Source organism: Molossus molossus, unplaced genomic scaffold (assembly GCF_014108415.1).
Source record: "Molossus molossus isolate mMolMol1 unplaced genomic scaffold, mMolMol1.p scaffold_m16_p_15, whole genome shotgun sequence".
NCBI lineage: Eukaryota > Metazoa > Chordata > Mammalia > Chiroptera > Molossidae > Molossus > Molossus molossus.
The window spans coordinates 24,114,913-24,175,845 of record NW_023425350.1 but is presented as its reverse complement, the minus strand read 5'-3'; the positions used below and the strand labels follow the sequence as shown (position 1 = coordinate 24,175,845).

The 60,933-nt window shown below is 41.4% G+C and overlaps 1 protein-coding gene across 1 annotated transcript; it reads left to right on the top strand.

Moving 5' to 3' along the window:
- Positions 1-9,548: 9,548 nt before the first annotated feature.
- EIF2AK2 (eukaryotic translation initiation factor 2 alpha kinase 2) lies at positions 9,549-58,983 on the top strand. The gene is made up of 16 exons (XM_036262231.1): positions 9,549-9,650; positions 17,978-18,112; positions 18,471-18,591; positions 23,221-23,372; positions 25,666-25,792; positions 26,322-26,389; positions 26,555-26,636; positions 29,166-29,200; positions 30,188-30,241; positions 32,172-32,294; positions 35,424-35,537; positions 45,990-46,170; positions 49,750-49,878; positions 56,894-56,995; positions 58,548-58,601; positions 58,681-58,983. Exons 2-16 carry the CDS (start codon positions 17,994-17,996, stop codon positions 58,801-58,803), a joined length of 1,584 nt encoding a protein of 527 aa, XP_036118124.1. The 5' UTR covers positions 9,549-9,650; positions 17,978-17,993; the 3' UTR covers positions 58,804-58,983.
- The last annotated feature ends 1,950 nt before the right edge of the window (positions 58,984-60,933 follow it).

Below are 60,933 nucleotides of genomic sequence, written 5' to 3'. Positions count from 1 at the left end.
CTCCAGGTCCTGCCATGTCATCTCAAAGGACAAGAAATCTTTCTTTCTTACAGCTGCATAGTACTCCATTGTGTATATGTACCACAGCTTTTTTTATCCATTCGTCTACTGATGGACACTTGGGCTGTTTCCAGATCTTAGCTATTGTAAATGGTGCTGCTATGAACATAGGGGTACATATATTCTTTCTGATTGGTGTTTCAGGCTTCTTAGGGTATATTCCAAGAAGTGGGATCACTAAGGTCAAATGGCAATTCAATTTTTAATTTTTTGAGGTAACACCATATTGTTTTCCATAGTGGCTGCACCAGTCTGCATTCCTACCAGCAGTGTATAGAGTCCCCTTTTCTCTACACCCTCGCCAGCACTTGTTGTTTGATGATTTGTTGATGGCGGCCATTCTGACAGGTGTGAGGTGATACCTCATAGTTGTTTTAATTTGCATCTCTCTGATGATTAGTGACGTCGAGCATTTCTTCATATGTTTCCTGGCCATTTGTATGTCCTGTTTGAAGAGGTGTCTCTTTAGGTCCTCTGCCCATTTGTTAATCGGGTTCTTTGTCTTCCTTTTGTTGAGTTGTATGAGCACTCCATATATTTTGGAAATTAACCCCTTATCTGATGTGTCATTGGTAAATATGTTCTCCCATATAGTAGGTTCCCTTTCCATTTTGATGGTTGTTTCTTTTGCTGTGCAGAAGCTTTTTAGTTTGATGTAGTCCCATGTGTTCATTTTTTCCTTTGTTTCTCTTGCCGTAGGCATTGTATCGGTGAAAATTCTGCTGCATATGATGTCTGAAATGTTGTTACCTACATTTTCTTCTAGGATTTTTATGGATTCAAGAGACACATTTAAGTCTTTTATCCATTTTGAGTTTATTCTTGTGTATGGTATAAGTTGGTGGTCTAACTTCATTTTTTTGCATGTAGTTGTCCAATTTTCCCAACACTGTTTATTGAAGAGGCTGTCTTGATTTCACTGTATGCTCTTGCCACCTTTGTCAAATATTAATTGAGCATATTGTCTTGAATCAATTTCTGGATTCTCTGTTCTGGTCCATTGATCTATATGCCTGTTCTTGTGCCAGTACCGGGCTATTTGATTACAGTGGCTTTGTAATATAACCTGATATCTGGTATTGTGATCCTTCCTACTTTGTTCTTCTTTTTCAAGATTGCTGTGGCTATTTGGGGTCTTTTTTGGTTCTATATAAACTTTTGGAGTATTTGTTCTAGTTCTGTGAAATATGTTGTTGGTATTTTGATGGGAATTGCATTGAATCTATAGATTGCTTTGGGTAGTATATAGACATTTTAATGATGTTAATTTTTCCAATCCATGAACATGGTATATGCTTCCACTTTTTTATATCTTCCTCTATTTCTTTTATCAGTGACCTGTAGTTTTCTGGTATGCTGCTGGAGTGCATGGGTTCCACTGGTATTCTTCTGGGGTTAGTGTTCCCACTGGTATGCTGCTGGGGTATGTGGGTCCCACTGATATGCTACTGGAGTGTGTGGATCCTGCTGGTGTGCTTCTGGGGTAGTTTTCTGCCTGGTGGGGCTCAGCTCCTGATCAGTTGCTGCTGGGGGTGAGTGTCAGCTCCTGGTTGACACTGCTACTGCTGCTGTTGTTGCCAGGGGGTGCTCTAAGGTCCCAATCCTCTGCTGCTGTTGGGGTCTGAGGATGCTCTGCTCCTGGGATTTTGCTGCTGCTTGTTTCCCAGCTGGTTGCTATTGCAGCAGGCACCTTGATATGCACAGGCACCGCTACTGTGAGCTGGCTCACATTGACACAGCAAGGTCCACTGGACCAATGGTGCAAGTCACTCTGGTGGACTCGGGTCGCTCAGCCCTAGCTGCTCCCCACTTCCTCCTCCTAGGGAAGACTAAAAATCTTCCAAAGTGGCAGGGCCTCCCGGCCGTGCAGTGAGGATCTTGCTAAAGAGCCGCTTATTGCGGTAGCTGGCTGCTTTCCATCCACAGCCCAGGAACCTTCTGCCCCGTGTCTCTGCAATGCTCAAGGTTGGTCATCCACAATCACATCCACTCACATTCTCTCTCACACTTGCTCACTCTCTCACACACTCTCCCTCGCTGCAGTCCTGCCCGCCACCATCTTCTTACCTATTTTTTTCATTTTAAAATCTCTTTAAAAGATAATGGCCTGTTTAAAGAAAAAGTAGTAACAATGTACTTTATGGTTTATAATATATGGAGAAGTAAATGTATGACAACAATGGCACAAAGGATGGGAGAGGAGGAACAGAAGAATGTTCTTTCATACTTTGGAAAGAAATTTGGTAAAGTTATATGTCCATATATCTTACATTTCAGTAATTATACACCTAGGCATAAATCCTGGAGAAACTCTCTCACATTTGCATAATAACATATGAAGGAAAATCCTTATTGCATTATTGTTTGTAAACAGGAAGAAATTTACAAACTAAATTGAGAGAACTAAAAAGAAAATTACAAACGAAAGAGGAGACAGAACTAATGACAAAGAAATACTAAGCATCATAAGAAACTACTATGAACAATTACACAACAAATTAGATAACCTAGGAGAAATGAAAAAATTTCTGGAAACTTACAGTGTACTAATCCTGAATAATGAAGAACTAGGAAATCTAAACAGACCAATTATTAGAAAGACATTGAATCAGTAATCAAAAACCTCCCAACGATAAAAAAAGTCCCGGACCAGATGGCTTCACTCATGAATTCTACCAAACACCTAAAAAATTAACACCAATCCTCTCAAAAACTTTCCAAAAGTAGAAGAGCTTCCAAACTAATTTTATGAAGACAGCATTACCCTGATACCAAAGCCAGACAAGGACACTACAAGAAAAGTAAAGTACCCCTGATGAACACAGATGCAAAAATCCTCAACAAAATACTAGCAAACTGAATTCAACACTACATTGAAAGAATCATACACTGTAATCAAGTGGGGTTCATTTCAGGGATGCAACGGTGGTCCAACATATGCAAATCAGTAAGTGTGACACACCACGTCAACAAAATGAAGGATAAAATCCATATGAGTCCTGGCTGGGTGGCTCAGTTGGTTGGAGCATCATCCTGTACACTAAAAGATTGTGGGCTCAATCCCTATTGTGGGCGCATATGGGAGGCAACCAATCAATGTTTCTCTCTCATATCAGTCTCTTACTCTTCCTCTCTCAAATCAATAACAACATATCCTCAGGTGAGAATTTTTAAAAATATGATAATCTCAGTAGATACAGAAAAGCATTTAACAAAATTCAAAATTCATGATAAATCTCTAAATAAATGGATATATAAAAAATATACCTCAACATAATAAAAGTCATATATGACAGCTAACAACATACTTCACAAAAGAGGAGAGATTTTCCTCTACAATCAGGAAAAAGATAAGAATGCCTACTCTCTTTTTTTAATCCTCATCTGAGAATATTTTTCCATCAATATTTTAGATAGAGTGGAAGGGAGGGAGAAAAAAAGAAACATCAATGTGAGAGACTGATTGGTTACCTCCTGCATGGCTCTGGAGCCGGGGACTGAACCTGCAACCCAGGTACATGCCCTTGACTGGGAATCAAACCTGTGACCCCTTTGGTCCATGGGCCGATGCTCTAGCCACTGAGCCAAACCAGCCAGGGCAAGGATGGCTACTCTTTATGCTTTCACTCAACATAGTACTGGACAATTAGGCAAGAAAAAGAAATTAAAGGTATCCAAATCAGAAAGAAAGAACTGTGCAGATTATATAATATTGTATATAGAAAACCCTAGATTCCACCAAAAACAAAACAAAACAAAACAAAACAAACAAAAAACTATTGCCTGGCTGGTGTAGCTCGGTGGTTGAGCATCGACCCATGCACCAAGAGGTCAGTTTGATTTCTGGTCAGGGCACATGCCCAGGTTGTGGGACCGATCCCCATTGGGGAGCATGCTGGAGGTGGCTAATTGATATTTTCTTTCATCGATGTCTTTATCTCTCTCCCTCTCCCTTCCTCTCTCTCTAAAAATCAGTGAAGAAAAATCATTTTAAAAAAATGAAATAAATTTTTAAAAACTATTAGAAATAATAGGTAAAATTAATAAAGTTGCAGGATACAAAATTAGTATACAAAAATTGGTTGTGTTTATATACACTAGAAACAAACTACAGGAAAGATAAATTAAGAAAACAATTCCATTTATAATAACATCAGAAATAATAAAACACGAATAATTTAACAAAGGAGATGAAAGATCTTTTCACTGAAAACTGAAGACATTGATGAAAAAAAAATGAAGAAGACGCAAACAAATGGAAAGATGTTCCATGTTCCTATTTGAAAGAATTGATATTGTTAAAATATCCACATTACACAATGCATTCCTCAGATTCAGTGCAATCCCTATTAAAATTCCAATGACATTTTTCTTTTTTTTTTAAATCCTCACCCGAGGACATTTTTGCATTCATCTTCAGACAGACCTGGAGAAAGAGAGGGAGGCAAAGAGAGAGAGAAACATCAACACGAGTGAGACACATCCACCAGCCGCCACCCACACAACCCCAGCCGGGCAGGGGACAAACTGCAACCGAGGCACGCGCCCCCAGTGGGAACTGAACCTGGGCCTCTCTGGTCCACGGGCGACACTCCAACCGCTGAGCCAAACCAGCCAGGGCTCCAATGACATTTTTCATAGAAATAGACAAAATAATCCTTACATTCATATGAAACTACAAACAATGCCGAATAGCCAAAGCAATCTTGAGAAAGAAGAAGAAAGCTGGAGATGACACACTTTCTGATTCCAAGCTACATTACTTGGCAATTTCCCAATGTAGAAACAACAGTTATTTTTCATTTGCTAGTTAAAAAATTAAAAATACTTGATACATGAAGATTCCTTTTATCTCTCTCTGATTAGTTGTACTGTAATATATTTGACCTAAAGTCATTGTGTCAAAATTATAAAATAGGCCCTGGCCGGTTTGGCTCAGCAGTTAGAGCATCGGCCTGCGGTCCCGAGAGACCCGGGTTCGGTTCCCGCGAAGGGCATGTACCTCAGTTGCAGTTTGTCCCCGGCCCTGGTTGGGTTGTGCGGGTGGCAACTACTCAATGTGTCCCTTTTACATCGATGTTTCTTTCTCTCCCCCCCTCTCTCTCCCTCCCACTATATCTGAACAAAATATCCAAAAATGTCCTCGGGTGAGGATAAAAAAAAAAATTATAAAATAGATCTATGGTGGTAACTATAGGTCAATAATCAAATTGGAATTCACAGTTACATATTAAATAAGGCCATCACCAAAAATGAACAAAAGTTAACAAAGATGCTTCTACTCTATCTATGTATCTATGTTATCTAAGTATCCATTCCGCCAAACATAAAGTTCCTTCCTTTCCTACAAACATCCAATCCTTAGGGAACTAATTTCAATATAAACACTTATAGAAACAATGTTATTTTTGGCCATCATTATATTTCCAGCACAGTGCTTCACATCGGAGGCACTCAATGAATATTTATTGAGTAAATCAATGAATTAAGGGATTTTCCCCCAAGAAGTATGTTTTATTTTATTTTTATTTTTTTATCCTCACCCAAGGACATTTTTTCATTTTTTGTTCAGGTGGAGTGGGAGGGAGAGAGAGGAATAGAGAGAGAGAGAAACATCGATGTGAAAGGGACACATCGAGTGGTTGCCACCCGCACAACCGACCAGGGCCGGGGACTAACTGCAACCGAGGTACGCGCCCTTAGCGGAACCGAACCCGGGTCTGTCCGGACCGCAGGCAGACGCTCTAACCGCTGAGCCAAACCGGCCAGGGCCAAGAAGTATGTTTTTAAAATATCAGAACATGTTTTTGATGTGATTAACAGATAAATCAAACACAAATTGGTTTATGGTAGAAAGAAAAGGAAAGAGAGGGCTCTTATAACTGATCAGTCTAGGATAGGGCTAGCTTCAGGTGAGACTTGAGCCAGGGCTCAAACAAGAACATGATTCTTAGTCTTCACTTTTCAACTATAATCCCTTGGCGTAGGTTCCATTTCCAAGGAGTCTTCTCCTTGTTCAGTACAGGAATCAGAAACCACTGTACATATGTTAAGCAAAAAGATTTGGTAGGAAATTAACAGTTGTTGGAACGAATGGCAGAATAGAAATTAGGAGAGCTCCATGGCAGCGGTCAAAAGTCCAGGACCGTCCTGGCCAGTTTGGCTCAGCAGTTGAGCATCGACCTGCAGACCAGAGAGTCCCGGGTTCGGTTCCCAGAAGGGGCACATACCAAAAAAAAAAAAAAGTCCAGGACCCTGCCACTGCCACTGCTTCCACCACTGCTACCACCCCAGTTGCCCAAATCCTTGGAGAACTGACCATGATTCTGCAGTCCAGCTGCTGCAAACACTCCTCAGCATGGGAACTTGTTTGTCAGCTTGTCCTGCCAAGAAGGATGGCCTTATCCTTGCCTCCATCTTCCAAATCTTGTACCACTGCTTATGAGTCATTGGCAGAACGCGAATTATATCTATAACATCAACTCCATAGAAATCTGGAAAATGTGGTTTTAACCTTCTAGATGAGGAGACAGAGAAGGGGATAAATGGAAGCTAAATAAAAATTAACAATATTTAGTACAGTCCACTCTTTCTGCCAATAATCTTTGAAGCAAGCAATAAAACTACATTCCCATTTAGTGCATTCCCTTCTTCAAATGAAAACATGCATATCCTCTCCCTTAAATCTTTATATACATTGCTATATAATGTTCCTTCCTCTTCTATTTTAGTCACAATCCCACCTTAAGACACTCTCATGTAAAACTGCCTTATGAAATTAATTACCAGCCCTGGCCGGATTGGCTCAGCGGTTAGAGCATCGGCCCACAGACCAAAGAGTCGTGGGTTTGATTCCAGTAAAGGGCAACGTACCTCTGTTGCAGTTCATCCCCAGCCCTGGTTGGGTCGTGAGGGAGGCAACCAGTCGATGTGGCTCTATCACATCAATGTTTCTCTCTGTCTCTCTCTCTCCTTCCCTCCCACTCTATCTGATAATAAGAACAATATCTTCGGGTGAAGAATAAAATAAAATTAATCATCACCAGCTAATCTCATATAAAAGGAAAGGGGAAAGCAATTAAAAGAAGTTCATTAATACATAAAAAAACAAAGCAGGTAAAATAACATGCATAGCTTCTAGGGTGCTTTATTCTGCAACCAGTCATGAGACCACAGTTGGTGTTTATAGCTTCCTTCTTCATTTGTTCTCTTTGTCCTCAGAAGTCTCCCCAGCTAGTAGGATGATAAAAATCAACAATCTTGAAGGATCAGAGAGAGCCCTTAGTAGTCCTGCTTGTGTTGACTTCCATTAATATTTAGACTTCCATTAATATTTATCATTGAAAAAGGGATTACTAGAAGAAACCCCAGAGAAATCCCTGACTTGAAGACATATCCATCTCTGACTCCTTTGTGTGGCTGCATCACTAGTTCCCCTTGGTAATTCATATCAACCAGCCAGACAGTTCAATAATCCCCTTATTTTCTTGATGACTTGATGGCATGATGAACCTGCAATATCCAGATGCAATTTCAAGTTCTTGATCAAGGAATTATATGTCCCTTAGTGGTAACAGCCCAATGTCATAGGAAACAGAGACCAACGTGATAGGAGCAGGTAGCACTTACTTTGCAAGTGTACGATAAGGCTTACCTGTGGGAGACACTCCTACTCTTTCCTGGTCTCATGTATTTTGGCAGTGGAAAGAATAGCAACTGGATTTAGAGCATATACTGCACTTGAAGGACAGACACCCAATTTGTTAAGTGTTGTCTCCTTCTTGAGGCTGTGACTCAGTCTTCACTAGTCCATCCCACTGTCCCACAGTGTACTGCCTCACTTCTTTTTCTGTAAAATGGGTTCCTTAATAAGAGATACCATGATGGTGAACAAGGTATTCAGAATATCCAACAATGATGGTGCTGACAGAGGCACTACAGGTGGAAAAAGCAAATTCATATCTGAAATGACTGTTTACTCCACAAATACCAGCCCACTCCATGATGGAAGGGCTCCCAAATAAGCCGGCTGCCACACAGGGGCTGAGAATTACATGTTGATGAATTCACACATGTCACACATTCCTATTGCCACATACTCTTCATTCATTTTGAAAAAGCACTTGGGGGAAAGCTGACTAACATCTACAAAAGTCTTCTTGTCTCCCTGCTTGTCAAAAGCCTCCTCAGAAGTGGATGCCTTTGGTGAACATTCACAAGGGAACCCAGTATGTTCAATCTCTATGTCTAGAGCTACAAGGAAAATGTAGTTTATAGCCACGTGGGGAAATGTAGAAGAGAAGAGGAACAGGTCTCCTAGAGCCAATGCTCAATATTTAATATACACTTGAGGTCCATCTTGGGAGCACTTCTCTCCTTTACCCTCACTACGGTGTTGATGGTACAGTCTCCTGATTCTAATTCAAGCTCCATTTACTTATCTGCTGTGGTTACTTAACTTCTCTGTGCCTCAAACCTCAGTTTTCTCATCTGCTAATGGCATTGCAATGGCACCTACCTTGCCCTACTGTGGGGTAAGTCCTCAGCACTCAGTCACGCGCCAATGAAATTAAGTATCACTCTGGGAGTGTGCCATACATAGTCTATCAGGTAAGCAGGATTTCTTATAAATCGAAGACTGCTGTTAAGGTTTTGGTAGTAAGCTCCATGGGGTCCCGCGGGGAGCAGGTGGCTCTCCTAACTGCTGAAACTGGCTGGTGCTGGGTACAGCGGCTGGCAAGGATCTGTTTATTTATTATTATTATTATTTTAATCCTCATCCGAGGACATTTTTCCATTTTTTGTACAGACAGTGTGGGAGGGAGAGAAAGGAAGAGAGAGAGGGGGGAAACATCGATGTGAAAGGAACACATCGAGTGGCTGCCACCCGCACGACCAACCAGGGCCGGGGACAAACTGCAACCGAGGTACATGCCCTTAGCGGGAACCGAACCTGGGTCTCTCTGGACCGCAGGTGGACGCTCTAACCGCTGAGCCAAACTGGCCAGGGCAAGACTCTATTGAATGAGCCAATGGATGGGTGCAAACAGAAGAAGGAAGATTATGCCCCCAGGCCTTGTAAAGGTGACGACAACCAGGCAGCAGTGTGGCAAGGTGAAGGAGTGCTTTGATTTAGGGGCCTGACCTTTAATTGAATGCTGTCTTTGCCACTTACCAGCCCCAAAACTCTGGGCGAGTCCACTATTTCTTCTATTGTAAATGGAGCCGATAATAATCCATCCCCACTCACCCCAAATGTTTGCCCGGTCTGTCCCTGAGCCTAGTGCAGGAGCGCCTGGCTCGCCCCGGGCGCTCCAGACCGCAGCGGACCCGCTCCTGCGGTTTCTGACCGAACCGGCCGAGATTCCCAGGAGCCGGGGCGGGGCTGCGGGGCCTGGACACGCCCAGGCGGGAAAGTGGCCTGTCAGCGGAGCCTTCTGTCAGTGGCGCCAGTTTCCAGCGGCTCCCCAGAGCTGTGAGGACTTGCGGGAAAGGCTGGCCGCCGCGCCGGAGGCGGAGTCCGCGGGGAAAACGAAACCGAGAGTAAGCGGCCCAGACCTGCAGGGCTTCGGACACGGCGGCAGCTCGAGGTGAGCGGGACACAGGGAGGGGTCGGGGCGAGGTGAGCGGGCACAGCAAGGTGTCGTCGGGGCGTGAGGTGAGCGGGCACAGCGAGGGGTTGGGGCGCGAGGTGAGCGGGCACAGCGAGGGGTCGGGGCGCGGGGAGGCACGGGCACAGCGAGGGGTGGGGGCCCGGGGAGGCACGGGCACAGCGAGGGGTGGGGGCCCGGGGAGGCACGGGCACAGCGAGGGGTCGGGGCGCGGGGAGGCACGGGCACAGCGAGGGGTGGGGGTCCGGGGAGGCACGGGCACAGCGAGGGGTGGGGGTCCGGGGAGGCACGGGCACAGCGAGGGGCCGGAGCGAGGTGAGCGGGCACAGCGAGGGGCCGGGGCGCAGGGAGGCACCGGCACAGCGAGGGGGAGGGGCCGGGGCGCGGGGAGGCACGGGCACAGCGAGGGGCCGGGGCACGGGGAGGCACGGGCACAGCGAGGGGTCGGGGCGCGGGGAGGCACCAGCACAGCGAGGGGCCCAGGCTCGTGCAGCGCGTCCCCATCCTGGGTTCTGACGCTGGTGACAAACCCTGAGCCCTGGCACCGCCACAGCCGGAGCGCTGAGCCAGGCCCGCAGCCGAGGCGCCGGCCCTTCCCAACCTGTGCAGCGCGGAGAACTGGCAGCCGTGTTGTGCCCGGGAAGATTTTTATCCGAGCAAGTAATAGCCCAGGCCGGGGTGGGGGGCGGGGCGCCTCGTGGAAAACGGATGAGCCCCAAGACTTGACAGAGAGATGGGAAATGAGGAGGGTCGCATGACCCATACCTTGACTCAGTAATCCATGACCAAAAATCTCTTGCCTGGACGGTTAAAATTATTTCCCAAGTGCCGTGCCTTAGCCGCCCCCCAGCTCCCTCCCCACCCTCTCTGCCACATACCTCTGCTCCACACCATCCATCGCCTGCACCTGCCTCTGGGTCTTTGCACTTCCTGTTTCTTCTTCCTGGAAAGCTTTTCCCCCAGATATCTGCTTGGGCCAAGTCCCTCACTTTCCCCAACATTTCTTTCTTTCTTTTTTTTTTAATCCTCACCGGAGGACATTTTTGCATGTATCTTCAGATAGAGTGGAAGGGAGAGAGGGAGGAAGAGAGAGAGAAACATCAATGTGAGAGAGACACATCCACTGGTTGCCACCCACACGACCCCAATCGGGCGGGGGACAAACTGCAAGGGAGGTACCTGCCCTTAGTGGAACTGAACCTGGGACTCTCTGGTCCGCAGGCCCACGCTCTAACTGCTGAGCCAAACCGGCCAGGGCAACATTTCTTTTTTTAATCCTCACTGGAGGATTTTTTTTTCCCCCATTTATTTTTAGAGATAGCGGAAGGGAGAGGGGAGAGAGAGAGAAACATCTATGTGAGAGAGACACATGGATTGGTTGCCTCCAGAAGGCGCCCAGACCAGGGCTGGGGATGGAACCTCCAACCTGGGTACATGCCCTAGACCAGGAATCCAGCCAGAGATCCTTTGGTGCCTGGGCTGACCTTGTAACCACTAAGACATGCTGGCCAGAGCTCCCCAACTTTTTTTTTTTAATTGATATTAGAGAGAAAGGGAGAAGGAGAGAGAGATGGAAAAATCCATGAGTGAACATCGATTGGCTGCCTCCTGCATGCCCCCAACTGGGGATCAGACCCACAGCCTGGGCATGTGCCCTGACTGGGAATTGAACCTGCGACCTCTTGGTGCATGGGTTGCTGCTCAACCACGGAGCCACACTGGCGGGGCTGCCCAACATTTATTGAATGTCATTTTGTCAGAGCAGCTTCCCTGAAAAACCTGCATGTAAAAAGCACCCCACCCTTCCTTTGCTGTCCCCTTACTCTGCTTCAGTTTTCAACCTAGTACTTACCACCCTGTGACATTGTTTATGGGTTTGTCTGTGTTCCTCCACTAGTAAGTTCACCAGAGCAGTGTTTTGTTCGCTGGCATAACCCCAGCACCTAGTACATAATAGGTGCTCATAAATAGTTGTTTAATGAATGGTTATTCATATATTGTCTTTTGAATTACAGAATAATGAAATTTCCAATTGCCTGTGATTTCGTTAGTACTAAAAATGCCTTGCCAGATAGCAGCCAAAAGGTACACTCTCTGCTGTCATTTAGGAATTTAGAATCTTGGGCAGACTATGCTCTTTTTCTTCAGTTTGCTTATTTGAACCTGAAGATTCATAACACTTGAACTGTAGGTTATTCATTTAATTCATCAGATACTACTTGAACACATGTTGCATGCAACTACAGTGCAGGCCCTGGAGGGGGCTGGGCCCGCAGGAGATCAGAGTCTGCCCTAAGAGACTGAGGCACAGCCAAAGTTACTTCTGGGTATGAGGAAGATGGGCATATAATATTTCTTGGTGATTATGGCAGCGATTTCTTTTAGGAAAATGGCAACATAGCATTAAAACAAGATTTATTGAAAATAGTTTAAAAATGCCCTGGCCCGTTTGGTTCAACGATTAGAGTATTGGCCTGCGGTCCAGAGAGACCCGGGTTCTGTTCCCACTAAGGGCATGTACCTTGGTTGCGGTTTGTCCCCGGCCCTGGTTGGGTCGTGTGGGTGGCAGCCACTCGATGTGTCCCTTTCATGTTTATGTCTCTCTCTCTCTCTCTCTCTCTTCCTCTCTCCCTCCCTTCCTCTCTCCCTCCCGCTCTATCTGAACAAAAAAATGAAAAAATGTCCTCGGGTGAGGATTAAAAAGAAAAAGTTAAGAAGAAAAGAAACCTATTTCTTTTTTGTTCAGACAGAGTGGGAGGGAGAGAGAGAGAAACATCGACGTGTAAAGGACACACCGAGTGGCTGCCTCCCACACGACCAACCAGGGCTGGGGACAAACTGCATCCGAGGTACGTGCCCTTAGCGGGAAGGGAACCCGGGTCTCTCTGGACCGCAGGCCGACGCTCTAACCACCAAGCCAAACCGGCCAGGGCCTATTTCTTTTTTTTTTTTTTTTTACAAACTTATAAGTACTTTTTCAAACATGTCAATTCAGCACCTTATAAGTTTGCACATATATTTCACTTAAATTTGAACTGGCTTGTTATTCTGATGATTAACAGTTAAAGTTAAAAGCGCTGAGGATTTATAACATTGTTAGCGTTTCTGGTTAAGTGATTGATAAGGACTCTTCCCTAACTGCTGTTGTGAGATCTGTGACCCCCTCCAACTTGTATGGTCTCATGGTTGTGACTAAACTAAATGACACTTGGGTTCCTGAAAATAATGGTATGTCTATAGATCCTTATTCTGAAACCTTGAGCCAGGTGTGTTCTGGTACTGAGATTTCAGATTTTAGAAAGGCGCAGCACAGACCATATCTATTATGTAATGCTCTCAGCAGGATTTGAGGCAGCACTATAATAAAGCATATATTTGCAATCAAATGATAAATAGGCAACAAAGTATGATAAATACTCTAAGTAGGTTATGTCAGTTTAGGTCTAGACAGAGGGCTAAGAATATACCAAAAACAAAACAAATGAAAACAAAGTAAATCTCAGTTTCAGTTTATTTACTTCCGGAGTCGTGTGGCAGGGGTTGGAATTGCAGACCAGAACCACCATTTATTGAGGAACACTCGTGGGGGACTCTGGATGCTTTTCATCCAGTTTACTCCTCCCCGCAACCTGTGAATCAGGTGTTTCCAGATCATGACTCGGAGGTTCTGCGGTCTCTAGCCCCGATCTAACTCTCTCCACCGTACTAAGCAGTAACGTGAAGGCATTGCCTTTGCTCAGACCTAGGCACTTCCAGCACCCTGCTTCCAGCCACCACCATTGCTCTCTCAAACCAGTACAGCAGCCACTCCTTAGTCTCCCAACTTCTACTCGTGCTCCACTCCCCTTTCTATACCTACCTCCCCATACTCTGTTCCCTGCAGAGATTCAGAGTGATCATTTAAAACCTAAATCCAGTCCCATTACCCCTCTGCTTAGAACCCGCCAGTAGCTTCCTATTACAATTGGAATAGCATCCACAGCCCTGAGCATGGCCTACAAGGGCTCCATGCCGTGGCACCTGCTCACCTCTCTCACTCATTTTCTACCCTTACTCCATGTTCCCTGTGCAGCAGTCCCCTGGCCTTTTTGTTATCCCTCCAAAGTCTGTACTGGTTCCTGCTTAGGGTTTCCTCTACCCGAGAAACTGCTCCCTCAGATCTTGGTAAGATGGACTTTCTCATCATTCAGACTTGATTTGACGATTGCCTCCTAATAAGGGCCTTTCCTGACTACTGTAGCTAAAACCACCTCCCTCATATTTCTTCCCCCACTTACCGACTCACCCTCTGTTGCATATCCCTAGTTAATTTAATCATAGCACTTCCAGGCCGTCCAGTCATCGTGATCTCCACTGCTATTATTTGTTTCTGCATAGGGCCATTTCCATTCTTCCTTCAGTGGAATGCAAGTAGAGACTTGTTTTGTCTTCTTCATGCCTGTATACTCAGAGTCAGAACAGTGCTTGACATTTGATAAGCATTTACTGAGTGAATGAGGAAAGGATGCCAGAAAACAGCAGGTCAAGAAAAGGGAGAAGATGAGGAGGTTTAAAGTGGAGCATTAGCCCTGGCCGGTTTGGCTCAGCGGTTGGAGCATTGGCCTGCGGTCCAGAGAGACCCGGGTTCGGATCCTGTTAAGGGCATGTACCTCGGTTGCAGTTTGTCCCCGGCCCTGGTTGGGTTGTGCAGGTGGCAACCACTTGTCCCTTTTACATCGATCTTTCTCTCTCTCTCTCTCCCTCCTACTCTATCCGAACAAAAAATAGAAAAATGTCCTCGGGTGAGGATAAAAAAAATAAAGTGGAGCATTAAATTTTAATGAACCATTCTCTCGTCCAGTGATTTGACATTTACTACTTGGCACTCGGCATTGGTAATACAAAAATGAGTAAGACACAGAACTTGCTCCCCAAAGAGCTCACTGACTAGTTTAAAAGCACTCAGAGCTGTGATGGGAGCTGGGCAAGGTGGAGAGGCAGGCCCACTGAGGGGTACTAGCTGATCCTCACACATGAGTGAGAATTGCCTGGTAGATAGAGGATGAAGATACTGCATTTCAAGCGGAGAGAAAAGCATGTGACAAGTCATGGGGTGAGGGTGATCTGGAGTTATTTTGGTATTCATTCATTCGTTATTGAGCCCGTCTTACAAGCCTGGACCCTTCCCTCTTGTAGCTCATGGTCTCTTTTGGAAGACAGTCAATTAAATAACCAATTGAAATAATGGGGACAAGGGCTGTGATAGAGTGCCAAATCAGGACCTGTTCTAGGGTGTCTAGAATGATATTTGAGCTGAGATCTCTAGGAAGTAGTAACAGGCAAAGGCAGCAAAAAGGGTAGTAGAGTCAAGAGCATTTCAGGAGCGTGTATGTTGGACAAAAGTAGTTGGAAGTCAGGAAACAGCCAGTGTTGGAGGCATACTTTTAGCATCATTATTATATAGGTGAAATTTAACAATGAGGCAATGATCAAGGTAATGAATGTATAGAGCAGAGAGGTGATCTAAGAACTGAGTCCCGGGACAAGACCAATATTTAGAAGAAAGGAAGAACCAGGAAAGGAGACCAAAAGGAGCATCTTATGAAAAAGGAGGAAAACCAAGAGAGTGTGGTGTCCTAGAAGTCCAAGCTAAGAAAAGGACAGGAGGGAGAAGGCAATGAGCAGCCATCTCAAATGCTGTTTTAAAGTCAAGTAGACAAGGGTTGAGAACCAATTACTACTTTCAGAGATGGGGAAGGCATTGGTAACCCGACAAGAACAGTTTTGGTGGCTTGTGGGGACTACTTGATTGGGTTGACATTTTTAAAGATCAGTCTGGTTGGTGTGGCTCAGTGGTTGAGCATCGATCCATGCACTAAGAGGTTGCCGGTTTAATTCCCATTCAGGGCACATGCCCAGGTTGTGGGCCTGATCCCCAATGGGGGGCATGCAGGAGGCAGCCAGTCGATGTTCTCTCTCATCAATGTCTTTATCTCTCTACCTCTTCCTTCCTCTCTCTCTAAAATCAACAAAGAAAACGTTTTTGTTTTTTTTTTAATGATCACAGTGTGGCTACTATTTAAAAAAGGGAAAATGACAAGTGTTGGTGAAGATGTGGAGAAGTTGGAACACTTGGGCATTGCTGGTGGAAATATAATTTGTTGCAACCACTGTGGAAATAAGTGTAGTAATTATTTAAAATGTTAAACATTACCATATGATGTAGCAATTTCACTTCTAGATATATACCGAAAATACCTGAAAGTAGGGATTTAAACAGATATTTGTACATCAATGTTCATAGCAGTATTCATACTAGCCAAAAAGTTGAACTAACACAAGTGTCCAACAACAGGTAAATGGATCAACAAAATGTGGTACTGTATATACATATGACGGAATGTTATTCAGCCTTAGAAAGGAAGGAAATTATGAAACATGCTACAACATGGATAAACCTTGAAGACATTATACTAAGTTAAATAAGCTGACACAAAAAGACAGAAGTTGTATGATTCCATTTATATGAAGTACCTAGAATAGGTAAATTCATAGATATGGAAAGTATTGTTGGTTCCCAGGGGATGAGAAGATGGGGACTTGGGAAGTGTGTCATGTGTATGGACTTTCTCTCTGGGAAGATGAGAAGAGTTCCGGTGATAGGTAACAATGATGGCTGCAAAACATGTGAGTGAGTTTAATACCCATGGTTAAAAGGGTAAATTTCATGTTATGTATATTTTACCACAATGAAAACAAAAGTAAAGAGAAAATCACAACAGTTGCAGGGTAGAGAAGGGATTTCAAAGGCTGTGCAGCAGTCCAGGCATGAGATGGAGGCGGCTTGAACCAAAATAGTGGCTATGACATCACTGAGAAGTAGAAAGATTTGTGGGTCAGTTCTCTGTTATGGATGAGAAAGTAGGAAAAGGAAATGTGAACGGCGCTTCCCAGATTCATGGCTTTCAGACATGGATGGATAGTAGAGTCATTTCTTGAGACAGGAAACTCCAAAGTTTAAGGGAAGACCATAAATGCAATTTTGGATCTCTTGCATTTAAAATTGTTTTAAGACATTCAAGTGGAGATGTTGGATATAGAGATCTGAAACTCAGAGAGAGGTCCATAAGTGATATGTAAATTTAAGTTAATGACAAATAGATGATCATTAAAGCCATGGACATGAAAGAAATCACCTTGAGGAGAATAGGTCTTTGGACCAAGCCGTGAGGAATTCCAGCGTTTAGCGCCTATGAAGATTAAGAAGTATTAGGAAGAAGAAAAAGAGAGGTCAACAAGGTCTGCTTTCTGTCTCTGTGTATTTACGTATCCTGGATGTTTCATGTAAATGGAATCATACAATATGTGGCCTTTTGTGACCAGCTTCTTTCATTTGTCATGTTTTCAAGCTTTATCTATGTTGTAGCATATTTCTACACCTCATTCCTTTTTATGGCTGAGTAAGTTTTCATGTGTGAATATACCATGTTTTCTTAATGATTCATTAAGTGATGGACATTTGGCTCGTTTCCTTTTTTTGGCTGTTGTGAGTAATGCTGCTATGAACATTTCAGTATAAGTATTTGTTTGAAAATCTGTTTTACAATTCTTTGGGCATAGGCCTAGGAGTAGAATTGCTGGATCATATGGTAATTGTAAGCTTAACTTTTTGATGAAATATCAAATTCTTTTCTATAGAAGCTGCACAGTTTTGCATTCCCATCAACAACGTAGGAAGGTTCCAATTTCTCTACGTCCTCATTAACACTATTTTTTCTGTATTATTATTACTATTACTATTATTGTTGTTCTGGTGGGTGTGAAGTGGTATCTAGTTGTAGTTTTTGTTTTAGTTTTAATCCTCACCCAAGGATACTTTTCTCCATTTTTATCTTGAGATAAAGTGGGAGGGATGGAGAGAGAGAGAGAGAGAGAGAGGAACATCGATGTGAGAGAGACACATTGACTGGTTGCCTCCTGCACGACCCCAACCAGGGCCGGGGATGAACCACAACCGAGGTATGTGCCCTTGATTGGATTGAACTTGAGACTCATTGGTCCATAGGCTGATGTTCTAACCACTAAGCCAAACCGACCAGGGCTTGGCCAGTTGAGTTTTGAAAACTTTGGAGAAATTAGCTTGTTTGTGCAGACCATGGGAGAGAAAGAAAGATTTTTAAAGAACGTTTTCTGTGGATTTATGTGTGGCTGAGATGAGTCATGTAAAGTAAATTCTTATCCCATTTTGTCTCCTAAAAATGGGCTGGGAAAATCTGATTAAATATGTTCTGTGAGTGTCACTTCTTTCTACATCACTTGTATTGTAGGTTACCGGAAGGAGAAATGGCCAATGATCTTTCACCAGGTTTCTACTTAGATGCACTTAATAAATACCGTCAGAAGAACAATGTAAAAGTTGAGTATCGTGAACTGTCTAAGACAGGACCTTCACATGACTTAAGGTAAGAGGCTATATAGAATAAGGATATATACCTATAAAATATAAACTAGGAGAATGGAAACTCAGGCACAGTTTTAAAGTCAATACTTTAGAGCAAAGTTGCCACAGAGTTCTGTGAAAGAGTCTTCTAGGTATGAAATTGTAACTTCAGAGGACTCCGGAGAAAAAAGAGGGTATAAGCTTTGCCATGCTTCAAGATAATGTGCTAGCATGCTGTTTGGAGGTGACTGCTTAAATTCTCTATTGAGCATAGGTCAAAACCTTTAAAGGTAGGCATAAGAGGCAGTGGTGATTGGAATACTTATCTCTAGGTAGTGCATGAGTTAATAATATTTTGTGAATATTTTCTTTGTAATCAGGTTTAAATTTCAAGTTATAATAAATGAAAGAGAATTTCCAGAAGCTGAAGGCAGATCAAAGAAAGAAGCAAAAAATGCTGCAGCCAAATTAGCGATTGGAATACTTAATGAAGCAAAAGAGGTAAGTAATTGCCTTTTTTCTCCTAATGGAAAGGAACTCACAATACAGTTTATATTTTTCTCTGTGTAAAAATACTGACATACAGAATAAAACCATTCACAAGTACCTTTGCTTTCACAAGTTTAGTTCAGTCTTTTCTACTGTCTCCTTTTCTGTAGAACCCTGAATGAGAGGTACACCTAGGAAATTTTGGGCAAAGCTGGATACTACCTGTTCAGAATGTCAATAACAGTGACATACTCTAAAACTGGACAAATGGGGAAAGGAGACAATGAGAAATGAGCTCACACGTGTTGGCAGGAGTCCCTCCACCTAACTGAGGGAATCAGTGGAAAAAGACAGAGAGATGAAAGGGATTGTGAAGAGTGGGATGTATATGAAGGGCAGGTAATGGAAAACCAACATACATATAATTGATAGCCCTGAAGATGAGAACAAAGTAACGAGTACCGAAAAAGCTATCTGAAGAGATATCAGTAGAACATCTTTTTGAAATAGAGAAAGACCTGGGTGAAGATGAAAACAACTCAACAGATATAGGAAAAGACAGAACCACCAAAAGCAACTTCAATCACTGTGAAAGAACCGAGTTCTAGTGATGCAGAAAGAATCCGCAAGCATGTAGGCAGAAGAAAGAAATTGTATAAAATGTGAAAATGAAAAAAAAGTATTATCCTGTCCCTAGCAACATTAAAAACCAGAGATAGGGGAGCAGCGGCTGTAAAATGAGACAAGTTTACATGTGGGACAAAAGTTAATGATTCTCACCCTGGCCAGTTTGGCTCAGTGGTTGAGCATCGGCCTGTGGGCTAGAGAGTCCCGGGTTTGGTTCCTGCTAGGGGCATGTAAAAAAAAAAAAAAGTTAACCATTCTCACATATTGAAACTTTTAGAAAAATTTAGCTTTCAAGATACTTTTCTGAAAAATCTTGATTTGTTTTCCTTCTAATCACAGTTGAAAAGATAAATCAGATAAAATTATAAACTCGAGCCCTGGCCAGTTTGGCTCAGCGGTTAGAGCATCGGCCTGCGGTCTGGAGAGACCCGGGTTCGGTTCCCGCGAAGGGCACGTACTTCGGTTGCAGTTTGTCCCCGGCCCTGGTTGGTCGTGTGGGTGGCAGCCACTCGATGTGTCCCTTTCACATCGATGTTTCTTTCTCTCTCCCCCTTCCTCTCTCTCCCTCCCACTCTATCTGTACAAAAAATGGAAAAATATCCTCGGGTGAGGATAAAAAAAAAAAAATTATAAACTCATAAGTTGTTAATGATCTAGAAAATCAAGTCAAGAAGTTAGAAAAAGAACAAAGATTTAACTATTTGTCCTTCCCCCAAGAGCAGAAGAATGAAAATAACAAAAATCAAGACAGAAATTTATGTAAAAGAAAACAAAGAAATAAAGATCACTAAAACTCAAAGTTAGTTGTTTAAACAGCATTAATGAAGTAGCAAAACTTTAGACAAGATTTTGCCAGATTAAGAATAAAAGAAGGGACTTCCGGTCAAGATGGCGGGTAGGTAAACGCAGTATCGCGTCCTCCCACAACCACATCCAAGTTACAACAAAACTACAGAACAACCACCACTCCAAACCGCCTGAAATCAAGCTGAATGGAAGTCCTACAACTACGGGATTAAAGAAGCTGCATCGAGACTGGTAGGAGGGGCGGAGGCACGACGGGCTGGTCCCACACCCACGTGTGGGGATAAAAATCAGGAGGACACCTCAGCTGGGAAGGTCCTCCCTGAGGACTGAGGGGTCCCCGTCCCACACCAGGCACCCTGCTCAGGGTTCCAGTGCCAGGAAGAGAAGACCCCATAAATTCTGGCTGGAAAAACCAGCAGGAACTGAGGCTCAGGGACGCAGACGCGGCTGGAGCCCCAGGCAGCTCCTTAAAGGGCCCGCGCACGGACTTATCGGACTCTCTCCCTCTAAGCTTGGAGGGGAGGCAGCTCGAGGGGCACCAGAGACACACAGGGAAGAACTGAGCTGTTTGGCACTGGAGTGAGGGTTGGAGAGGGGGCTTTCTCTGGGACAAACGTGCTGTCAGAGGCCTTTGTTCCTTTGGTGAGCCCTTCCCTGGGGCGGCAGACAGCCGCCATATCTGAGACTCCAGCAACCTGGCTCACACTGGTAGCCCCGCCCTGCTGACTCCCTGAGGCCCCGCCCCACCCCACCCTACCCAACTTTCAGGCCCACCCAAGCTGTTGCCACTTGCTTAACCATAGGATTGGCCTGTCTTGGATCCTGCTTCAGGTTTTCCTAAATTTTTTCAAACGAGCAGCATCGGGTCTCAGCTAGCCCCATACCGGCTCGTTAAGTAATACACAGAAACAAACACAGGGAGGCAGCCAAAATGAGGAGACAAAGAAACAGGTCCCAAATGAAAGAACAGAACAAAACCCCAAGAAAAGAACTAAGCGAAATGGAGATAAGCAACCTAACAGATGCTGAGTTCAAAGTACTGCTTATAAGGATGCTCAATGAACTCAGTGAGGGCCTCAAGAGCATAAAAAAGGACCAGTCAGAAATAATGGATGCACAGTCAGAAATGAAGGAGGCATAAGTGAAATAAAGAATAATTTACACAGATTCAATAGTAGAGTAGGTAAAGCCAAGAAGCAAGCCATCGATTTGGAACATAAAGAAGCAAAAAACACCCAATCAGAACAGCAAAAAGAAAAAAGAATCCAAAAAAATGAGGACAGTGTAAGGAGCCTCTGGGACAACTTTAAGCGTGCCAACATTTGCATCTTGGGGGTGCCCGAAGGAGAAGAGAGAGAACAAGAAATCAAAAACCTATTTGAAACAACAATGGCAGAAAACTTTCCTAACTTGGTGAAGGAAACAGACATACAAGTCCAGGAAGCACAGAGAGTCCCAAACAAGATGAACCCCAAGAGGCCCGCACCAAGACACATCATCATCAAAATGCAAAAGGTTCAAGACAAAGAGAGAATCTTAAAAGCAGCAAGAGAAAGGCAGCTAGTTACCTACACGGGGGTTCCCATTAGGCTGTCAGCTGATTTCTCAAAAGAAACTTTGCAGGCCAGAAGGGAGTGGCAAGAAATATTCAGAGTGATGGAAAGCAAGAACCTACAACCAAGATTACTCTATCCTGCAAAGCTGTCATTTAGAATCGATGGCCATATAAAGACTTTCCCAGACAAGAAAAAGTTAAAGGAGTTCATCACCACCAAACCGTTATTATATGAAATGATGAATGGTCTTTTTGAAGAAAAAGATAAAATATATGAACAAATAAAATGGCAATGAATACATATCTATCAACAATGGAATCTACAAACAAAATGAACAGATAGAACAGAAACATTCTCATAGATACAGAGAACATTTTGTTGGTTGCCAGATGGGAGGGGGTTTGGGGGAATGGGTGAAAAAGGTGAAGGGATTAAGAAGTACAAATTGCGCCCTGGCCGGTTTGGCTCAGCGGTTGGAGCGTCGGCCTGCGGTCCAGAGAGACCCGGGTTCGGTTCCCGCTAAGGGCATGTACCTCGGTTGCAGTTTGTCCCCGGCCCTGGTTGGTCGTGCGGGTGGCAGCCACTCGTTGTGTCCCTTCACGTCGATGTTTCTCTCTCTCTCTCTTCCTCTCTCTCCCTCCCGCTCTATCTGGACAAAAAATGGAAAAATGTACTCGGATGAGGATAAAAATAAAATAAAATAAAGTAAAAAAAAAAAAAAGAAGTACAAATTGGTTGCTAAACTGACAAACCTCAAAGGGAAACGGGCTGGGGGGGGGGGGGAGAAATAAACCAAAGAACTTATATGCATAACCAATGGACACAGACAATAGTGTGGGAAAAGGCGGGAGGGAGGCGGGAGTGGGGAGGAGGGAGTCAATGGGGGAAAAAATGTGGAACATCTGTAATACATTCTACATTCAACAATAAAGATTAAAAAAATATATATATATATATATATATAAAAAGAATAAAAGAAGGTTCATATAACAATGGAAGGGTTGATGCTATCATATTCATCTTTCCCATTACATTATCATTGAGGATATAGCTTTAGTTCAATATTTGTTATCTTGTTTTTTGAGATTTACAGAGGGTACAGCAAACTAGAAAGTGTTATAATATTTTGCATAAAAAAACAAAATTGCCCTGGCCTGTTTGGCTCAGTGGTTAGAGCATAGGCCTGCAGTCCAGAGAGACCCAGGTTTGGTTTCTGCTAAGGGCACATACCTTGGTTGCAGTTTGTCCCTGGCCCTGGTTGGGTCATGCAGGTGGCAACCACTTGACATGTCCCTTTCACGTTGATGTTTCTCTCTCTCTCTCTCCCTCCCACTCTATCTGAACAAAAAATGGAAAAATGTCCTCGGGTGAGGATTAAAAAAAAAGAAAAACAGAAAATTGACTCATTTTTTCTTATGAAACTATAAAAGGAAAATGGGTGATTGCTTTCCTATTGTTAAAATTTATTGTGGGATTTTTATGGTAGAAGAAGGTATATACTTACACTGTGACTCAAAGTAATATAGTAGGGGAATACATAAAATCTAAGTTGTCGTTCAAATGTCTCATTTAGTAATGTTATTAGAAAAATAAAATACAGCCTTAAATTTTTGTTGTCATCCATATTAAACAAGATTTTTTTTCTTTGCAGGAAGTTAGTTCTTTATCACTGTCGTCTTTAACAGATACTTCTGATGATTTATCTGGTGGGAATTACATAGGCCTTGTTCATAGGATTGCCCAAAAGGCAAGACTGTCTGTGAATTATCAAGAACGTGAATGGGACAAGACTGGGCCCAAAAGGTGAGATGTACTGGGTTTTTCCTTCTGCTTTATTTTATCTAAGCAATAGGATGGGCTTATTTCCATGTCTAATTTTCCAGAAATGTTTGTCCTTTTTGTACATTCTGCATGGAAGGTTTAATAGGACTTATAAGCTATTGGACATCTTTGTAATGAAAATGCTTCATTGCTGAAGGCTAGGAACTCATAGCATAATTGCTCAAATCTGGGTAATCCTTTATTTCTGAGGTCTATCTAGACCTAAGAGAGTATGGTCTAATCTGCAGGACACCTAAGAGAGTATGAGGTGTCCTGCTTGAAGGATGTAAAGATCCTTCTAGCCCTGAGGTCACAGTGGAAGTGCCTGTGTGAAGACGGCTCTGCCACGCGTGTAGTAGAATGACTCTCTTTCCACTATTGTCAGATTAGAGCGCTGTCTGTCCAGGTGTTCATCTTCCAAATTTGATTAAATGATGTCACTCTGCAGACAGATCCCATGAATTAGAAGGAATAGTATTTCACCCTAGATTGTGAGGAGATCAGGATTTGAGAAATATGATGATATATTTGAGGGGGACAGACTAGCGTTGCAGTTACTGAGAACGCCACCAGTGAGCTGGTACTTGGAAGTGAGGACAAAGGATGGATTGGAACCGAGAAAAACAAAACAGTGAACATGAGGGAGATTGTTTCTCAGCTACAAACAACCAATTAAATGAAGGGTAAGAAAACAAAACGTAAATACAAATAGTCCAAAGAATGACTTTAGGATACTGTCCTCTGAACTGATGGAGCTATTTATGTTTGAATTTTTAATCTGATGGCTTTTAGGCCAGAACTAGGGAGAGAAAAATGTGATAGTATTCCTTGGAATGAACTAGTCAAAAGTGAATTCTGTGGGTCAGTCTCAATAAATTAAGAGACTATCTTATTTTTCCTTAGCTCACCACTTTTATGAATTAGTTGCTCTAACATTAGATTCCTAAATGAGAGAAGTCTTCTTAGGAGGTGCCTGGGAAAATTAGGAAGTGTAGAAATGATCAAAGTCACTTAGCCCAGCTCCCTAATTCACCCTTTAGGGCCTAGAGGAGAAGACTCATGCTCATTAGGTGTGTTTCCCTCTATAGAAAATAATACTAGAATAATTTTGTGGTAGTCTATAGTAACTCCACGATACTTTGCCACCTTATAAATAGTTCTTACATAATTGTCCAAGTATCCTTGCCTCACCGCAAATGTCATTATATTAATATGAGGAGATGTGGACTTGAGCACTATGGGAGTTTTCTTGGGATTTTATTCAGATAAGGGGCAGAAACTGCTGATGTTAGAGCAAAATCTATGCTTCACCTATTCCCTACAAAGCACTGTAACCCCATTGTTTCTCCTGGAAAAACCTCACTTTCTCTACTGATTTTTATTTCCTACTTGAGCATCTCTGAAAAATCCACCAAGTCATCTCTTTTTCATCTCTACCTTCATCTCTCTTGATTTGGGGGAAATTTTTTTAAAAATCACCACTTGGTGTCTTTATGGCAGATCTTTTTTTTTTTTTCCAATCCTCACTCAAGGATATGTTTTTATTTTATTTTGTTGTTGTTAATCCTCACCCAAGGATATTTTTCCATTGATTTTTTTAGATAGAGTGGAAGGGAGGGAGGGGGAGAGAGAGAGAAACATCGATGTGGGACACATCAAATTGGCTGCCTCCTGCATGACCCCGACCAGGACTAGAGATTGAATATGCAACCCAGGCATGTGCCCTTGACCAGATTCAAGCCCAATACCCATTCGTCCTCAAGCCAATGTTCTAACCGCTGAGTCAAACCAGCTGGGACTGTTTTTATTGATTTTAGAAAGAGAGGAAGGGAAAGAGAGAGAGAGTAACATCAATGAGAGAGAAACATCGCTTGATTACCCCACCACTCCAGTAGGTGCCCCATTTGTGGATCAAACCTGCAACCCAGGTAAGTGACCTGACCAGGAATCAAACTCACAACCTTTTGACGTATGGAACTGTGCTCGACCATCTAAGCCACCTGGCCAGGGCTTTATGCCAGATCTTTGAATGAAGCAACAAAAAGTTAGAAGTTGCCTGGTAAATGCAAGCTGAGATGTCACCCAATCCTGGTTACTCTGACAAATTGGTCAGCCATCTTGTTAAAGATTTAAATCATACAAAGACATGAAATACAAATCTACCTATTATATTAGTATGATATTAAGGCCTTCGTTGATGTGTGTTTTTCCAAATCATAAATTAGAGTTACTATTTTTTGGTATTTGGGTAAATATGCTCCATCATTTATCCTAGATTTTATTGTAAATGCAAAATTGGAGAGAAAGAATTTGGTGAAGCTACAGGTCCTACCAAACAGAAGGCAAGACAATTGGCTGCTAAACGTACATATGAATGTATACTATCAGAAAAAACCTCAAAGGTATGTACTGCCTTTGGATACGTTTGTTGTATTTTATTTTATTTATTTATTTTAAGTATTTTTCGTTATTGATTTTAGAGAGAGATGAAGGGAGAGGGAGAGAGAGATAGAAACATTGATAAGAGAGAACATTGATTGGCCACCTCCTGCACGCCCTCACTGAGGATTGGCCTACAATATGGGCATGTGCCCTGACCAGGCATTGAACTGGTGACTTCTTGGTACATGGGACCATGCTCAAACACTGAACCACACTGGCCTGGCTATTTTTTGTATTTTAAAATTACCTCTGAAATTGTTTTGAGGTTGGACTGTGTTTACATGATTTTAAAAGAGCCAATCACACAGCAAAAGGATTCCTTGATTCTGTGTCCCACCAGTGACCCATGTATGAATCCATAATTGTTTATGGCTGAGAATTTGGTAAACGTGGGGAAATAAAAGTGGCAGTTAGTACCCAGAGACTGAACCGCTGTGGAGAAGTCATTCAGTTGTACTTACAGCCCCCGAGGGACTCTCTTTCTTTCAGAAAGATGATTCAGCCCTTGGCCTTTCCCCGGCTGGGTCCAGTGACTGTAGAAGCAATTCCTCGATGATGTAAGTGTGTACAGACAACTGTGATATTTGAGAAATTCAAATATCTTCCTGAAAGAGAAAATTTTTATGACAGTGTTTTAATGTTTATGCAGAATTTAGGGAAAGAAATAATTCATCAACAAAAAATAGAATTCATAAACTAATAGTTACTCCCTTTCCTTCTAGTGATTCTGAAAGTGAAAATGGCTTTTCAGCAAGTGGATCAGAAAGAAAGGATAACAGTTTTGCCAGTTCTCCATCTTTTATGGTATAGTATCCGTCTCGAAACTTTCTATTTAATCTTAATCCCTTTTGTGCTTCCTCATTGAAAAATGACCTTCAGTACCCAACCATAATTTTTCTATTTGTTTAAATATGTTTTTTATTGATTTTTTAGAGAAAGAGGAAGGGAGAGAGAGAAACATCAATGTGAGAAAGAACCATTGGTCAGCTGCCTCCTGCACACCCCCTACTGGTGATTGAGCCCGAAACCTGGGCATGTGCCCTGACAGGGAATCAATCCAAGACTTCTCAGTCCATGGGGCAACGCTCAATCCACTGAGCCACACTGGCCAGGCTAATTTTTCTATTTTTATCTCTTGCACTCTCACTAAATAATACTTGGCAGCCTTCGACTCTTTTTTCTTTATTAACCCCCATTCCTCACATGCAGAATTCTCCTACTTGTCATTTCCATCTTTCTCTCCTTACTAACCATCATATTTTTATATATTCTTACGGTCTTGCTTATTTTCTACCAACTGAACAGTACTTAAAAGATTCATTAATGTAGCTCTGTTTCTGTTTGTAAAAAATTAGACCTAAACTTAAATAAAAACTAAACTTCGCCCTGGCAGGTTTGGCTTAGTGGTTAGAGTGTTGGCCTGCAGACCAAAGAGTCTTGAGTTCAATTCTCAGTTGCGGTTTGCCCCTGGCCCTGGTTGGGGTTGTGTGGGAGGTGATCAGTTGATGTGTCTCTCTCATATTGATGTTTCTCTCTCTCTCTCTTTTTCTCCCTCCCACTCTGTCTGAAGATAAATGGGAAAAAAAATATCCTTGGGTGAGGATTTAAAAAAATAAATACATTAATTAATAAACTTAAAAATCAGATAATTTTTGTGGTGATGATGAGTATTACAAAAGTAACCTATTTATAGCCTGGCCCATGTGGCTCAGTGGTTGAGCATCAACCCATGCACCAAGAGGTCGCCAGTTCAATTCCCAGATTGTGGGCCAAATCCCCAGTGGGAGGCATGCAGGAGGTGGCCAGTCGATGTTCTCTCTCATCGATGTTTCTATCTCTTTCTTCTTCTCCCTCCCTCTCTCTCTCTAAAATTAATAAAGAAAACAAAAATAAAGTTTTTTAAAAAGGTAACCTATTTATAAAGAATTGCAAATCAAAGAAAAAGAAAAAGAGAGACAACTCACTAGAAAAATGTACAAACGATCTGCACAGAAAACTTAGAGAAGAGATACCAGATGGGCAAGAAACATGAAAAGAAGCTTTACTTCCCAGTAATCAGGAAACTGCACATCTAAACAAAGACACCGTTTTAAACCCATCAGATTGGCAAAATTTGAGTCTGGCAATGCTAAGTGTTGACAGCTGTGTTCCAGTAACGACTGTTGTACACTGCTGGTGGAAGTAGAAATCAGTACAACCATTTTGGAGAACAACTTGACAATATGCAGTAAAGTTGAGGGTATACATAGTGTAATACCAAGGAGTTCCCTTCCTGGGGTTGTCTCCTAGAGAAACACTTGCATGTGTGGACAGAAAAACTGGTATAAGAATGTTTTTGCAACATTGGTTGTAATAGGAAGAAATTAGAAAATAATATTGGTCCTTAATAGAATGGTGAAATTACTCCATGGTGAAGTCAAGCAATACTGAGGCTGGCAGGTGATATGAGCACAAGAAATCTTAGTCTGATGCTTTCCACTGTATATTACTATATGTAAATTGGTAAAAAAAAAAAAAAAAAAATCCACAAAATCTACCAAAATAAAAGGATGTGACATTAACTTTTGAGAGATATACTGAATACTCCTCTTTTTTGCTAAATATTGAAATTAATTTGTGCTAAAAATGAAAATATCAGCATTGCAGTTTTTAACTGGTGATCAGATCAGAAACCTCTGGGGAATTATTTTAGACTAGATCCCTGGGCTTCATCTGTGTCTGTCTGAGCACTGTGCATGATTGGGATGCACACCCTCTTGCTGAGCTCTGCTGGCCAGAGGGTCAGTAGGGAAGAAGCCTTATTCTGTACCTGGAAATTCAGTGCTTCTTCAGAGCGTGCCCTACAATTGCCCTTTTTGCCCTTCTTGCCATATCAGCCTGGTTGCTATTATAGATGAGAACATTGATATAACCAAGTAAACTGGGAAGCAGAGCTCGATAAGAGTATAAAAGATTGATGAGAGTATTAATCTGATGGACAAAGAAAGCTGTCACAAAACTACCTAGAAATACAGGAGGAAGGAAAGCAATAGAGGGCTGGCTGGATGGCTCAATTGGAGTATTGTCCTGTACACCAAAAGGTGGTGGGTTGGATTCTCAGTCAGGGCACATACCTAGGTTGCAGGTTCATTCCCTAGTTGGGGCATGTACGGGAGGCAACCAATTGATGTTTCTCTCTCACATTGATGTTTCTCTCTATCTCTCATTCCCTCCCTTTCTCTCTCTCTAAAAATCAATACAAACATTCTTGGGTAAAGATTTAAAATGGAAAGAAAAAAAGCAATATAATTGATTTAATCATCTGAAATGATTTTTTATTTTCTTTTATTATAGAGTAGTTCCAGAAAAAGTCTGGGGAAGGTGAAAATGTGAGTATCATTATGCATTAAACTTAGTTTGAAATGAAGTTTTCTTTCAGACTTACTTTGTCAGCCTTATTTATTAAGTCTTCAGTATTTTTAGAGTATCGTAAACCCTTGTTTGAGTAGGGTTTTAAAAATAGAGAGGATGGTTAAAGATCACAAAAAGCTTAAAGTCTACAAAAAAATAATTTTAAATATGTATAGAAATCTTGTATGCACACACTACACTGAAGACATAAAGGCCTGTGGGGATGTTGCTAGAGTAATTGGGTAAGGGACGGAGCTAAGAGAGGTGTTTTCAAGAGAAGTGCGTTATTCTGTAGATAAATAGGTAGGGTAGAAATGGTGTAATAACGGGTAAAAAATAAAAAGATCAAATGCTATCAAATGTTGATTCAAGATATAAAAATTCTAGTAATAAGATCTGGAAACAGCCCAAGTGCCCATCACTAGATGGGTGGATAAAAAAGCCATGGTGCATTCGCATAGTAGAATACTACGCAACCGTAAAAAATAAGGAACTTTTACCTTTTGCAACAGCATGGATGGACCTGGAGATTACTAGGCTAAGAGAAATAAGCCAGTCAGTGAAAGACAAATACCATATGATCTCACTTATATATGGAATCCAATGAACAAAATAAACTGATGAACAAAATAGAAACAGGCATGGATATATGAAACAGACTGACAGCTATCAGAGGGTGGGGGGAGGGGAGACTGGTTAAAAGAAGGTGAAGAGATTAGCCAAAGAACATGTATGCATAACCCATAGACACAGACTACAGTTGGTGATAGCCAGAGGGAAGGTTGGGGTGAGGACGGTATGGAGAGGTGGGCAAAGCTGGGGTAAATGGAGACATCTGTAATAGTGTAAACAATAAAAATAAAATAAAAAAAGAAAAAGCCTAGTGCTGGCATAAACCCACTCTATACAAGTTATATTTGATTTTTAGTTTTATTTGAATTTTACCTTCTTCTCTTAAATTTTAGAAATTTGGCACCTAAATTTGATTCTCCTAGAAAGGAGCATACTACAGACGACAGGTAAGAAAGAACTGTAAAACAGAATTTTCTCAAAGATATGTTTGTATATTTGACAAAGATTTCATAAGGGACTGTTGTGCATCAGACAGGTTGCGTGTATTTCACCTGAACAGTTATTTTAATACAGTCAGGCCCACAAAAGATCATTGTATCATAGAGAAGTAAAGTTTAGACGAATCTAAATGGAGTGTGTTGATGTAGATCTATGCAATGCTTATGTGGAATTCTCTGAGATTTATGGATGTGTTTTTTTTTTTCTTTTTCTTTTTAATCCTCACCCGAGGATATTTTCCCATTTTTGTTCAGATTGAGTGAGAGGGAGAGAGAAAGAAACATCGATGTGAGAGGGACACCTCAAGTGATTGCCTTCCGCACAACCCTAATCAGGGCCAGGGACAAACCTCAACTGAGGTACGTGCCGGAATCAAGCCCACAACTCATTGGTCTGCGGGCCAACGTTCTAACCACTGAGCAAAACTGGTCAGGGCTCTATGGACGATTTTAATGTTGAAAGCAAATATTCCTATAAACTAGTGCTTTTTTCCCCAAAAAAAGTTCTATTCTGATACCTGCAGGAGTATCAGAATAGAGCCACTTGAATCTGTTTTTCATTTTCCAGCTTTCACTTTGAAAAAGCGTGCCTCTTCTGGTAGATCATGTGTTTGGGTTTAAATAAAATATCTAAAACAAAAGTGGCCTATTTGCAACAAATGGGGCATTGAAAATAAGTTTTAAAAAAACAATAAAGAATCAACAGATAATGAATAAGTACCTAATATATAGCTGGCACTGTGCTGGGCATTGACACTGGATGTATATGGGAACGAAAAGGACAGTTCCTGCCCTCAGAGTTTTGTGGGGATGAACATTACATGAAAATGTCTGTAATTACAAACTATGGTCAGAGGCCTGAAAGATGAGGCAGCACAGGGAGGCTGAGGCTCTGGGGCACTGCTTTTGCAAAGAAGGTGAAAATAGGTCAGGCGATGTAAGTGTTCAGGGAGCAGAGAGAAGGTCATGTCTTGGAGTGCAGTGAAAATGGGCACTGTGGCCCTGGCCATTTGGCTCAGCGGTTAGAGCATCGGCCCACGGACCAGAGAGTCCTGGGTTTGGTTCTCGCTAAGGGCACATACCTCGGTTGCAGTTTGTCCCCGGCCCCAGTTGGGGTCGTGTGGGTGACGGCCACCCGATGTGTCTCTCTCATGTGGATGTTTCCTCTGGTGAAGATAAAACAAGAAAGAAAGAAAATGGGCACTGTGCCAGGGGACAAGCTGGAGAGGAAGACAGAGGCCAAATCACAAGGCCCACGAGGCCATATAACGGCTTTCTGTGTTTTTCTAAAAGGTAGGCTATTGGCTATTAGGTATTAGAGAGACATGATCACACTGGTTGCTGTGTGGATCGTGGACTGAAGTGGAGAAGGAGAGGCAGTGGAGTGTCCAGGTAACAAGGTCCTGCCGGAGCCTGGTGGAACTTGGACTGGTGTGAAGATGTCAGAGCTGGGGAAAGTGAGCAGATTCCAGCGATAGGTTTTAGAAGCAGAATTGGCAGGGCTTCGTGATGAAAGACGGGGCCTGCAAACCGAGGCAGGCCCACAACACGTGCTCATTTCTCGTACAACGGCTCGGTGGTAACTGTGGAACACAATGTGGTACTCTTGCTAAAGTTTATACTTGTGATAAGATTCTTTCTCGTGGCTGCTGTACAGTGAGCAGGTGACTGTGACGCCCAGGGATAATCTGTTATGTCGGGAGGAGGTAGGGAGGAACTGTCCTTTGTGATTCAAGGGTTTCTGGGAACCAGACCCTTCTCATTCAGAGAGTCATGTTTGTTATACAGTCCATTTCACCAGTGACCTTAAGGGAAATCTGAAGGGGTGGGGGCCAGCTAACACTGGACCTTAGAATAACAGTGGTATTTATCTTTTAAGGTTTATCAAGGATTTTCCAGAAATAACACCAATTGGCTCAGGTGGATATGGCGATGTTTTCAAAGCAAAACACAGAATTGATGGGAAGACTTATGTTATTAAACGTGTTAAATATGATAGTGAGTAAGTAGTAAATGTTTTATTTTATTTTTTAAAATGAGAAGTTACATTGAATTGTACTATTCTTTTTTATGTATCTCTTCCCTTCTTTAGTGTGTTATTTACTTTTTCCCAGTCCACTTTAAAAATGTTATTCTAGCATCAGGAGCTTGGCTGACTCTAAAATGATCTCACTTTACCATGGTTATTTCACTAAAAAATGGCTATACTACTGTTCATTCTTTTAAGGCTGTCTTGATGAAAACTGAAGTTATAGAATAATTTAGCTCAAGGTGACCTTTGAGATTTTCTAGCCTCATCTCATTTTATAGATGAGGCGACTGACATGCAAAGACATGAACTGATTTTTCAAAGGTAAAAATAGTTGATAACTGTTCTGGTTGTCTCTTACTGCATAATACACCATTCTAAAATGTAATAGCTTAAAAACAAGTTATTATTATCTCTCATGGTCCTATGTATAGATGTATCTGGGCCATTCTCACTTGGGATCTGTCATGGATTTGCAGTCAGGAGTCTTCTGAAGGCTTGACTAGGCTGGACATCAGGGTGGCTAGCCCACATGGCTAGCAGTTGATGCTGGCTGTGGGCTGGAAGTTCAGCTGGGACTGCACTTCCTCTTCATGTGGCCTGGGCTTCTCACAGCTTAGTGGCTGGTTTCCAAGAAGAGTTGTCCCTAGAGTAAATCATCCCAAGAGGGAGCAACAAAGCCCACTTTTGACTTAGGCTTGGAAGTTCCACTTGATATTGGTCAACAAAGTTACTAAGGCCAGCTCAGATTCTAGGGAAGGACAAATAACCCTACCTTTTATTCTGAGGAGTGGGTGCATGTATTTACTGTGGTAGCAAGGTGGAGATTTAGAACTCATTCTTAGGAATGCCAGTCCACTGTGTTCCCAATATAACCCATTGTTTCCCATGTTTTTAAATGTATTATTTGCACCCTCCTCTGACCCTACTTTTATGGGATAGAAGAACTCCTTTCAAGAAGGTCTTAAACCACCTTCACCAGTTCCCCAGTCTTACTTGTTTTCTGGCAGCTGTTACTGTGTCTAACTTGGCCAGACTGATTCTTCATGGAACTAGAGAAAGAGGTGGAAAAGGGATATGGTTAAGGAGAATGACCTGAGCAATTGAGAAGCAGGCAAAGAGCCCTAGGAGCTCTTCATCCCAATCAAACATCCTGTCCAAGGAGAATACCTTGGCAGTCGAAATACCTTCATACTTTCTTGGCATCAAAACAAAGCTTTTCCTTTCTTCACTCTTTTGTTTAAAAAGAATAAAATGTTGTTGTTCCTTCCATTCAATTGCAATTAAAAAATTTTTTTTTCCTTTATTGATTTTTACAGAGAAAGGAAGTGAGAGGGAGAGAGAGAGAGAGAGAAACATCGATGAGAGAGAGAGAAACATTGATGAGAGAGAACATCGATTGGCCGCCTCCTGCATGCTCCCCACTGGGGATCAGGTCCACAACCTGGGCATGTGTCCTGACTGGGAATCGAACCGGCGACCTCTTGGTGCATGGGTTGACGCTCAACCACTGAACCACACTGGCCAGACTCAATAGCAGTTTTTTAAATGGAAATACTTAATGATGATCTTGGTGTAGTGTTGGGGGACACTTGTAGTGGCTTCATAAATTGGTAGAACACAGTTAAAATATACTTGAAAATATTAATCTAGAGCCATAACAATGTTTATATGATTTGACCCATGGATTTCCTGTTCAGGAACCTATTTTTAGGATAGTACCCAAATTATGGAAGAAACTATATGAGAGGATATAAATCACAGTGTCATTTATAGCAGTGTAAAATTAGAAAAAACAAAAGGTCCAGCAATAAAGAAATGATTAAGTGTGTTTGGTTCTCCCCCCTGATAATGGCTATTTTACACTCATTAAAAATTATGGTTAGCCTGGCCAGTGTGGCTCAGTGGATTGAGTGTTGTCCCACGGACTGAGAAGTCCTGGTTTGATTCCTGGTCAGGGCACATGCTCAGGTTGTGGGGCATTTAGGAGGCAGCCAGCCAATCAATGTTTCTCTCTTACATCGATTTTCTATTTTTCCTTTCCTCTCTCTCTAAAAAGTTGATAAAAACATTTTAACAAATAAGAGTTGTATGCCAAAAATATTTACACATGAAACCATCCGATGCTGGAAGTAGCTTCAGAATAATACAGAGGAAGATGAGGAATTGGGTAAGAGTATAGATGAAATTAAGAACTGTTTCATCTGGGTGATGGCTAGGTTCATTATACTATTTGCTGTAGTTTTTTATACTTTTGAAATATTACACATGAAAGTTTATACATGCTAGTTATGCAGATTATAAAACAACAAGAAAAATTGTAAAGATACCATGTGAAAAAATGCAATAAAAATTATATACTATTATAATTCCAAATATATAAAAATATTTTTTAAAATGATAAGAAATAATCCCAAATAATGACTAATTGTGTTAGTATTGTCAATATATGAATATTTTTTCTTTATTTTTACAAATTGTATGTCATTTAAGAATTTTTTCAAAATGAAAACTGAAATTGTACAATGTCTGCTTATCCTTTCTCATCCTTGAAACTTCAAATCAGTTAACTCCATTTAGCACAGAACTGTCTTCACTCCTGACTACACATCCCAGTAAAGCTCCCACATGTTCAGCGAAGTCTCCAATTCTCTGCCTGGATCCTCTCCTTTGTGTACTTTTGCCACACATTGAAAATTCCAAATAAGGCTCTTCATATAGCCTGAGTTACCTACCCTTGCTGCCCAAATGGGGTTTGTTTTTGAAATCCAAAGTGACTTTAACAAAAGTCTAAAATAAGACAATGTATGAATTAGTTACCATAATTGTGTTGTTGGCATTTCAAAGACAACTGCAAATGACTTAATTAAATTGTCTGATGTTTGCAATGATTTAAGTCACTGCTTTTTCTTTTATGTTGAGAGTGAAAACAGCTGTTTTTTTCTGTATGATCACTTTCTCCCTTTTCAGTGCTCCTGGCTTTCATTCTAAAACTCTGGGTATGGAAACCATGGGGACTGTTTAATAAAGGAGGTGTATTGTTATTGTTATCAAGGATGTATACTGATTCTTTATATTCCCTGTTTTTTTTTTTTTAACTAGGAAGGTAGAACGTGAAGTAAAAGTCTTGGCAACACTTAGTCATCCAAATATTGTTCGCTACTATAATAGTTGGGATGGACTCGATTATATTTGTTCGGAAGGCATCAACGGAAGGTAACTAAAAAAGAAATTCTCATAGACATAATAGGATGGAGGAAACTGTCACTGACTATATGTGAGCCTTCGGATAAGGCCATGAATCAATGCATTTAATAATCACAACCACAAACACTATTTAAGACACTGCTGTGTCTCCATTCTGTAGGTAAGGAGACAATGAATAATCTTTTCCTACCTCCTCTCCTTTCTCTACATTTGTCAAAAATGTTTTCTGTCCTCAGCTGTTTTCGGAATCTCAGGTTTAGCTTTACTGACTCCATCATTTCATACACAGGCTTGCTCACGTGCCCCGACTTCAGTCTAGGTTGTAAGTGCAGTCTTGAGAAGGAAGCTTGAACATGTAGATGCTGCAGCTAGAGGGTTCCTCCTCAGCTGCCAGCACTTTTTTCTCCCTCTCTCAGGACTCAGATTGGTAGGAGACAGGCAAGGGGTCACTTTCAAATGCTGCAACACTATTTATGGTGGGGTGGAGGACAGTGAAAATCATTTTTTGTTGTTGTTAATCCTCACCCAAGGATACTTTTCCATTTATTTTATTTATTTATTTAAGTTTTCTTTATTTATTTTTGTTTCTCCTTTTCCCCCATTGACACCTTCCTCCCTATCCTGCTCCCCCACCCAGCATTGTTGTCTGTGTCCATTGGTTATGCATATATGCAGATAAGTTCGTTAGTTTATCTCCCACCCACCCACCCACTGCCTCTGAGGTTCGTCAGTCTAAACTCTACTTCCATGTCTCTAGGTCTATTTAGTTCATCTGCTTATTTTGTTTGTTATATTCCACAAATAAGTGAGATCATGTGATATTTGCTTATTTTGCTAAGCATAATACTCTCCAGGTCCCTCCATGTTGTCTCAAAGGATAAGAGATCTTTCTTTCTTATAGCTGCATAGTGGTCCATTGTGTATATGTACCACAGCTTTTTTATCCACTCATCTATTCATGGACACTTGGGCTGTTTCCAGATCTTAGCAATTGTAAATAGTGCTACAACATAGGGGTACATATATTCTTTATGATTGGTGTTTCAGGCTTCGTAGGATATATTCCTAGAGGTGAGATCACTGGGTCAAATGGCAGTTCAATTTTTAATTTTTTGAGGAAACACCATATTGTTATCCATTGTGGCTGCACCAGTCTGCATTCCCACCAGCAGTGTACTAGAGTCCCCTTTTCTCCACACCCTCGCCAGCACTTGTTGTTTGATGATTTGTTGATGGCAGGCATTCTGGCAGGTATGAGGTGATATCTCATAGTCGTTTTAATTTGCATCTCTCTGATGATTAGTGACTTTGAGCATTTTTCATATGTCTCCTGGCCATTTGTATGTCCTGTTTGGAGAGGTGTCTCTTTAGGTCCTCTGCCCATTTTTCAATCGGGTTCTTTGTCTTCCTTTTGTTGAGTTGTATGAGCACTTTATATACTTTGGAAATTAACCCCTTTTCTGATGTATCATTGGCAATATGCTCTCCCATATAGTAGGTTCCCTTTCCATTTTGATGGTTGTTTCTTTTGCTGTGCAGCTGCTTTTCAGTTTGATGTAGTTCCATGTATTAATTTTTCCTTTCTTTCTATTGCCTTAGGCATCGTATCAGTGAAAATTCTGCTGTATGTGCTGTATGCCTACATTTTCTTCTAGGATATTTTTGGATTCATGTGTCACATATAAGTCTTTTATCCATTTTGAGTTTATTCTTGTGGATAGTGTAAGTTGGTGGTCTAGTTTCATTTTTTTGCATGTAGTTTTTCTATTTTCATTAAAGAGGCTGTCTCTACTCCATTGTATGCTCTTGCCACCATTGTCAGATATTAATTGAGCATAATGTATTGGGTCAATTTCCAAGTTTGGTGCTCTGTTCCATTGATCTATGTGCCTGTTCTTGTGCCAGTACCAAACTGTTATGGCTTTGTAGTATAACCTGATATCTGGTATTGTGATCACTCCTACTCTGTTCCTCTTTTTCAAGATTACTGTGTCTTCGGGGTCATTTTTTGTTCCATATAAACTTTTGAAGTTTTTGTTCTAGTTCTGTGAAATATGCTGTTGGTGTTTTAATGGGGATTGCCTTGAATCTATAGATTGCTTTGATTAGTATGGACATTTTAACGATGTTAACTTTTGCAATCTATGAACAAGGTATATGCTTCCACTTTTTTATATCTTCCTCTATTTATTTTTTCAATGTCTTGTAGTTTTCTGCAAATAGGTTCTTTACTTTTTTGGTTAAGTTTATTCCTAGGTATCCAATTTTTTTTTGCTGCAATGGTAAATGGGATTATTTTTTAGTTTTGCTTTCTGTGAGTTCATTATTGGTGTATAAGAATGCTGTCAATTTCTTGACGTTAATTTTATATCCTGCTACCTTGTCAAATTGGTTTTTTGTGTTTTTTTTTTCCTCACCCGAGGACATTTTTCCATTTTTTGTTCAAGTAGAGTGGGAGGGAGAGAGAGGAACACAGAGAGAGAGAGAAACATTGATGTGAAAGGAACACATCGAGTGGCTGCCACCCGCACGACCGACCAGGGCCGGGGACAAACTGCAACCGAGGACAAACTGCAACCGAGGTACGCGCCCCTAGCGGGAACCGAACCCAGGTCTCTCAGGACCGCAGGCCGACGCTCTAACCGCTGAGCCAAACCGGCCAGGGCTCAAGTTGGTTTATTAAATGTAGTAGATTTTTTTATGGAGTCTATAGGGTTTTCTATGTACAATATCATGTCATCTGCAAATAATGACAGTTTTATTTCTTTTGTTCCAATTTAGATCCCTTTTATTTTTTCTTCTTGTCTAATTGTGTGACTAAGATTTTCAGCACTATGTTAAATAAGAGTGGTGAAAGTGGGCATCCCTGTCTTGTTCCTGTTCTTAGGAGAAATGCTTTTAGTTTTTGCCCATTGAGTATGATGTTGGCTGTAGGTTTTTCATATATGGTCTTTATTATGTTGAGATATAATCCCTCTATTCCCACATGGCTAAATGTTTTTACCAGAAATGGGTGCTGGATTTTGTTGAATGCTTTTTCAGTGTCTATTGATATGATCATATGGTTTTTATCTTTCATTTGTTTATGTGGTGTATCACATTTATTGATTTGCGAATAGTGTACCAGCCTTGCATCCCTGGGATGAATTCCACTTGGTCTTGGTCAATAATTTTTTTAATGTATTGCTGGATCCAATTTGCTAATACATTGTTAAAGATTTTGGCCTTTATATTCATCAAGGATATTGGCCTCTAGTTTTCTTTCTTTGTGGTGTCTCTCTGGTTTTGGACTTAGAATTATGCTGGCCTCATAAAACAAGTTTGGAAGTCTTCCTTCTTCTTGGATTTTTTGGAATAGGTTGAGGAGAACAGGTGTTAGTTCTTCTTTGAATGTTCGGTAAAACTCCCCCGTGAAGCTGTCTGGGCCTGGGCTTTTGTTTGCTGGGAGTTTCTTGATTACATCTTTCATTTCCTTAGTTGTTACTGCTCTGTTCAATTTTTTTATCTCTTCCCGGCTCAGTTTTAGAAGACTATGTGATTCTAGAAACTTGTCCATTTTGCCTAGATTGTACAATTTGTTGGTGTATAATTGTTCATAGTATTCTTTAATGATCCTTTGTATTTCTGTGGTGTCAGTTGTTACTTCTTCTCTTTTGTTTCTGATTTTTTTTGGGGGGGGGAGGGTCCTCTCTTTGTTTCTTAGTGAGTCTGGCTAAGGGTCAATCAATCTTGTTTATCTTTTCAAAGAATCAGCTCTTTGTTTCATTGATCTTTTAGAAAAATTAGTCTCTATGTTGTTTATTTCTGCTCTGATCGTTACTATTTCTTTCCTTCTGTTTGCTCTGGGTTTTTCTTTTTGTTTACTTTCTAGTTCTTTAAGTTGTAGTTATGGAAGGTCAATTAGAAATTTTTTTGTTTCTTAAAGTAAGACTGTAGTGCTATGAACTTCCCTCTCAGGACTGCTTTCGCTGCATCCCATAGATTTTGTGTTGTTCTGTGGTCATTTTCATTGGGTTCCAGGAAGTTTTTAAATTTCTTCCTTGATCTCCTAGGTAATCCATTCATTGCTTAATAACATGCTATTTAGCCTCCATGTGTTTGAATGTTTTTGAGTGTTTTTATTGTAATTGATTTCTAGTTTCATGCCATTGTGATCTGAGAAGATGTTTGATATGATTTCAATCTTCTTGAACTTGTAGAAACTTAGTTTGTGTCCTAACATGTGGTCTATCTTCAAGAATGCCCCACGTGCAGTTGAGAAGAATGTGAATTCTGCAGTTTTGGGGTGTAATTCTCTGTAGATATCTATTAAATTCATTTGATCTACTGCATCATTCAGAGTCTCTAATTCCTTGTTAATTTTTTGTCTAGAAGATCTATCCAATGATATCAGCGGGGTGTTGAAGTCCAGTGCTATGATTATATTGCTGTCCATGTCTCCTTTGAAGTCATCCTGAAGTGTTTTTTTTTTATTATTTTTGTTACAGATGTTTCTCCTTTTTCCCCCTTTTACACCCTCCTCCCCACTCCCACCCCTGTTCCGTCCCCAGCTTGTTGTCTATGTCCATTGGCTCCTGCAGTTTTTTAATGTATTTTGGTGCTCCTATATTGGGTGCATATATGTTTACCAAGGTTATATCCTGTTGGATAGATCCTTTCAAACTTATGTAGTGGCCTTCTTTGTCTCTAGTTATAGACTTCATTTGAAGTCTATTTTCTCAGATATGAGTATTGCTACCCCAGCTCTTATTTTTATTTTCGTTTGCTTTGAAGATTTTTTTTTTCCATTTCTTCACTTTCAAACTATGTGAATCTTCTGTTGTGAGGTGGGTCTCTTGTAAACAACACATATATATGAGTCATGTTTTCTTATCCATTCAGCTACTCTGTGTTTTTTTGACCAGAGCATTTAATCCATTTACATTTAAGGTTATTGATATATACTTATTTATTTATTTATGGTTATGTTTCTCTTTCTATTTCTTCTGCTTATTACAGCAGTCCTTTTAACATTTTTTGCACTGCTGGTTTTGTGCTAATATATTCCCTTAGCTTTTTTTTTTCTGTCTGGAAAGCTCTTTATTTCACCTTCTATTTTGAATAATAGCCTTGCTGGATAGAGTACTCTTGGATTCAGATCCTTCTTTTTCATGACCTTGGATTACTTCATGCCATTCCCTTCTGGCCTGTGGTGTTTCTATTGAGAAGTCAGCTGATAGCCTTATGGGGGTTTCTCTGAAGGTAACCTATTACTTATCTCTTGCTGCCTATAGGATTCTCTCTTTGTCTTTAAATTTCTGCATTTTAATTATTATGTGTCTTGGTGTGGGCCTGTTTGGGTTCTTCTTACTTGGGGCTCTCTGTGCTTCTTGAACTTGTATGCCTTTTTCTTTCACAAAGTTAGGGAACTTTTCTGTCACGATTTCTTTAAATATATTCTCTAACCCTTGCTCATTTTTCTCTTCTGCTAGAACTCCTATGATGCAGATGTTGTTATGTTTCATATTGTCCCACAATTCTCTTAAACTGCCTTCCTGTTTTTCTTTTTGGTTCTCTGATTGGGTGATTTTTTTCTACTCTTTCTTCCAAATCATTGATCTGGTCCTTGGCCTCCTGTGCTCTGCTGGTTATTCCTTCCAATGTGTTCTTTATTTCTGCTGTCATTCTTTATTTTTGCTTGGTGGTTTTTCCTTTCCAGTTGGTTGATTTTCAATGTTTCTATATCTTTACTCATGCTGTTGAGCTTCCTCATACTCTACTCTGACCTCTGTCTCTGATATCTTGCTTAATTCCATTTCATTTATCTCATCTTCTGTAGAAATCTCTTTTTCTTTCATTTGGGATTTGTTTCTTTGTTTCACCATTTTGGCTGTCTCAGTGGGTTTTGGATCCTGCTAAATTTTCCCTGTGGGTGTTGGTATTCCACTGATTGTGGCTCTCTTTACTGGATTTTGATGAGTGTGGGAGGACCCATGTTAAATGCCACTGTCAAGCCTTGTTTTCCTGGATTGATTTGCAGGCCAACCAACGGTTAAGTTATCCTCTAGCTTTTGCCTGCAGACTATTAGTCTCAATTACTTGCTGAGCCTTGGGTTGTAGCCCTCAGCTGAATGAAAAAATCCTTCACGTGCACAGGGTATGAGGATTTCCAGTGAGTGGGTCTATTGCTTGCTGGCAGTCTCTAGCTGTTAATGAGCCTCATTTGAATTTCTCTGGCCTGGCGGTATTAAATTCCTGAGGGAGGGGTTGTTGTTTCTCCCTGAAGCTCTGGGAAGGGATTCTTTGAGTAATATGGCTACTCTCTTATGAAGGAGTGATTCAGCATAAAACTCCTGGTGTCCTTTCCTGAGCCAGGAGCCCCGGACTCTCTTCACACAGTTCCAATCCAGTTTGCCCTCCCTCTATGGGAGCCCAAGGTGAATGGCTGTAGCTGATTTAGTGCTCTGGCCCTTCAAGGAACTGACTGCTCACAGCTAAAACAACCCTTAGCTGCTGTCCTTGGGCTACCAGTCTGCCCTCTTGCGCCTCCGCAATTCCTACCAGGTTCAATTTGTTGTCCTCTTTCCATCCCTGGTTATAAGGGTTCTCTCCAGCTGATTTTCAGTTGTTTTTTTCCCAATAATGTGTCTTTATTTTAGTTGTAATTCCAGTTTGGTCCTGGGAGATCATCTGTGTAGCTTCCATTCACTCCACCGCCATTTTTCTCCTGTCTCCATTGATTTTAGATAGAGTAGAAGGGAGGAAGTGAGAGAGAGAGAGAGAAACGTCAACATGAGAGAGACACATTGATTGGCTGCCTCCTACATGACCCCAACCAGGGCTGGGGATTGAACCCAGGCATATGCCCTTGACTGGGAACTGAACCCATGACCCTTCAGTCCATGGGCCGACACTTGAACTGGTGAGCCAAACCAGCCATGGTGGCAGTGAAAATAATTTTAAAACCTTGAGCTTAAGCTGATGGGGGCACCCCATCTTACATACTCTTGTTTTGTCTCAAGTAAGCCACTGCCAAAGGGCTGGAGGATTCTAAAGAGCTGTCATCTCCCTTTGAAAGTCACCCAGTGTTTCTTGGAGATGGTCCTCTCACTGCAATCCTGAGGCCATTGTGGGACTGTTCATTCATCATCTCCTGACACCAGCCCTGTCTAAACCCTATGTATTGAGAAGTTTATCATCAGTTTCAGGAGTTCTTGACCATACGCACATAGGACTTCAGCTTTCAGCACATTCTTGGTTACCTCTTTCTGTTCAAAGAATATAAATTAATATTGAGGCCCACTTATTTCAGAAAAACTAAACAAAAAAAACATGGTTAGCAAAATCAGTCCTCCAGTTATATCTTAGAAATTTGTTGACACTTCTCTTAGAGTACCTATCCTTGTGCTATAATTGTAGGTTTGGTTTTCCTTTACCTCTCTCCTATTAACCTGTCATCCCCATGATAGCAAGTATAGTAACAAACTCGTTTTCTCATAGGTGTCTGTTCTGTGCCTTTCACAAAATAGATGCTCAGTAGATTGATAGTGAATTAAAATACTTTATATAATAATGAGATTTGGTTGTCTGCAATTCCATTCTTCTATTAATGTTTCCATGCCTATCTTTTAGATAGGTGATCAACCACCTTCAGAATTAAAGAATGAACTGGCTTATACTTTATAAATTAGCTAAACAAATAAAGGTCTGGACATCAGGGAACTTATGGTTTATTTATTTTTTTACCTTATCTTCATTGTTGAATGTATTACAGATGTCCCCTCCCCTTTTCTCCCCATTGACTCCCTCCTCCCCAATCCCACCCCCCTCCTGCCTTACCCACACTATTGTCTGTTACCATTGATAATGCATATATGCACAGAATTCTTTGGTTTATCCCATCCCGCCCTGCCTTCCCCCTTCCCTTTGAGGTTCATCAGTCTAACAACCAATTTGTACTTCTTAATTCCTTCATATTTTCCACCCATCCCCCAAACCCCCTCCCATCTGGCAATCAACAACAAGTTCTCTGTATCTATGAGTCTGTTTCTGTTCTGCTTACTTATTTGGTTTGTAGATTCAATTTTTGATAGATATGTATTAATTGGCATTTTATTGTTCATATTTTTGTTGTTCTCCTTCAAGAAGACCCCTCAACATTTCATATAATACAGGATTAGTGGTGATGAACTCCTTTCGATTTTTCTCGTCTGGGAAACTATATGTCCATTGATTCTAAATGATAGTTTTGCCGGATAGACTAATCTTGGTTGCAGGTCATTGCTTTTCATCACCTTGAATATTTCTTGCCACTCCCTTCTGGCCTGCAAAGTTTCTGTTGAGAAATCAGCTGACAGCCTTATGGGAGCTCCTTTGTAGGTAACTAACTGCTTTTCTCTTGCTGCTTTTAAGATTCTCTCTTTGTCTTTAACCTTTGGCATTTTGATGATGATGTGTCTTGGTGTGGACCTCTTTGGGTTTATCTGTTTGGGACTCTCTGTGCTTCCTGGACTTGTATGTCTGTTTCCTTCACCAAGTTAGGGAAGTTTTCTGCCCTTTGTTTCAAATAGGTTTTCAATTTTGTGCCCTCTCTCTTCTCCTTCTGGCATTCCCATGATGCAAATATTGGTACACTTGAAGTTGTCCCAGGGGCTCCTTACACTATCCTTATTTTTTTTTTTTTGGATTCTTTTTTCTGTTTGCTGTTCTGATTGGGTGTTTTCTGTTTCCTTATATTCCAAATCGATGGTATGCTTCTTGGCTTTACCTATTCTACTACTGATTCTGTGTAAATTATTCTTTATTTCAGTTAGTGCCTCCTTCATTTCTGACTGGTCCTTTTTTATGTTGTTGATGTTCTCACTAAGTGCCTTGAGCATCCTTATAACCAGTGTTTTGAACTCTGCATCTGATTGGTTGCGTATCTCCTTTTTGTTTAGTTCTCTTCCTGGAGTTTTGTTCTTTTCTTTCATTTGGGACATGTTTCTTCGTCTCTTCATTTTGGCTGATTTCCTGTGTTTGTTTCCATGTATTAGGAAGAGTTGCTCTGTATCCTAGGCTTCCTGGGGTGACCTGTTGTAGTAGGTGTCCTGTAGGGTCCAGTGCCACAATCTCTCTGATGGCCCCAGCTGTACCCTTGAGGTGCACCCCTAGTGTGGACTGTATACCTTCTGTTGTAGCTGAGTTTTGATTGCTGTTGGCATGTCAATGGCAGGGACTTACTCAGGCTGATCAGCTGTAAGGACTGCTTGTGCCCACTGACCACTGGCCTCTGACTACCTTGGATGATCAGCTGTGTAGGGGCCCACCACACAGAGCAAGACTTACTTCAGCAGGGTTCTGGTACCCACTGAGTTCATTCACTGAGTGTGTCACTTGTATACATGGTTGGGTGGTGATGCTTTGATATGGCCTAAAGCTATCCACTGGGTGTGCTGGCTCTGGGGCAAAGTCAGCCACTGCCTGTGTTCTACCCAGGGCCACCAGGCATAAGCTACCAAGTGATCTGCAGATGGCTGCTGCTTGTGCTGGGCTTGGAGGTGCCCAGGCAATGCCAAGTTGTGAACCAAGGCTGGCTGCTTCTAGGGCCAGGCCTGGGGCCACTTAGCAAGAGGTATGGGGCTTGCTGAGACTAGATGCTGCTTGTTTGAGAGATTTTAGGAAACTCTGAAGCAGGATCCAAGACAGGCCAATCCTATGGTAAAGCCATTGGAAGCAGCTTGGGTGGGCCTGAAAGTCGGGTGGAGCAGGGCCTCAGGTGAATCACCAAGGCAGGGCAACAAGGTGTGAGCCAGGTTGCTGGAGTCCCAATATATGGTGCCTGTCTGCTGGCCCCGTTGGAGAAGGGCTCCACTAGAATGTCTGTCTGGGAGAAAGCTGCCCCTCTAGCTCTTGCCCCGATGCCAAACAAGTCAGTTCTTCACTGTATGTCTCTGGCGCCTTTCAAGCTGCCTCTCCCATGCCAGAGCCTGGAGGGTGAAAGTCTGATTAAGTCCATGCATGGGCCCTGTAAGAAGAACTGCCTGGGGCTCCAGCAGCCTCAGGCTCCAGCAGCCTCTGGCTCCAGCAGCCTCAGCCTCTCTCAGCCTCAGTTCCCGCTGGTTTTTCCGGCTTGAAGTTATGGGGACTTCTCTTCCTGGCACTGGAACCCTGAGCAGTGTGGCTCAGTTAGTTGGAGTATTGTCCCATATACCGAAAGGTCATGGGTTTGATTCCCGATCAGGGCACATACCCAGGTTGCAGGTTCATTCCCCGGTCAGGTTGTGTATGGAAGGCAGCCAGTCAGTGTTTCTCTCTCATATTGATGTTTCTTTCTCTCTCTCTCCCTTTACCTCCCTCCCTTCCTCTCTCTCTGAAATCAATAAAAACATAACATATCCTTGGGTGAGGATTTTTTTAAAAAGAGAGAAGGTATACTGTTGAGAAAGAAATGTATTTTTTATAAATTTATTTTTATTGCTACTTCTTGAATTATATATCCAGAGTAAAGACTAAGTGCCTTTTCATCCAAATGGAATTATGTGATAAAGGAACATTGGAAGGCTGGATCGACAGCAGAAGAGGCAAGAGTCCAAACAAATATCCATCTTTGGAATTATTTGAGCAAATAGCCATAGGAGTGGATTACATACATTCAAAACAGTTAATTCATAGAGACCTTAAGGTAAGTGGAAAGTTGGCTTTGTTAGGAAATGGTAAATATAATTTAATAATTTAAAAATATATCTTCTCCAGTTTTAGAATTATTTGACAGCCATGAAGGAATAATATTTCTGATCCTCTAAAGTTACAACGGATCTAGATCTTGTACCATATAATTCCCTAGAGCCAGTCAGAAGATCTCTAGGTCCAGTGAACTTGTCAAGACACTGAGTTCTGCGGGAAGGAGCTCATTCAGCTCGGGTGCTGTCTGGCTGATAGTCATACTCCAGTTGTAAACACTAGGAGCTTTAGCATACTGAACATTCCCATGCAAATAATTACAATGGCTGGCACAGCCAGCTGGCTGCCCTGTCTCTGCCTCTACTGCCACTCAAGCTTGCCTGAGAGGCATACGGGAGTCTAGTGACTATGGCTTTGGGAACACTGGTTCTCCTGCTCTCTCAGCCATGACTCATGAGGGTAGTCACAAATACTAGGTCCAGAGCCTAGAATTTTCTTGGTATTTGGACACTTCTGCCCCATGTTTGGAAAATTGCAATTATCCTATCCTTGGAACAAGTAGCAAACCTTTGTATTTTCATTTCTTCTGTCTTCCTAGCATCCCACATGGTCTAGACGAACAGTTTTCCCATTTTTCTTCTCATCAAAATGGAAGAAGAGAGACAGAACAGCTTTTCAGTCTCCCCTCCATACTCTGTGCCCTGTGATTTGCCTACTGTCATCACAAACTAGCCATGCTGAATCCTGTCCCTGAACCATTGTTCATATTCTCGAGTGTGACACTCTTCTGCTTGTCCCCTTTGTCCCAGGCCCTTTATGTAGCCTTTCCAGATCACCCGGCATCAGGCAGGAGTGCCTTATTTATATGGGTTGTGGCTATCTGCTTAGCCCACTTACCTAAAACACCAAGGAATGAAGCAAAAATTCCCTGAGTAAAAGAAGCACTTCCTTAGATAGTTGTTTGTTGGGCCTTCGAGGGAACAAGTGGCCCTTAAGCGTTATGGCATCATTTGTCTGCCCAGGGGATGGATGTCTGATGCCTTCATGTTGGGGTCCGCCTGGCTTCAGTGTCTCTCTAACAATATCTGAGGGTGTTCTTTGAAGTTGGAACATAATAAGGACTATGTTTAAAAAGATACATTTTGGATGGCTGTACCTTTACTTTGGAATAAACCACACATAGAGTTAAATGAGAAATTAAGCACAATCATCTGTTTATACAGTGATTTTTAAGAAAATACAGAAGTTTGGACATTAGCTCTCATACCTTCCTCAGGGTGAACTAGTACAATTCTGACTAGTATAGTGGAGTCTGCCTTCTACATCTGTCCTGTGTCCTGCACCGCCCGGGCCCCATCCTCTCTTGTGTGTTTGCAGAGACTGTGTGCTCTATTTCTGCAGTTACGCAAAGGGTCAGGCTTGAATACTACTGAGCCTTCTTTCATCTTCTACAGTTGCCGCCGTGTCGCATGTGAGATAGGGTGCGAAGGGAGGCGTGCCTTTTTTCTTTGTGGAGAGGAAAGCCTCGCAAAATACCAGCTGCAGGTTGCTTTGCCGGAGAACAGTCTTTACCCAGTAAAGTCCCTCTTATATGAAGTCTACTAGTATTTACCACTTTCTGTCGGAATCTTAGGAACTAGACTAAAAGCACTGGGGGAGGGACATAGAAGTTTCTGGAGTGAGGGCTTAAGGTCCTTAGAGGTTCAGTCCAGTCCCCTTAGGCCCAGACTCTTTGGTCATCCTCAGCCAGAGCATCAGCCCTTATGCCTGTACCTTCTGTATAAAACTGGCACCCTTTTTTATGCTTTACAAGCCAACATTTTGCCAAATCACACTGTAACTGATTAGACTAAATGTGGCATTATTGTTTTTCGTTTTTCTCCTTAATGAACAATAAACATGTGATCTGATATTTTTACTGCACAGTCCGATCCGGCTTACATGTTTACACAGCATCGTAAATGTAATGTGCTGTTCCTCAGAGTCAGGTTATAGCCTTGTGTGGGACTAGCAGTCACACTTGCAAACTCAATATATTTCGCGTTGTAACTTGAATTAGCATTGGTACTTTTTCTCTCCACACCCACCCCACACGCATGTACAGCTTTCTGTCTGTATCCTTGGTGTCAGGTTCCAATCTCACTGTTCATTGTTCCAATCCAACTGCTAATTTCCGTGTGGGCTTTTTCGGGCTGGCTTCTCAGAAGCTCCCTTTCAGCGGCCCTGGGCTGCTGTCTCTTCCCTCTCAGTTCCTTTACCAGGCCCTCCCCTAAGTGCTGGCTCATGAGGTCTGTGTGTGAATGTAAAGCCCAACATTGTATTGATAGTCTAGCCTCTTCAACAAAGGCAAAATATTAATTTCCTCCTCAATAACCATCTGGTTTCATAGTCTTTAGAATATTGGTCAGTACCTTACAAATTTGTGGAATAGGATGAACACCCCTCATTCTGTTCTTCCTTTTCTTTTTTCAATCTGCTCAACAAATTACGTGGAAAAAAATACTTCAGTGCTAGTTGTCAGTTTCCAGTTAACTTGGTATAACTTCAAGGATAGAGGGGGTGTGTTTCTGAAGAAGGAGTCGGAGACCTGGAGACACTGAATTCAAGGAAACCCCCAGGAGATGTTCTGTATAAGCTATCCTGCAGCATAACTGGGCAGAGACCCATTCTGAGAATCTCAAAGTTGGAAGGGATCTTAAGGGCACCTACTTCAATCCCCACTGAATTCTGAACTCATATTTGCAGCATTTCTACCAAGTGGACATCCAGTTCTGTCTTGAATGCTTCCTGGGATAGGGAACTCTTGAACTCCCATTCTTTGAACCATACCTACTTTATTTATTTATTTTTATCCTTACCCAAGGACACTTTTTCATTCTTTGTTCAGATAGAGCAGGAGGGAGAGAGAGAGAGAGAAACATCGATGTGAAAGGGACACATCGAGTGGCTGCCACCTGCACGACCAACCAGGGCCGCGGACAAACTGCAACGGAGGTACATGCCCTTAGCGGGAACTGAACCCGGGTCTCTCCGGACCGCAGGCCGACGCTTTAACCGCTGAGCCAAACCGGCCAGGGCATGAACCATACCTACTTAAAACCATACTAATATTAAACTATATTAGGTTGCACTGTTAGTATATTTAGGTTACATAAAAGCAAATCTTTTGGTCGTTTTCACCCTCTAGTCCTGGATTTATCCATGAGACCATGCAGAGTGAATCCACCTTTCACTTAACAGCTCTTCAGATATTTTAGGCAGCTCTGCCACAAGCCTTCTCTGCTGACATCCTCAGCTGGCATTTTAAAGACCTGTGATGTTAAAACTTCTACCTGGGCTTCCTGTATAAGGGGACCTATCTTATCCAAGGGTGGGCAGAAGTAGGTTTACAGTTGTGGTTACGCATATTATTATTTATTACTGTATTATTTTCCATATGAACAATTGTAACCCTACTTTTCCCATCCCTTAAGTAAATATAAAAATAGCCATTGCTAAATATGATTTGGGTATATAATGCCAGTCTGTCAAATTGATACTTATAAATTAAATGTTTTGTTTTTTTTTCCTTTTCCTGTAGCCAAGTAACATATTTTTAGTAGATACAAAACAAATAAAGATTGGAGACTTTGGACTTGTAACATTCCAGGAATATTCTAGAACGCGGTCAAGTGGTCAGGGAACACCATTATACATGAGCCCAGAACAGGTGAGGTCTCTTTCTTTTCTATCTCTAATTTTTAATTTATTTTTTCTTTTTATTTTATGTTATTTTTTTTAATCCTCACCCAAGGACACTTTTCCATTTTTGTTGAAATAGAGTGGGAGGGAGAGAGAGAGAAACATTGACGTGAAAGGGACACATCAAGTGCCTGCCTCCCGCACGACCCCAACCAGGTTCGAGGACAAACTGCAATCGAGGTATGTGCCCTTAGCGAGACCCGAATCTGGGTCTCTCTGGACAGCGGGTCAACACTCTAACCACTAAGCAAAACTGGCCAGGGCTTTTTTTTTATTTCAAAGAAAATATAAAAATAATAGACACCTTTGATAAAATTAAAACAGTACAGAATTATATAGAATAAGAATGCAAAACTCCCCTTAACCTTCCTTTTTACTTTTACTCTGCTAACTACAGTTTGTTGTTTATCCTTTTAGATCATTTTCTATGAGTTACAAAAATATACAAACAGCCCTGGGTGGTTTTGCTCAGTGGGTAGAGCATCGGCCTGCCAACTGAGGTGTAGATTCGGGTTCCGGTCAAGGGCATATACATGGGTTGCAGAGGCAACCAATCAATATGTGTCTTTCTCACATTGATGTTTTCTCTCTTTCTCTCTCCCCCTCTCTCCCTTCCACTCTAAAACTCAATGGAAAAATATCCTCGGGTGAGGATTAAAAAAGTTATAATGATAAATATGTATACAAACACATATATATATGATGAATGAGGAGTATCTTGCTTTTTTAGTTTGCATTTCCCAGAATTTTAATAAGGTAGACCATCTTTCCATGTGTTTCCTTATAATTATTCTGCAAATTCTCTATTCATCTTTTCTCAGTTTTCTTACATAGGTTAGCTTTTTCTAACTCATTTGTATTTTTTATGTATTTTAGATATTGATGCCATATCAACTATCTTAATATCCTTGATTATTACTTATTATTTATTTGTTTATAATATGATATAGAAGCTTTTTTTTTAATCCTCACCCGAGGATATTTTTCCATTTTTTGTACAGATAGAGTGGGAGGGAGAGAGAGGAAGGGAGAGAGAGAGAGAAACATCGACTTGAAGGGACACATCGAGTGGCTGCCACCCGCACGACCAACCAGGGCCGGGGACAAACTGCAACCGAAGTACGTGCCCTTAGCGGGAACCGAACCCGGGTCTCTCCGGACCGCAGGCTGACGCTCTAACCGCTGAGCCAAACTGGCCAGGGCGATATAGAAGCTTTTAAGTGTTACATTTATCAACATTTTCTTTGTGACTGCTATATTTCTCATTTTTTACTTTGGAAGTAATTTCTACCAGAAAACTAAAAATATTTTGCATTACTTTAGTCTAACTTGAATTAATTTTTGTATACATAAGAGAAAGGGATATAACTTGATTTTCCCCATATGGATATGCAATTGTCTCATCACTATGTATTAAATAGTTCATGGTTTAAAATATTATTTTAAGGAAAATTTATAGAGACCAAAAGTAGAACAGAGGTTACCAGGGCTGGGGGAGGGAGGAATGGGAAGTTATTTTTAAATGGGTACAGAGTCTGTTTGGGATGATGAAAAACTTCTAGAAATAGGTAGTGGTGATGGTTACACAACATTGTAAAGGTACTTAATGCCACTGAATTGTACAAATAAAAATGGTTAAAATGGTAAATGTTATGATATATCTATATCTATCTATCTATCTATCTATCTATCTATCTATCTATCTATACAGTAAAATTCTATTTTATCATACATGAAATGCCCACACACTCATGGATCTGTTTCTGGACTCTATTCTGTCCAGTTGATATATTTTTTTCTTTTTAGTATTATTCTGTTTCCATTGTAGCATTATAAAATAGGTTTTAGTATTTGGACAGCAGGATCTCCCACACTATTCTTCCATTTTAAAGTGTTCTTAGTGTTCACATTCACTATTCATAAAAACTGTAGAATCAGCTCGTCATGTTTCATAACTGGTGTTGAGGTTTGATAGCAGTTGCATTAAATTTAAGGAATTCAGTAGAGGAGGATTGACATCTTTATATATTTGAAACTTCTCCAGGAAATTGGTGTATTTCTCCCACTTATTTAAGTCCTCTATCAGTCAGCTTTTGCCAGGTTGTGCTATGGTAAGAAACGACCCCTGATTTCCTGGTGGTGCCCACAACACCAAAGCTTATTTCTTGCTCACATAACGTATCTGCTGCAGTCTGGCTGCAGTTTTGCCCCACACATCTTCATTCCAGAATGCAGGCTGAAGAAAGACCCCTAACTGAGTATTGCTATCCTCACTGCAAAAGGTAATGCCAGACCAAACCTTGTGATAGCTTTTAAGGTTCCGCTCAGCAGTGGTACACATCACTAACATCATTGCCCAGAGCCAAGTGTCATGGCCCAGCTGAAGGCCAAGAGAGTAGAGAGGTGTCATGCTCTCATTGGGATGCCAGTGCACAATTGGGAGCAATAATACAATCTACCTCAAGGTCACTTTTATATTCTTCAGGGAAGTTTTAAAGTATTTCTTTCTCTGTGAAAATTGCTCATATTTTAAAGCTTTTCCCTGAATATGTATGGTGTTTTGCCATTAAAATGGGACTCCTTTTATCTAATTGGTTTTTAGTGAGGCTATTGATTTTTAAAATATATTTTTAATTGTGGTGAAATACACATAACCAAAACTGACCATCTTCACTTTCTTTTTTTTTTTTTTATCCTCACCCAAGGACACTTTTCCATTTTTTGTTCAGGTAGAGTGGGAGGGAGAGAGAGGAACAGAGAGAGAGAGAGAGAAACATCGATGCGAAAGGGACACATCGAGTGGCTGCCACCCGCACAACCGACCAGGGCCGGGGACAAACTGCAACCGAGGTACGTGCCCTTAGAGGGAACCGAACCCGGGTCTCTCAGGACCGCAGGCCGACGCTCTAACCGCTGAGCCAAACCGGCCAGGGCCGTCTTCACTTTCTTAAGTGTATAGTTCAGTGGATTAAGTACATACATGTTGTGCTACCATCACCACCATCCATTTCATCCATTCACAGAACTCTTCATCTTGCAAAACTGAAACTCTGGGACCCACTGAATAGCTCCTCATTCCCTTCTCCCTCTAGCTCTTGGCAACCACCATTCTATTTTCTCTCTCTATAAATCTGACTGCTCTAAGAACCTCCCAAGTGCAATAATAGAGTATATGTCCTTTTGTGACTGGCTTATTTCACTCAGCATAATGACCTCAGGATTCATCCATATGTTGTGACACATGTCCAAATTTCTTTCCTTTTTAAGGCGGCATAATATTTCTTTAAAAAAATGTTTGTCTTTATTGATTTTTAGAGAGGGAAAGAGAGATAGAAACATCAATGAGAGAGAACATCAGTTGACCACTTCCTGCATGCCCCACACTGGGAATTTGGCCCATAACCTGGGCATGTGCCCTGCTTGATCAGGAATTGAACTGGTGACCTCTTGGTGCATGGGTTGACGCTCAACCACTGAGCCACACCGGCCAGGTTAATATTTCTTTTTCTTTGTTTTTAAAATATGATTTTATTGATATTTTAGAGAGAGAAGAAGGGAGAGAAAGATAGAAACATCGATGTTAGAGAGAGACATCAATTAGCTGCCTCCTGCATGCCCCCTACTGGAGCCTGCAATTTGGGATTGTACCCTGACCAGGGATTGAACCGGTACCTCTCAGTCTATGGGATGATGCTCAGTCCACTGAGCCACATCAGCTGGGCATCTGCATAATATTTCATTGTATGAATGGACCACATTTTTTTTAAATACTCACCTGAGGATATTTTCTATTTATCTTTAGACAGAGTGGGAAGGAGGGAGAGAGAGAGAGAAACATTGATGTGAGAGGGACACATTGAGTGGTTGCCTCCCACGTGACCCTGACCAGGACCAAGGATGAACCACAACCAAGGTACATGCCCTTGATTGGAATCGAACCTGCAACTCGTTGGTCCGTGGGCCGACGCTCTTACTACTGAGTCAAACCGGCCAGGGCTGAATGGACCACATTTTGTTTATTCATCCGTGGCTGGATATTTGGGTTGCTTTTACCTTTGGCTATTGCAAATAATGCTTCTATGAACATGATTGTCGTTATTGATTTGTGAATGTTTGGCTTACTTATAGGTTCATTAATAGTTTTTGGTTGATTACTTATTATCTCTTTTTGGGTTGTTCATCCTGTTTTTCTTTTTGACTTATAAATGCCCTTTAATGATAATTTTACTGAAAATGTATCTTTCAAAATGCCTCCATTATTTTGTCATCCAAGAATAAATATACTGAGTAATCTGTTTGAGAGTCTAGAATGGAGAAGGAGCACATCTCTTCCCTCTGGGGACCATTTGGCATAATAACACCATTTGGCTTTTTGTGGAGTGTGAAAGTAGAAGACAGTAAGAGGCTAATTGACTCCCTTTTAACTCCATCTATTGAATATCTCCTGTATCCTATAATGTCACCCTCAGAATATTTTTCAAATCATTCATCATTGTGCTTTTTGTTTTCTTAGTGATTTTTAAATTTTAAAACATTGTATTGAGGAATAATTAACATAGCATAAAATGCACAGATCTTAAACGTACATTTCTTAGTTTTGACAAAAGCATATACCTGTGAAGCCACAAGCTGATGAAGGTGTAGAATATTTTCCTCACCCAGGAACATTCCCTCAGGCTCCTTTCCAGTCAGTCCCCCTCCCCACTGTCCAGAGGCAGCCAGTGTTCTGATTTCTGTCACCATTGATTAGTTCTCCCTGCTCTTGAGCTTCATAGGAATGGAATCATACAGTATGTACTCTTTCCCATTTGATTATTTCCCTCAAAGTATTGTCTGTTGGAGATCCTCTAATTGTTGCTTGTACTAGCCGATTATTACCTTTTATTGCTGAGTGCTGTTCCATAGTAGAAATACAGGCATACCTCACAGATATTGCGGGTCAGTGCCAACCATTGCAATAAAGCAAGTACCGCAATAAAACAAGTCACGTTTTTTGTTTGTTTGTTTCCCAGTGCATATACAAGTTGTTTATACTGTAGCTTACCCAGTGTGCAATAGCACTATGTCTAAAAAATTTATACTACCTTTATTAAAAATGCATCATTGCTAAAAATGGTAACCATCATTGGAGCCTTCAGCAAGTTGTAATCTTTTTGCCGGTAGAGGGTCTTGCCTTGATGTTGATGGCTGCCGACTGATCAGGGTGTTGATTGCTGACATCTGGGCTGGCCGTGGCAATTTCTTAAAATAAAGCAACAATGAAGTTTGCTGCATTGATTAACTTTTCCTTTCACAAATGATTTCTTTGTAGCATGTGAGGCTGTTTGATAGCACTTTACTCTTGTAGAACTTCCAAAATGGGAGTCAGTTCTTTCAAACCCTGCCACTGCTGTATCCACTAAGTTAATGTAACATTCTAATACTTGGTGAGGCAATAATAGGTGAGAGAAAAGAAAAGAAACCGAAAGACAGTATTCTCTAAATAAATGGAAACTTATTAGCCTTTTGGTAAAACAGTATCATAGCTACCCCACATCACAACAAAGTGTTTCTGAATAGATTTCTAATCTAAATTTTAAAAATTCAATAAAGCGAAGTGCAATAAAACGAGGTATGCCTAGATACCACAGTTTGTTTATCCATTCCCCTGCTGATGGACATCTGGATTGCTTCCTGTAATAGAATATTATGAATAAATCTTCTATGAACATTTGCATACATCAAGGCAAGAACCTCCACCAGCAAAAAGATGACAACTCACTGAAGGCTCAGATAATGGTTACTGTTTTTTAGCAATAATGCATTTTTAATTAAGGTTGTACACTGGTTTATTATTATTATTTATGTATTTATGTATGTCTTTATTTTTGATTTTCAGAGAGAGGGAATGGGAGAGGGAGAAAAAGAAATGTTGAAGTGAAAGTGGAACATTGATCGGCTGCCTCCTGCACACACCCTTTGGGGGATTGAGCCCATAACCCAGGCATGTGCTCTGAGAATTAAACAAGCAACCTTTTGGTGCATGGGATGACGGCCCAATGAAGTGAGCCACACCAGACCAGCCAGGGCTTTTAAAAAATTATTTATACTTATTTTTTTTTTTTTTTTAGACATAATGCTCTTGCACAGTGGATAGACTACAGTATAGTATAAAAAACTTATATATGCACTGGGAAACCCAAAAATTCATATGACTTGCTTTATTGTGAAACTCGTTTTATTGTGATGGTTGGACCTATTTTAATTGTATCAGCTGACACATCTCATTTAACCCTACAGTCAAACTCTGAAGTTGAAACTATTGTTATCCCCATTTTATGTTTGAGATTGTTCCAATGTTGATGGTTAATTTACACAGGTAATTCAGCTACTTAGTGACAGAGAACTTGGGTAGATGCCAGAGATCTTGCTAACAAATATACACAGTTTTATAAGATATTTTGGTCAATGCCTGTCTAGTGTGGCTTAGTGGATTGGGCATTGTCCCATGGACTGAGAGGTCTGAAGGGGTCCTGGTTCGATTCCCGGTCAGGGCACATGCCTGGGTTGGCTTGATCCCTAGTAGGGCATATGCAGGAGACAGCAATTGATGTTTCTCTCTCACATCGATATTTCTTTCTCTTCCTTCCTCTCTAAAAAATCAACAAAACATATATTTTTTAAAAAGATATTTTGGCCTGGCTAGTGTGGCTCAGTGGTTGAACATTGACCAAGAGGTCGCCAGTTCAATTCCTGGTCAGGGCACATGCCCAGAGGTTGTGGGCCAAATCCCCAGTAGAGGGCATGCAGGAGGCGGCCAATCCATGTTCTCTCTCATCAGTGTTTCTCTCTCTCTCTCTCCCTCTCCCTTTCCTCTCTGTCTAAAAACCAGTAAAGAAAAATAAATAAATAAGATATTTAGATCAAATACTTTTTTGGCTTTAGAAGACATAGATGTTTGTATCAGGTGAATAACAAATGTAAATGTATTTTGGTCTCTTTAGGTCTCTTCAGCAGAATATGGGAATGAAGTGGACATCTTTGCTTTAGGCCTAATTCTTGCAGAGCTTCTGTACATATGTCCCACGCGTTTCGAAACAATGACGGTAAATAATCTCACGGGAAAAATTTAGCAACAAAAATTATTGGCCATCGTCTTCAGAGTGCTGCCGCAGACAGTTATCATCCTTATGTAAGGATAGGCCTGAACGTATTACTGACTTCCAATGATATATGGCTTTTATCTCTCATGTTTGGGCAATCAGAACTTTTTGTTAAAAGTTCTAGTCAAGATGACAGAGTAGGTAAACACTGTGCTCACTTCCTCCCACCACTACATCAAAATTCTAGGACCACCACCCTTGAAAACCACCTGAGAATTAGCTGAACAGAACTTCTGTAACTAAGGATACAAAGGAAAAGCTGTGTCAAGACTAAATATTGAATGTTATCTGTAATTGAAAAATTAAAACAAAGAAACAATTTATTTTTATCCTCACCCGAGGACATTTTTCCATTTTTTGTTCAGATAGAGTGGGAGGGAGAGAGAGGAAGAGAGAGAGAGAAACATTGACGTGAAAGGGACACATCGAGTGGCTACCACCCACACGACCAACCAGGGCCGGGGACAAACTGCAACCGAGGTACATGCCCTTAGAGGGAACTGAACCCGGGTCTCTCTGGACCGCAGGCTGACGCTCTAACCGCTGAGCAAAACCGGCCAGGGCAAGAAACAATTTTTTTAAAACCCTTTTTATTAAAGACCAAAAACTTAGTTGTTGTTTTTTAAGGTATGTGCATCTCATAAAACCAAAGTTGTTTATTCCTGTTTGAATCAGTCAGTAAAATTTCGAGTGCCTTCTTGTTTGACATAAGACACCGTGCTAACTGCTACAAGGAATATAAAAATGAATAAGCCTTGTTCTCCAGGAGCATATTTCTAGAAGGGAAGGTATAAGAGAATGCTATACATGTTGGAGATGACATGAGGTCTTCAGAAGCAGCTAGGGGGAAATCTTCCAGCTAGGAAGGATTTAGGGTTCGTGGAGGCACTGAAGTGGGGCTCTGAAGGACTGGGTGGCTTCTAATAGTACAAAATAGAAAGAAGATGATTCCAGCTTGGAGACAGGAATGTGCAGAGTATGTATGGGGATATTTACATAGTCTGGTATTTTTATTGGTGTATATAGGTTACAAAGAAGTGGTGGTTGATAGAGTTGGAAAGACATGTTGGGGCTAAATTAAGGCAAGAATGTGGACTTTCTTGGGAAGGCAGTGGGGAGCCACGACATGCATTAGGCAACTGGATGGCCTCGTCTGAAGCTCAGTAGAGATGACACACCTAGAGTCATCAACCTTCTCCTCTGTAAAACAGGGGAAATGAAACTACCTATCATAGGGTTCCAAAAGGGTGAAGGGAAATAAAGCAAAAGATGTTCTTAACACTTCAACATGTTGTGATGTCAAAGATGGTTATTAGATAGGGCAGGGTGGGGGAGGGGAGTCCTGCTAGCTTCTTGGCTAAAGAGACTTTCCAGAGACCTGAAAATATTCTAGATTTAGGATATCCCCAGCCTTTAGTACTTCCTAAGTTTGTTTTTCCTCTCAAGTGAATAACTTCCTAATGAATATACATATGTGTGTGTGTTTTATTTTCAGATTTTCAAAGCTCTACGGGATGGCCATATCCCAGATATATATGATGACAAAGAAGTAAGCACTTGAAAATAATCAGAATTTTATTTTATTTTAATGTTTTATTTCTTCATAATGACTCTTTGTATCATTACAGAAAATTCTTCTACAGCAATTAGTCTCAAAGGAACCCAGGAAACGCCCTAAAACAGGTCAAATATTGAAGACTCTGAATGAGTGGAAGAATGCTCCAAAGAGACCAATGAGATGCACGTGGTAGCGCCTTTCTAAGAAAGTAATCTGCTTCTGATGCTCCATTTTCCTGTAACTGGCAAAACTCTGTTCGGAGTATCAGTGGTGTTTACCTGTTATTTTCATTTTTCCCTTAATTTTTAAAAATCCTCACCTACGGATATGTTTTATTGATTTTAGAGAGAGAAGAAGGGGGAGAGAAAGAGAAACATCAATGTGAGAGAGAAACATCAGTCGGTTGCCTCTCATACGTGCCCTGACCAGGATCGCACCCACAGCCTTTTGGTGTACAGGACAACGCTCCAACCAAGCCACCCAGCAAGGCTTCCCTAAATATTTTTTTACTACATTTGCAAAAGGTTGGCACTTTTTCTAAAATTTTTTTTTCCTTTATTGATTTTGAGAGAGAAAGGGAGAAACATCGATGAGAGAGAACATTGCATGCCGCCTCCTGCATGCCCCCCACTGGGATCTGGCCCACAACCTGGGCACGTGCCCTGCCTGGCAGTCAAACCGGTGACCTCTTGGTACATGGGCCAATGCTCACAAACACTGAGACACAGCGTCCAGGTGAAAGGTTTGCACTTTTTAACTTCAAAAACATCTTTACATTTGACTTATTCGCAGCCCATCTTTGTATTATGAAGATTAAAACATTCCTCAATTTTTATATTAATGAGTCAATTAATAAATATTTAATAAATGTCCACTGTTTCCAGTCCAGTGGTTACCATAAAAGGGTGAGTTATGTACAGTCACTTTGGAAAGCAATTCGGTATCCTTAGTAAATGTAAATATGTGTGTACCAGAAAGCCAACACTTCCATTCCTACACACACGCCTGTGAGAATGTTCCGAGAACTCGTTTGTAAAAGTCAAAGGAACAGAAAACAACACTACTGTCCATCAGGAGACAAGTGGATGCATACACTTGTATTATGTTCACTTTAGAATACTAGAGAGCAGTGAAAATGAATGAATTATAGATAAATGTAATAACATGATAGATCCATCTCAGGATATATATAGAATGATTCCATTTATATAAAGTTCCAGAACATGCTAAATGAAATCATTTTGTTTATGAATCCAAACAAATGGGATAAAACAATAAAGGGAAGGGAATGTACGAGAAATATTAAATTCTGATAGTGGTTGTCTCTGAGGAAGGACGGGAGTGATGTGACCAGGGAAATGAACTGCAAGGGTACAGCTAACTATTTTTCTTAAACTGGATGTTGAGTCCGCTAGTGTTTAATCTTCAGTTATTCTTTTTATTTTAAATATATTTTATATCTATTCTAACAAACACTTTATTTTTATTATTTTTTTTATCCTCACAAAAGATATTTTTCTATTTATCTTCAGATACACTGGGAGGGAGATAGAGAAAAGGAGAGAGAGAAACATTGATGTGAGAGGGACACATCGACTGGTTGCCTCCCGCAAGACCCCGAGCAGGGCTGAGGACGAACTGCAACCGAGGTACGTGCCCTTGACTAGAATCAAACCCGCCACTCATTGGTCCGCGGGCTGATGCTCTACCACTGGAGCCAAAACAGCCAGGGCCTAACAAAAACTTTAAAGAGATAATTGCCCTGGCTGGTTTGGCTTAGCGGTTGGAGTATCGAACCACGGACTGAAGAGTCGCGGGTATGATTCTGGTCAAGGGCATGTACCTCACTTGCGATTTGGTCCCTGGCCCTGGTTGGGGTTGTGCGAGAGGCAGCCAATCAATGTGTGTCTCTCACATCGATGTTTCTCTCTCTCCCTCCCTCCCTCCCTCCCTCTCACTCTATCTTGAAGATATATGTCAAGACTCAATTACAACAGAAAGGTGTAAAGTCCACACGAGGGGTGCACCTTAAGGGCCCAGCTGGGTGACCAGGGAGACTGCCACTGGACCCTACAGGACACCTACTACAACAGGCCTCCCCAGGAAGCCTAGGGGACATAGCAACTCTACATAATACATAGAAGCAAACACAGGGAAGCAGCCAAAATGAGGAGACACAGAAACATTTTCAAATGAAAGAACCGAACAAAACTCCAGGAAAAGAACTAAACGAAATGGCGATAAGCAATCTAACAGATGAGGTGTTGAAAACACTGCTTATGCCCTGGCTGGTTTGGCTAAGCGGTTAGAGCGTTGGCCCACA

Excerpts from the sequence above, each read along its gene's own strand:
- EIF2AK2 (XM_036262231.1), top strand. The coding sequence starts at position 17,994 with ATGGCCAATGATCTTTCACCAGGTTTCTACTTAGATGCACTTAATAAA. Across the intron at positions 25,793-26,321 it reads TATCAGAAAAAACCTCAAAG|AAAGATGATTCAGCCCTTGG; the intron begins GTATGTACTGCC and ends TCTTTCTTTCAG. Across the intron at positions 49,879-56,893 it reads TATACATGAGCCCAGAACAG|GTCTCTTCAGCAGAATATGG; the intron begins GTGAGGTCTCTT and ends TGGTCTCTTTAG.